The 72,089-nt window shown below is 40.5% G+C and overlaps 2 protein-coding genes, 1 long non-coding RNA gene and 1 pseudogene across 3 annotated transcripts; 2 read left to right on the top strand and 2 right to left on the bottom strand.

Annotated features, from left to right (window-relative positions):
• Nucleotides 1-9,455: 9,455 nt before the first annotated feature.
• LOC117424477 (malonate--CoA ligase ACSF3, mitochondrial-like) lies at nt 9,456-25,719 on the top strand (annotated as a pseudogene).
• Nucleotides 25,720-34,758: 9,039 nt separating this feature from the next.
• Nucleotides 34,759-40,942, bottom strand: LOC117424220 (uncharacterized). The gene is made up of 2 exons (XR_004547881.3): nt 40,695-40,942; nt 34,759-35,046 (listed from the first exon to the last, which is right to left on the bottom strand). It is a non-coding gene; the product is annotated as an uncharacterized LOC117424220 (long non-coding RNA).
• Nucleotides 40,943-43,146: 2,204 nt separating this feature from the next.
• Nucleotides 43,147-58,892, top strand: cdh15 (cadherin 15, type 1, M-cadherin (myotubule)). Its single transcript, XM_034040367.3, has 14 exons — nt 43,147-43,336; nt 50,614-50,790; nt 50,882-51,037; nt 51,133-51,277; nt 51,787-51,968; nt 52,523-52,651; nt 52,833-53,018; nt 53,334-53,578; nt 53,955-54,097; nt 54,474-54,710; nt 55,249-55,488; nt 56,006-56,142; nt 56,575-56,751; nt 56,980-58,892. The coding sequence occupies exons 1-14, from the start codon at nt 43,277-43,279 to the stop codon at nt 57,178-57,180; spliced, it is 2,415 nt and encodes an 804-aa protein (XP_033896258.3). The 5' UTR covers nt 43,147-43,276; the 3' UTR covers nt 57,181-58,892.
• Nucleotides 58,893-59,177: 285 nt separating this feature from the next.
• On the bottom strand, nt 59,178-68,252 carry LOC117424757 (putative solute carrier family 22 member 31). The gene is made up of 9 exons (XM_034041444.3): nt 67,631-68,252; nt 65,185-65,288; nt 64,808-64,962; nt 63,299-63,467; nt 62,881-63,026; nt 62,276-62,384; nt 61,671-61,885; nt 61,113-61,224; nt 59,178-60,773 (listed from the first exon to the last, which is right to left on the bottom strand). Exons 1-9 carry the CDS (start codon nt 68,018-68,020, stop codon nt 60,353-60,355), a joined length of 1,821 nt encoding a protein of 606 aa, XP_033897335.3. The 5' UTR covers nt 68,021-68,252; the 3' UTR covers nt 59,178-60,352.
• Nucleotides 68,253-72,089: the final 3,837 nt, after the last annotated feature.

Raw genomic sequence — 72,089 nt, 5'->3', positions numbered from 1 at the left:
ACAGTCCTGCCCTTTTGTAACATATATCTACGATATTTTTAATGTCTGCAGAGTAGATTTTAGTTCAGCATCTCACTCAAAAGTCATCACTTCCCACAGCAGAGTTACTCACAGATCCCAGATTTAATATCATTAATATAACATATGTACCTTGTATGGACGCTGCCTAACGTATGAACCTGGAAGCTCCAGGTATTGTCACTGGATGTGACTCACGGGCCACCTTCACCCAATAAGAGGGCAGACCGGAAGTCTCAAAATGGATGCCCAACTACAGCCAATCATATTAGTGGTTATGTCCCTGTATCTCTGCAATGAGGTTTCCTCTTTATTGATGGCACAGCAGGTAAAGAGTTATTGAGTTCAATGCAGACAGCACTTCATTGCTGGTATCAGGTGAGCGCTGCCAGTCTATAATCACACCTAGTAATGATGGAAACATAAAAGGCACATGTAGGATTTGCATTCTGTTCCATATACATTGTAGCTGCCAGCGCATGTTAATCCTTCCACAATGAATGCTGGTAAACCTAAAAAGATAACTGCAATTATCTTGTATCACAGTTATTTGGTACTTTCTAGGGTCTTTGTTAAAAAAATGCAGACACTTATGCGCTGATCATGCTCGTCCATCAGTCTGTCAGACATGGGGAACATGATAACTGTCTTCATTTTCAACCCTTTCCAAACCTTTATCACTTTTACTCCTAGCCTCAGATTGCATGTGTGTAACCTTTTGGGTGCTGTGTGATTGTTGTGTGATTAGGAAGAACCTCTCTATGTGCATGCACTGTTTTTCTAAAGCCACTATAAGTATATCAGCATGCCACTATATATGTTGAAAACACTGGTGTCTACTTTAGTGATCTAAACAGCATAAACAGCAACAATAATCCTGCCTGTGTCTACACCTCCCTCCTTATTAACATGACAAAACGCAATAAAAAGTGCTTAAGGGTAATGCTATTGGGATCCAACACTTTTAAGATCATCAATCTAGACTCCACTGTGTTATACTTTTTTTTCGTATCGATAATGCATTTATATTTCAGTGAAATGTGTGAGGGGCCCCCGGCTTCAGATACACTGATATATTCATCATTTTTAGAAATGATGGACTAACAGAAAAAAAACTGGTATTGTGTATACACTGTACATTGTGAGCACTGTTGAATGTAGTTATTCTGATTGTGTGTCTATGCTTGTTTGTTAAGAGTATGGTCAAACAGAACCCGGTTTCACTTGATTTTCTCTTTTGGCACAATTTGTTTAACTTTCAGATGGGAAAAAAAGATTTTTAGGAAAATAAAAATTCACTTATGCCTTAGGTGTTGATGTGTTAAATAAAAGAAAAAATATATATATTTTAATTAGTGAATTCACGTGTTCATGAAAACGCTTTTTTTACAAGGTGAAAGTTAATGGAATTGGGTCTTAAACTTGTTCTTTAAAGTGCTCATTTGCTTTTAATCTACCCCAAAGAGAGTACAAAATATCACCGAGTGCATGTGACACACGGTTAGCCTGGCAGACTCTGCATTCCACTGTACTGTATCTCATGGAATGAAGTCAGTGTTGCAGCTGCAGCATAGAGTAATTCATGCCCCCCCCTCCTCTTCGGGAGAGAGAGCCACAGGTAGTTGATGAAGTGGCGGTGCCAAGCATCCCAACTGGCAAAGATAAAGCGCAGCTGCTGAGAGTCAACGCGGCCAGATGCAGCCGACGTGCCATGTGTTCCAAGCAGGGCGCAGGGGGAGCCAGGCGCTTGCCAAGACACTCTCATCTGGTGCCAACCCGACACATGTTCTGGCACTCCAACAATCTCCGCTGTCGGCTTACTCCTCCACACGGAAGAGAGGGCTTCTCCGGCTTGTGGCTCTGAGAGGGCTGGTTGGAGGGGGCAGGGGGGAGCACAATCGAAGGAGTGCGCGCGCCAACTGCCGGTCAAGAAGCATGCCAGTTTTTGGGGTTTTTTTTGGCTGTGAAAAGGAGAATGGCAGCAGTATTTGTAATGAGTGTAGTAGAGTTCCAAAAAAGTGTGTGCTATTAACAATAAAGCCATAACACAACATAACACAGCTGATGTGTCTCTTAAGCGTCAGTGTCCTGTAATCACCTGCTATCCCTTGCTGCTGTACTGTTGTGGTTATAAATTGCATTGGTTATACATTTCATATTAAACTTTGAAACAAAAACTCAAATCACATTTCAACTGCCCTTTTCAAGCTTTTCTTCCTTTTAAAACATAATCTATAAAGCCATTACACGATTAAAAAATGGCCTGGTGTATAAACAGAATACATAATGGATCTCATCCTCTATATTTAATTTTTTGGGGGGGGACAGTACCTATTTATCATGGCTCCAACAGCATCTTTCACAGCTATGAGTCTGTTTTGATTAATTAAATAAAGTTTGGTATGTGCAAGGACTGTTTCTACACAACTGTTTAACAAACCAAGTCTAGAACAGTTTCATAAATACCAAACTGTATTTTATTAATTAAAACATACAAAACAAAAACAAAAATAAATAAGTAACCAATCAATTAAAGCTTTTTTCTTTCTTTTTTTCTAATTTTTAGTATGGAATTAACCTTACCCTGTCCCATTAGGACATTATTTCCTACTGATATTGATAAAGGATAAATTTAATGTCGATGCAGCACCTAGTTTTTCAGTTAAACCCTTTTCTGTAAACAGTGTGGGGCTGGGGGAATTGAAGACTTTTTAAAATAAACTCAGTGCCAATCTGAGCGTTTCTTATCTGAGGAACGCGGGTGCCAGCTGGCGGACACAAAATGTGCCAGTGCTGTGTGGGCAAGCCAGGAATAGCTGGCAGAAATTGAGAAGTGTGTGTGTGTGTGTGTGTGTGTGTGTGTGTGTGTGTTCACAAGGTTTGAGACTGAATGGTGCACAAGCATCAATTAAAAATAAGGCTACAAAATGTAAACAGAAATGAATTTAAAAAAAAAAAAGCACTAAATGTTCAACTAAAAAATTACTGTTTTATTAGGCTATTGTGTTAATTTACATATTTACAAGTTATAACTCATGATTTTGTTAACCATTTTTTTGTTTGTTTTTTTACTTATAAAACTTTTCTACACTTCTGTCCCTGCTGACAATTCCAGCACTGCTGTAGAGTTGATGGCCAGCTTTAAGATGGGAATTGGAACAAATATAGTTTTTACTGTAATAAGGTTTAAGAATGTAGCTTGCTTGAAGAATCCCCTTAATGGTGACTGAACACATATCCTCATTCCATTCAAATCATGTGACAATCCTATTACTGCTTGCCCACCTGCACTGTCAGGTCTAATTCTCCTCTCCATGATTTAATGCTCTATACACACAGTATGGACACTCTTATCTTTGAAATATAAAATGTGCCATAACGTTGTCAACACCACTTGGAGAATGTGGACATCTAGTAATATCTACTACTATGTAAATTATTCTCAATATAACATAGCTACTTTTTAATTCAAGTGGTTAATTATGCTCCTGGGGATTTTTTCACATTTACAGTTCCAGTGCAGTCAATTTTACACCTAAAAAGATAAAAGAAATCAATCTATGAAAAATCATACTTTTAGTTAAAAATGTTTATTTGCGTGTTTATAATTATATGATGTGAAGATTTCAAATAACACAAGTCCTCAAAATGAGCACAATATAGCCTACACACCAATAGCATACACCTAATCGAAGAAATATTATAGCTGCAAGTTAAAGCCTAAAAAGAAAGACAATGCAACTGCAGGTTGCAAATAAAAACTAAAGATTAAGAAATCGGACAATATTAGCCCAACACTTGTGCCATTTTTATTTATAGTATCCCAAAGCGCTTTTACAATAAAAACTATAAAGACCATACAAACATCACAGAAATAAGAAACAAGCAAACAAAATGTATAACATTAAAAAAAAAAAAAAAAAAAAAAAAGACAAAAAAAACCGGACAAACTTGCAGGTCACATAACACAATGACACAATGCATGCTTAAAATAAAGAAGGCTTTATGTTACAACCTAGTAAAAACAGGTGTAGTGTCTTTGGAAACACTGACATGATATTAAATAACTTGCGATTTGTATTATAAGCCTTTCACAATTATCTTCAGCAAATCGAGAGATCTTAACGCAGGATCGATGAGGGAGGCAGTGCCTGTTGTGGAGCAAATGTTGTTTTTCATCGAGTGTGCCGGATAGTGATTCGTTCATTTTGGAAGGGGGGGGAAACAACGTCAGCTATTATACTAGTTTTCACTTAGTTTATTTTAGAAATTCCAAAAAAGTGAGTAGACGGCGTCTACCCACGTCTAACACTGATTGATTATGCGCCACATACTGCATTTTATACATTTATAATTGTACGTCACTGGACTTGCAGCTGAAATCCCTAATTAATAACGGTGACGTAGGTAGCTGGTCTTTTAGATTATCCTTCTCATCTTCAGTCGCATCTCTTCTTTTTAGTACTAAAATTACAGTACTCTCTGTTGTAACGGTAGACGTAGTTGACGACAGACATGTTTCCACACGGTCATAATTCGTCGAGTACCAGCCGCTTCCTGTATAAAGTCTTGCTAGATATTAAGGTGAAAACATTATGGGTGCATTTAAAGGGCAGGAGGGACCATGTATTGAAACGTTATATTCAAAGAGGAGCTTGTCATTGTTCCCGTAGTAGCAAATAAAAATAATAATAATTAGCGTGGTGTTTTTCCAAGTAGCAGTAACCCGTGCAAAGAACAGTTTTTGCTTGTAAAGTTAAACATACTGTAGTTATTATCTAGCTTAATACGGGGTGTGCGTTAGTTTTTACACCTGACAACAGGATGTGTGTAAACGTGTGTTATCCAGACAGGTTGCCGTTTATCTGCAACAGTAAAATACTACATTGTAACAGGTGTCTGTAGTTTGTTTATTTTGTAAAATAATTTTTCATTTGTTGTAGCGTGGTACAATAGTTTGTTTCCTCTTGATTTTTCGGGTGTACACATATCAACAGTCTCAGTACTAGTTGATAATACCAGCTTTAATATCATTAAATTTCAGAAAAGTACCTTTGTATCATTTTAATTAAAGTACGGACTGATCTTTTAATTGGTGTCAGTTAAGTTATTCACGTGCCAGTTTTTATTTATTTCTTAGCAGACGCCCTTATCCAGGGCAACTTACAATTGTTACAAGATATCACATTATTTTTACATACAGTTGCCCATTTATACAGGTGGGGTTTTATTGGAGCAATCTAGGTAAAGTACCTTGCTCAAGGGTACAGCAGCTGGGATTGAACCCACCACTCTCCGGTCGAGAGTCCAGGACCCTAACCACTACTCCACACTGCTGCCCCTTTAGAGAACCACAGTTATAATTAAACTCACCTTCACCCATGAAGAATGAATGAAAAATGTCAAATATTCTTCCATACCATTACCTTTAGTAGCAATTTTTTCTCTCCCAAAACGTTGGAGCTTTAGATATGTTTGAGAAGAAATGGTTCTCTGTTCTGTGTCTTCATTCAAGGACTGTGTGCAGGGCTAGTGCAAGTTTCAAGCCCTGTTCATACAAAAGCCTGTTTTATTTTTAATACATGCACATTTGACTCAAAACTGAGTACATCAAACCTGGAAAGTAAGACATAAAAATGTTATACAAAAGCATTTTAAATGTTAGCTCCACAACAATCAAGGATGGATTTGAACTGTCCTTGTTTGTTATAAGTACAGTACAAATTTTGTCAGCCTAATAACCTTATTTAAAGAAGATACCAATTGTTTATTATGAACACTTTACAAAATGCTTGAAAATGAATGTTATCAGGACCACCTACTCTAATATACAGGACCCAATGCAATATAGCAACAAAAGCGATTATATGTATGCTGTGTTGTCATTTTATTATTATTATTATTATTATTTATTTCTTAGCAGACGCCCTTGCAGGGCGACTTACAATCGTAAGCAAATACATTTCAAGTGTTACAATACAAGTAATATAATAAGAGCAAGAAATACAATAACTTTTGTTCAAGCAAAGTACAAGTGTGACAAAACAAAATTCAATAATACAGCAGATAATAGTGATAGTTACATTAGGATATGATTAAATAGTGATAGTTACATCAGGATATGATTAAATACAAAATACTACAGGTTAAACACTTTGATTAAATGCAGTAAAATAGGGGGCAGATAAGAGCAAAATAAAGCACATTTAAATGAAGGGTGATAGTGTCCCAGGATACAAACAGAGGAGTTCTACAGGTGCTGTTTGAAGAGGTGAGTTTTAAGGAGGCGCCGGAATGTGGTCAGGGACTGGGCAGTCCTGACATCTGTAGGAAGGTCATTCCACCACTGCGGGGCGAGGGTGGAGAAGGAGCGGGCTCTGGAGGCAGGGGAGCGTAGCGGAGGTAGAGCTAGTCTTCTAGTGCAGGCGGAGCAGAGAGGTCAAGTGGAGGTGTAGGGAGAGATGAGGGTCTGGAGGTAGCTGGGTGCAGTCTGGTCAAGGCATCTGTAGGCTAGTACAAGAGTCTTGAACTGGATGCGAGCAGTGATCAGGAGCCAGTGGAGTGAGCAGAGTAGTGGAGTAGCGTGGGCGAAGCGAGGCAGAGAGAACACCAGGCGGGCAGCAGATATCTGGATGAGCTGGAGCGGACGGGTGGCGGACGCAGGGAGGCCAGCCAGGAGGGAGTTGCAGTAGTCTAGGCGGGAGAGTACCAGGGCCTGGACCAGGAGCTGGGTAGCGTAGTTGGTGAGGAAGGGTCGGATTCTTCGGATGTTGCTCAGGAAGAATCGGCAAGTGCGTGCCAGTGGAGATGTGCTGGGAATAAGAGAGGCAGGGGTCCAGGGTGACTCCGAGGTTCTTAGCGGAGGAAGAGGGAGAGAGTGTGGTAGATTCCAGAGGAACAGAGATAGAGAGATCAGAGGAGGGGGAGGAGGGAAAGAAAAGGAGGTCAGATTTAGAGAGGTTGAGTTTGAGGTGATGCGAGTGCATCCAGGAGGAAATAGCAGACAGACAGGTAGAGATACGGGAGGAGAGGGTGGAGTCAGAGGTGGGGAAGGAGAGGAAAATCTGAGCATCATCAGCATAGAAATGGTATGAGAAACCATAGGATGCGATGAGGGGGCCCAGGGATCGGGTGTAGAGAGAGAACAGGAGAGGACCCAAGACTGACCCTTGGGGGACTCCAGTTAAGAGAGGGTGAGGTGTGGAGGTTGCTCCACGCCTGGTTACCTGGTAAATGCGGTTGGAGAGGTAGGAGGAGAACCAGGTCAGCGAGAGATGATAGTAGAATAGAGTGATCAACAGTGTCAAAGGCAGCAGAGAGGTTGAGGAGAATTAGGACAGAGGAGAGAGAGGCAGCTCGGGCACACTTAAGTGAGTTGGTGACAGTCAGGAGGGCGGTTTCAGTGGAGTGAGCAGAGCGGAAGCCAGATTGGAGAGGGTCAAGCAGAGAGTGGTTGGACAGGAAAGCCGAGAGCTGGCGGTGTACAGTCCGCTCGAGGGTTTTGGAGAGGAAGGGTAGGAGGGAGACAGGACGGTAGCTCTGGAGGGAGGTGGGGTCGAGGGTAGGTTTTTTGAGGAGGGGAGTGATAGAGGCTTTTTTGAAGGCAGAGGGAAAGATACCAGAAAGTAGAGAGGTGTTGAGGAGGGAGGAGATGAAGGGGAGTAGAGCAGGAGCAGCAGCTTGAAAGAGGTGAGTGGGGAGGGGGTCCAAGGCACACGTGGTGGGTTTGTGACCTTGGAGCAGGGAGGAGAGGTCAGAGTCTGAGAGGGGCAAGAAGGTGGAGAAGGAGGGCGAGTTAGTAGGGGATGTAGTTGGTGTAGGGGTTGGAGCAGGAGGGGGTGCGGGGGAGGGAGAGGTGTTAAAGAGTTTGCGGATATCTGAGATTTTAGAATAAGCTGCTTGATTAAATGTTGCTTGGCAAAAGAACCAACTAAACTGTGGAAACCAATCAAATAGCAAAATCAACTGCTAATCAATTTAGCCACTCACCTGGTACTAATCACACACTAACTCAGCCAATTCAAACACCACCTTACAATGTCACCAAATGTAGTTAGTTAAAATTACTTGAAGCAGGAACTCATCTATCTGCCTCTGTCCCTGGTTACCTGTAGACTGAACTAATTACTAGATGCCCACCCTTAAATAACTCCCTTCACTTAGCAAGGGAACTAGCTGCTAACTGCTCTGGAGACCATTTTATAAATTCAGGAGGTTTGTCCTGCACGGTTTTGCAATTTGTACATTGAAACTTGCACAATTGTAAACTTTTGATGTACAAATTTAACAGAAAGAACTTACCATTAGACATGTTCTGCTAGTACATTGTGCAAAACTTAGAACTGCAATACATTTTTGTAGTACAGAGTGAGTGAAATTATGCAAATGATAATCTCCAGCATTTGCATGAGCAGAGTGTCTGTAATATGGGAATCTGCCCCAATCCTCCAGGGTTCTCTTAATTAGAACCTAATGGTTTTCTTTATTTATTTTTTTTAAGGTTTTCTGGCAAGTTTCAGGGTTTTCTGCTGGTGATGTGTGCAGTAAACAGCAGCGGGGCTTGTTTTATAGAGCAGGTGTGGTTGTCTCAGAGAGACTGACCCACGCCGGCACCCTGGTGATTTATCAGTGCTGTGGTGAGGGAGGATGTCACCTGTGAGTTGCAATAATGTTGTGATTAGCTCCCTGGAGTTTCTGGAACTCCCATACCTGAAGCCTCCTATAGATATACAAAATGCCTGCCATATACAGTATAGCACACTGTTATGTCTCTCTCATCACTGATTCATTTGTAATGTAAATTCATGTAGTATCCTGAGATGTATTCTGTATTTCCCTGCATCTCTCTGTTGCAAGTCAGTTTCAATGGCAAATACAGCAGTTCTGACAGAACTTGACAGGTGCTTCCATATCCAAGACTGCACAAATTATATAGATTTCAAGAGCAACCCTTTCTGTGATAACTGTTTGGGCCATTCTGGAGAACACTGAGGAAAACATTAAGGTACATTATGTGGCACAGAGTGGTTCAATTTTGTCATTGAGGCAAAAATGTACCGGTATGTACACCCATATCTCTTGTGTCAATCTCTCTCATCTACCAAGGTGACATTAGAACCATGGGAGTGATTGAGTTCTGACTGTAAAAGCTAGTGGCATAGTTTTAAATTAATCAATTCTTTGAAATATAAGAAAAGGGATTTTAAAGCTTTGGTTAATACTCCTTTAAATAAATCTAGAAATAAATTGGTTATTTTTGTCCTTTTGGGGTTCAAATAGCAAATGTTTCGAAGACAGAAACCAGCCAGTTGACTAACCCTGGCACTGTCTAAAATGCTTTCTTGCTTCGTAGTACAGACTTTATAATTTGCTGCTACCCTCTGTGCTCATCCTCTCAGATTGAGACACTGCAGGCGATGGCAGGGCGTTGTGATGAGTCAGCTGGGCAGCAGTGTCTGGAGATCATGCCTTCACACAGGGGTGCAGTCCTGGGGGGGCAGATAGCCCCTGTGTTCACCAGAGCAGCAGGATTCGGGGACAAGCTTGCGATCGTGGATGGTAGGGGCGGCATAGCTACTGGGACCTGTACAGGAGCAGCTTAGGTCTGGCTAGGCAGATTCTGAAGGTGCTGAGCTGTGGGAGCGGAGCTCTCCATGGAGAACGCATTTTGTTTTTGTGTCCGAACTATACCTCCTATGTGGTGGCACAGTGGGTGTCTTGGATGTGTGGGGGGATCGCCGTGCCCCTCTACAGGAAGCACCCTGCCTCACGTCATCCAGGATTCGCAGAGGGCCCTGGTTATCGAAAGCAGCGTCTGCTCCGGCACACTGGGGCCCCTGGCTTATAAACTAGGGGTCCCCTGCCTGCATGGGCAGTTTGACAGCAGAGCAGGGGGACAGGGAGCTGAGTCCAACCGTCAGTGGGACCACCAGGAGACCTAAAGGGGTGCTGACCACTCACAACAACATCCAGGCTATGGTAAGCAGGCTGGATTATACAGTATGTATGCTTCTTATCTATATGTATAACACATGCTGATTTTATTGATTCTAGGAATTATGTATACCACATTCACATTTACTACAACGTGTGAAGCATCATGTACAAGCAACAAGTCGTTTCGTTGATTGTAATGAAAACGAGAAACAAAAAAAAGGTGGATACAAATATTTGGGACAGTGTTTAAATGATGATTTACAAGCACTGATTTATTATTAGTAGTAGTAGTATTATTAGTATTATTATTAATAAGTTCTTGTTGTTGTTGTATTGCTGCCCCTGTAGATTCAGTGCCTGGTGTCGGAGTGGGCTTGGACCCGCAAGGATGTCATCCTCCACACACTGCCCATGCACCATGTCCACGGAATCGTCAACAAGCTGCTCTGCCCGCTCTGGGTGGGCGCCACCTGCCTCATGCTGCCCGACTTCCAGCCAGACAAGGTAGGTGGGCGGACAAGCAGGCTCCTTACTGTGCTCTCTCTAACTCAGCAGTGTATCTCAGGCACCCAGGAAGGTCACATGACAGACCGAAACATCTGTTTTGCACTATGTTTATCAATACATTTTCTTCACCAATAGCTTTGAAATAAATACAATTAAGAAACGTGTGTCTTTTATATAGGAAAATGATGAGAGCTCAGAAATGACGGCAATACATTAGGCAAGATTTACTGGAATTATTTAGTTGTCTTTAACATGGAGGACCCTGAATGTATTGTATACAGTAATATCATACAGCTCTGTAAGAAGGCAGGGGCACTTGGTCAGTCTAACAGCTTGATGCTTGAAACTATAAGGATCTCGATGGCAGTGTTTGTGTAGCGATAGATGTTTAACCTTATCAGTGATTTGTCAGTGGTCTGCGCTAATTGTGTCTGCGCTCCAAACCGGCAGGACCACAAACATCAATAAACCCATCCCCTGTTTGACAGCGTAGCTCTTTCTAAAGCACACGACAAAGCTATTCAGGTCAGACGTCAGGCAGCAGCGCAGGTTAGATCACTGAGACAGCCTTCGAGTTCTCTTTCCCTTTGTCACACTAAGTGTTTGAGTCCCTTTGATGGATGGCTCTGTGTTGCTGTGTATCTGCCCATGCTGAGGTGCTCAAATGGGGTAGAATTGAATCAATCGATCGGCTGACATTGAGGAATGAGGGTTTAGGATTTGAAGAGGAAGGGGATTGGGGGGGGGGTACTACAGAATGTGTACTCTGGGTGATTGACAGGTGATGGCTGTGAAGGACATTGGTCCATGGCTGTTTGCTCAGAAAGACTCAACAGGGAATAGTTTGCAGTAAGGTTATTGTATGTTCCAATGGTAAAACTTCACTTCTTCTTTAAGTATTGTATCACATGAGTTAAAGCTTTTCTATCGTAAAAATAGAAAAGGAGAGCAGAACAGTATATCTTTGTTTAAGTGAATTTTAAGAACATAAGAAAGTTTAAAAACAAGAGGAGGCCATTCTGCCCATCTTGCTTATTTGGTTGTTAGTAGCTTATTGATCCCAGAATCTTATCAAGCAGCTTCTTGAAGGATCCCAAGGTGTCAGTTTTAACAACATTACTGGGGAGTTGGTTCCAGACTCTCACAATTCTCTGTGTAAACAAGTGCCTCCTATTTTCTGTTCTGAATGCCCCTTTATCTAATCTCCATTTGTGTCCTTGTTTCTTTTTTCAGGTTGAAAAAGTCTCATGGATCGACATTGTCAATACCTTTTAGAATTTTGAATGCTTGAATCACATCACCGCGTAGTCTTTTTTGTTCAAGACTGAATAGATTCAATTCTTTTAGCTTGTAAGCATATGACACGGTTTATTTTTGGTCTAGGGAGACTGGAGCAGGGCTTATTTTGAGGTCTCCCAGGTAATAAATAATAAATACTCCATATTATTATGGCCAGTAAAAATAAAGTTAAAATGCAGTGTTGTACTGCCGCTGATAAATACTTTTTAAAAAATGGAAAGCTGTAGAAAATGTCATTTCGCTGGGCTAGGCTAAAATATGAAGCTCTCTTTGGAAGTGTCAGAGTTGAAGCACACAGCATGTGGCAGTGCTCGAGTTCATTAGTTTCATTTGTGCCTAGTTTGAATGTTGAGTTAACCCACCCTCTGGGAAGTGTTTCTAAGACCCAGACAGACTGAGCACCAGCCCCACAGTGAAATGAATAGTGCATTTTAGGACAGGTCTGTTTACATTGCGCACAGTTTGTCCACTACACTAAATCTAACAGCACTTCCAAACCTGGCTGCCGAGAGATAGCTGAGATAGAATTGTGGATTATAAGGATGGGGTTGGAGTAAAGCCCTAAAATGGGGGATAAACATACATTATAAAAAATATATATGAGAAAAGAACTGAGAGTGAGCAAATAGGATAAAAGGACTAGAGAGAGAGGGGGAAGGGGGAGAGGGGGACAGAAGGGAAATGCATGCTTCCCAGAGGGATGGAGGGAAGGAGAATCTGTCGTTCACCTTCAATTAATTCATGATTTTCTCCCTCTGTGCGCAGCCCTGTGCACTGAGCCATGCAGCGGGGGTGGGATGGGGGGAAGGTGGGCTGTCAGGAACGCTTAGAGAATACATTTGTCAAAAAATAAATAAATAAAAGTGGCTTAGGGCTGACCTGAGTACAGAATTTAATTTTTTTTTAAACTTCTTATACAGTGAGAATCAGAGTGGCTCTGACCAGTGTTTCACTTGCTTTAAAAAGATCACTGTTAATAACATTTTGTAGAATCACGTTTATGCAGCAAAGGGGGAAAAAAACTGTTGCTTACCAAAATAACCTGAGTCAGCAAACCTTCATATGTTTTAAAATCCATGTTATTATATCTTATTAACATTATCTCCCCAGTCAGCCCTTTCTGTTGTTAAAGATATTTAGCTTTGTGCTTGTATTTTACATTTTAGTTTAGAATACCACAATATCTTAAAGATGAAAAGTTGCTGCTGCTCCCTGTTACGTAATCACTGCATGTCTGCTGCACTGTTACCATGCTTTAGCAGTTTTACTGATGGAGATGCACTGCTGAATCTGACCTCCAGCCTCTCTGTGTTTCTCAGGTGTGGGAGCAGCTCCTGGCCTCTGGCTCCTCCGCAGCTCCTCGTGCCAACGTCTTCATGGCCATGCCCACAATCTACTCCAAGATGATCCAGCACTACGAGTGTCACTTCACTCAGTCCCATGTACAGGGCTTTGTGAGGGCCATCTGCCAAGAGAGAATCAGGTACAAACTATGAAAATTCACGAAAAAAGCACAGCTGAAAAAAATACTATTTCTGAACCAGCATCTTTAATTAATGGAATACTGGAATTGGGCCCGATATCTCAATGCTCACCACAGTTTTATCAGACTGACCCCAATATTATGAGTGTCTCCATGCCCTCGCCCTTAGGTGTCTGTCTGTTTGACTGTCTTTGTTCTGTGCGCCTCAGGCTCATGGTGTCGGGTTCCTCCGCCCTGCCCCAGCCTGTCCTGGAGAAGTGGGCACAGATCATGGGTCACACCCTGCTGGAGAGATATGGCATGATGGAAATCGGTAAGGCACTGTCCAACCCACTCGAGGGACCCCGAGTACCAGGTACAGTACCTGCCTTTCTGTGTGTCAGTTTGCATATCTGTATGTGTGTCTATCTTATGGGGTCTGGTATACCAAATACACTCTTCTATGCAGTGTCCAGATGTCCCTTTTATAAGTATACTCCTTTAGAAAAGTTTACTGCAGTGTACCGTGGTAAAAGCATATCAAGCAAAGTATAGTGAAGTTCAGTAGAAGAATAATGAGAACATACTGAAGCACAGGCCAGCATGGTAAATCAGTTGTAATGACAGGTAAATGCTTAGGACATGGTGAAATTATTGTGTAAATATATTGTGGGTAAACTTGATGAAACAGGACAGGGCTCCCCTCTCCAGATTCAAATTCAAATTCTTCTTTCCACCCCCTGGACAGGCTGTGAGACCGTTGGCAGGGCTCCAGAGCTGCAGTGGCTAGCCCTGTGGCAGCGCTCTGCCCTCCCCAGTTTGGCAGCTCTTGTTTGGGATCCCGGCAGAGCAGCGTAGTGTGAAGGTCCCTGAATAATTCATGAGCAGCAGCGCTATGCCTCACCAGGCTCGTTCACCGGCAGGACTGCTGCTGCTTTAATTGGGGGTTGAGATGGACGCGCTGATGAGCAGTCAGGGGACTCATTTGTGTTTCTGACAGGCCTGTCGCCAGAGGCCCCTGCATTCCACTACTCTCCGTCCTTTCTGTAAGAGACTCGGTCAAACCACAGGCCTGCTTCAAATGGTCGTAACCTAGGATTAAAAAAATATATAATAATGATCTTACTTGCTATAACAACATTTTCATGTTGTTACTGTAAGACAATACATCCCGTATTTGTCTCAAGTGAAATCCTTTTATTCAGGCCACTGCACTCTATTAAGTACATTCCTGGTGGTACAGGTAATAATTTGACCCCCACATACTGATTTATTAAGATTTTCACACCAAAATGCAATTTTTTGCAAAAGTAAAATAAAATTGTTAAGTTAATAAGTAAGTTTAATTTAAGGAAATATTTAAGGTGGCATTACTAGATACAGTGAGTACAGTAGCATTGTTATTTGATGTTTTAACCCACAGTATAGCTTTTGACCTTTCCATTCGCAGGAGTGGCCAACAGTAATTAACCCTTTATCAATATTGTTGATCATGTGGTAACAGCCTAGTTAGAGTAGTTCCAGTCAAACTTACCTAATATGCAAGGGTTCCAAAAATATTATCAGGGTGATTCACATATGCAGACTGTTAGAAATATTTTGATCTCCATTGAGATCAACATTTTTAATAACAAGATGGAATAACCCATATTAAACATAAAATGATGCGCATTTTATTGTAAATGTGCATTTCATTTTTTAGTAGCATTTTTATAAGTTTAGTGAAGAAATATTAATAGAACATTCCTTGTGCATATTTCAACCCTGACTTATGTGACCGTCCTTTCACATATGAGAACTAGGAAGTTGTAGTAATACCTATTAGGTAAGCTTTACTGGAATTATTTTGTTTAAATCACTGTTAGACACTGCAATTCGAACTCCATCACAAAGTTATTGGTCGGCTGCATGTGTGATGGAACATCTGTGTGTATTTATAACGTTCTGGGTCAGTGGGCGTCCCTTTGCCTGGAGTTGAAGTGTGCATCACCATGGAGAACCCCAAGAAAGATGGCACCTCCTATACTGTCATCGCTGAGGGAAACAGCAAGGAGACCATGGTAAGCTAGATGTAACATACCCAACCCTTGAGAACCCCTAAAATAAAAGGAAATCAAAATCTTTCAGCTAAAAGAACTTCCCTTTTAAATAAACACAGCACATAGTTTCCCAAAAAAGTGAACTACAATAAAATGTCATGGTAAAAACTTAAATGTGTTCCTCCCCTTTAATGTTAAGTAGTTACCGATGGTTTTCTGGAGGAGAAAGAGGGGGAGCTGCTGGTGAGGGTGCCCTCTGTCTTCCAGGAGTATTGGAACAGGCTGCAGGAAACCAGAGACGCCTTCACTGAAGATGGCTGGTTTAAAACAGGTATTGCTCACTGACACGCCTTTACACAGCACTTCAGTTCATCCACATCTCTTTCACAAAGTTACACTGTGTTTAGAATCAGGGTCTATGGAGAGGTGCAGGATCTAATTTGACTCTGCAGGGAGGGAGGGAGGGAGAGATGGGGAAAGGGGCAGTGTGTGTTTAATTAGCTTACAGGGGCGGGGGGCCTGTACTCCGCTTGTCGCTGTCACACGCCATTAGCTGCACAGGCTGTGTAATGAGTGCAATCAGCTCCAGGCTCACGAGTCCCACAGACACAGCCAGGATGAGACAACCCTTCCTGCTCTCCCATCACCACCGACAACCCACTTCCCTATTCCCTCTGTTTAGTTCAGACTTTTTTAGATCTGACTATCAAATCCCTTCAAATATTTAAATTTTGTTTTTCTTTAAATATTCCCCCCCCCCCCCCCCCCGCCCAAAGTAAACCTGTTAATAGTCACATCTTGCTTAAGAAGGGTGCCAGAGTGAGAATAGACGCAGGCAATTACATTAATCAACTGTACATTAAATTCGACTAGAAACAAAATGACTACCGACTGCTGTGTCTGGTACAGTTTTCACTTGCTAAAGAAAGCGTTCGAGGGAGAAGAAAAAGAAAGTAGAAATTCGTTTCTGTGAGCTGGATGTACACAGAACAAAAATGAAATGCGTACAGTCTACAGAGAAATGTAATGTGTGTAGGATCCACCACTTAATGACATCAAATACCTGTTTTATTATTTACGTCTTATTGACGTAGCATCTTGTATTGATTACTCAGTTTTAGGGCTTGCTACCGCTGCAGATAATTGAGTTGTTCTTTCAGTGTGAGTAGAATAGAATAGAGTAGAAATAGGATGCTTACTGTATCACTATATTTAGTTCACAATGCATATGATACTCCTAATGGAACTCTTGAGGTATGGTAGAATGCATATCATACAAACTGCCTGTGTGCAAGAGTGGACAGCTGTAGCATTTCAGATAAAACATGGTCTAAAAGTTTGGGACTAAAAGCAAGTCCTACAGGACTGCTCAAGCTTTTAGAGGCAGTTAAAATGAAATATGTGAAAGTACAGTGTGGAGGATGGAGAATAAACAAACCACCCACGTCCGGGATCTCTTGAGACAGGATTGAAAAACAAGAGGCTGGAGGAGAGAAGAGGGTTTTGGCACTTGTCCGCAGATCAATGGTGGTTTCATTTGCGACTGCCAGTGGTTTTAATTGCGTAAATGATCCTGCTTAGTGTAAGTGGCACTTTCATAGATGTCGCTGAGTCTCGCTGCTCAGTCCGTGCATCTCCACACTCATTTGTAAGAATTGATTTCTTTCCGTAGTCATGTTTCTGCCATCCACGCCGTCCGATTGCGTGGGAATCGACAGCTTCCAAGAAAAGTACAAAATTGTAGCTAACACAATAATTACATAAATATGACCCATTTTGCACTTCCATTAGCTACATGATTTTAAATGTGCAGGAATCACATGTTATAGCAATAGCATTTTCATTTTACAAAGAGACATCTGGTACTGCACTACGTTAAAGAAAGTTCCCAGTTTGTGTGCCTTGCTTTTCAGGAAGTCTGTTACTGCTTTACTACCATGGTCATTTCACATCAATAGTGTCTTCTGCATCAAAGCATGTTACTGGCTGAAAGCATGTCAGTCAGTAGAGAAGTAGGTGATTGAGAGGAAAGAAGAAGCCAGTTAAGGAGTGGCAACAGTTCCACCCTCCAGGTGAAATGACCCTGGACAGGAAGTGCAAGACAGTCAAAAAGCATGGCTTGCAACAGAGATTTAACCCAGAGCAGTACCATGTATCCTGTTTTAATACCACCCCACCTCACCCCAGTGTAGCATAGTGCTGTAATTTATACACAACCCACCAGCATTAAAAGTATTAAAAATGTACAATACTTGTTGGAGGGCAAGATCCATTGAAAGGGACAGGATTTGCATTGCATTGTTTTTGTATTTATTGGGCATCTCCCATATCAATTTGACACTATTAATTTGATTATATAAACAAATATTTTTGTTATATAAATGCCTCCTTGTCATTGAAAGTTTGGATAATAATGCATTATAGTTGTTGTATGTCCATTATTTATTTTTGTATATACAATGTTTTACCGATATGTGATCCATTGAGGTTTATCGTCTTAACCTCTTGCCAGCAGCGCTATAGCCCTTCTTTGATACAGTGGACACCTCTGTGTGAAATATTGTTTTGGTTATCCAATCAGGGCATCTTCCATCTCCTATTAGGTGTATTGAAATCTTTTCCCCAATTACATCATTTGGCCACATGGTGACACTGTGCGCTATGCATTAATCTGTTAGAAGTGAATGTAAATGAAAATACATTTAAGTTTTACATGCCAACATTTACATTCCTTTAGAAGAAAGCCTTTGTCATCAGGAGTAATCTTCAGACTGACTGAATGATTTCCGCTCGTCGACAATTCTGTGAAATGAATATCTCATTTAAACAGCATCTTCTTATTTCAATTGATCTCTTGTGCTCCATTATCTCATCAAAGCGTGAACTTTGGCTATGAAATGGAGTTGTTAGTTACCATTTGTCTGTTGTTAGACGTTGTTTCTTTCAGGACATTCAGCCAGCTAAATGATTTATCTGAAACCGCAGGGTGTCAATACTTACGGACACCATTATGTATAACCCGTGCCCCAGTAAAGTACTTAAGAGTAGAGTGTGCTCATATAAATGCTTGCTTGGGACTGTACATTTAAAGTGATTATTTGAAAAAGTAAAAACTGGGAGAATCTAGTCCTGATTTTTTTATGATTCAATGCTTCAGATTAGGAGCTGCCAAATAAGTCTACACTGGCTGGGGTGAATATTAGACTAGACTTATAGCAGTTGTTTGTGTCTCTGCAGAAAGTGTTGTTTTTTTTCTCTTTTCTCTGAAGTCTAGTGGGTATAGCAGTTTGTTATGGCTCCCAGCAAACTATCAAAACCTATTTAAGCACTATTTCACTGCCTTCAGCTTTAGAGTACTGTATGCTCCTCCAATGTCATATTTCACCTCAGGTGAAACAATGCTTGTGTGAGGCAAGGTCTCAGCTGAATAGGCTGAACTCAAAAACAAATCCAGCGACAAGAGACTTTAGAATGTGCAGTACGAATCAGGGCTTGACTTCATAATTGTAACCTTGCTATGGTGTGTCTTGCTGTATGAACTGCTGTACCTGCAGTAATTTGCATTGTTATACACCTCACAGATCGGATCACCACAGGGTCATGCGAGTGCAGTTCTTTTGTTTGGGCTGCATTGACCTTTATTTAAATGTAGGTTAGAGAGGAAAATGGGCTGGAGATAGTTTACCTTCTTGCCCTCCAGCACCCCCTACTGGTCAGGCAACTGAAATGTATTGTCTTAACACTACGACACCCCATGGGATCTATTCAATAGATAGAAACCGTATTTTACTTTCTTTGAAATACAAAATTACATCAAAGAGAGTCGCACACAAAGTCCCCTTCTTTCAATGATTTAACAATGGCAGTATTTAGGTGCACCACCATTTAAGTTGAACACCATTGAGTTAGCAATGTGTACTTTTATTTATTTATTATGTAAGGCATTGACAACGGCTGGAAATGTCAGAACTGATCAGAAGTAAGAGCGATTAAGGTCGAGCAGACCTGATGCCATTGAATATTAACAGCAACATAAATAAATAAACAGGTTCAAATTCAAATGAATGTAGTTTGGCTGTCTTGGATTATTCATTAGTGGACAACAGTTACAGTTAAGTTGCACCAGTTCTGTCGAGTGTGACTCTGTTGGCAATTTGGCAGGCAGTTATAGGAACTGCATACACAAACTAAATCTTGAAGAAACCATTTTAGCCTCTATAATTCAATTTCATCAGATGAATTAGATATCCCATCAAAGTGTGAAGGGTTATTATATTATTAATTACAATGACAAAACTTAAGGATGACAAATAATAATATTAGGATTGCAATTTACCTTGGAAATACTCTTTATCTGTCTCTATTGAGTGATTTTGTTCTGCATTTTAACCGGATGGATTTTTCATTTGGGTTTTAACACCCATATATCTTAATTATAAGTTCATTTAATTCCAGTAGGGTCTGTAATTTATATTCAACTTGTTTTGCTGGAAATGTCTTTTTTAGGCATAATAATGCATCTCTGTTGCAAGACTGACATGAAAAACTGCTGAAGTTGAAGGGCATTACATTGGAATAAATAATGAAGTGCAGTCAGACTGCAGTTTAACTAGACTGTTACAACAGTTTGTCTGCACAATAGAACTCTTTGAACTGCAAGTGATTTGACAGTATGCAGGTCATTTGGGAATTGAAGGCTGCAATATTTTTTGTCTTTTAGAAACAATTTTCCAATTTTCTTTTGCTTTCAATCAACTTCACTCTCCCAATCAGTGTGCACTGTAGTCATTTCAGTCTGCATAATTATGTTAAATTTAAACTAAATGATACACTCTTGATTCATGAGAAACCCGGCATTGTTGGTGTACCGCTTTGCTCGCATTACCTACAGTTGCCGGCACATAGGTTCCCTCCTTCCTTGAAACTGTCACTTTCTGAACTAAACAGCCATGCTACTGCTACTTTCTGCAGTAGGGGAATGGATGCCATATGTAAGCTCAGAGTTGTCCAGTAAACATAACCCTTTCACTGACACATTGTGTTAATTTTGGACGATATCAGTCATACAGGGCACATGTTTTGACATAGTGTCTTTATAGCTGTTACACAGCTGTATTCTGTGATTCACAATTGATTTCCATTACAGGTAGTGTCCAGTAGACATTAACTATTTCACTGCCACATGGTTTTAACATCTGGACTTCCCAGTGACACAGATACATTTTTTTTTGCATATGCATTTCACTTCATGTTTACAATCCATTCGATCTGATATGACATTCCCGTTAGATTATGCCCCTGGGGATGCTTTGTTTTTGTTCCCAGCAGTTCCCAGAGTATTAGCAGCATGGTCTTCTCTGCTGTGCCCCCATGGCAACGGACGGGTGTCAGTCAGCATGATGTTGTTTGCTGAGATGGGAGTGAACGGGAGTACTTGGCTTCTGTCTCACTGCCCTTTTCAGGCATGTCATCTCACTACACTACAGAGCGCTGTATTCTGCCAAGCCACTGCATAAAAACAACACGTCCCAGCTAAACAAACCCACGGAGAGAGGAGAGAAGGAAAGGGACTCGAAACAATTAGGGAATGGTCAACGTCACATCTTTGTCAAAAGGGAGATAATAAACTACTCTGCTTATCCATACAATTCACAAGCAACTCCCTCCCCAGCTGGCCTCTGAGGAAGCCGTCCATCCTGCTATAGCAGGACTCTGCTATTCATAGTCCTGTCAGTTCAGTAGCATTCCATGACATTAACGGGCTACACAGTCTGAGCAGGAAGGCTGTTTAAGAGGCAGGTTTGTCTTCTTTTCCTGAGTCCTCACCTGAGTGCAGTATAGAGACTGCAGTATAGAAATAAAAGCAGTATAGCAGTGAAGCATAGTAAAAAATGGTAAATCAGTGATATGTGTGGTATAAACCATAGTTAATGGATGTACAGTAAATGGATGTTCAAATGGAAAAAGTATGGTAAACTGCAAAATTACTGTGTAGATTTGCCATGGTAAATCTTGAAATGCAGTGCTGTTCTGTATGCTTGTTTCCAGTTCATAGCAGAGGCATGTCATCACTGCACCACCCTCCCAGGATTTCAGTGACCAGACGACAGCACTTTGGAATGCTAAAAACAGTTCCTCATAACAAAACATATATTTATATTGTATATACCGGTATTTGTATTTTAGTTAAATGTACAGGTAAACATATATGTTTCCAAGGAGTGTTTACAGAGTATACTGCCGCCCAAAGGTCCTGTTCAGGTTAAATGTAGTCAATTGAATTTACAAAGCTACACAATTTAAACATTGTTCTGTAAGAAAATTCCCTTTGAAAAAGCAACGATTAACATAAACTAAATATGTGTTATTTCTTTTTTTTTGGTACAATGCATACACTCAATTACCAAGTCAGGGCAGCTTGTCACAGCCTATCAGCAGAAGGCAGCGGACTGTGAAGAAATTCCCAATATCTACATTTACACACTGTATCAATCTTGTTTAATAGACTGGAAAGCTTATTGCTCTGTCGAGGAGCTGTGAAAGAGGGCAGCGGTGATGAATTGCGCTCTCCCCACGACAGCCGCCCGTGATGTATAATGAAATATTTATGATTTATCCCAGCTAATAAACTGAAATGAAGTGCGTGATGTATGAGAGCAGATGGGCCGAGTATTGATGCGGTACTCTCCACTGATGCAACCGGGGGGGGGGGGGGGGGGGGAGAGAGAGAGAGAGAGAGAGAGAGAGAGAGAGAGAGAGAGAGAGAGAGAGAGAGGTTCAAGCCTGATCACACAACAACAAACACAGTTTATATAGCATCTTATCACACTAACATTTATTATAAAACCTATCTGTAGGTTGGGAGAACGATTTACTGTATTAAATGAAAATGCATAAATGACATCTGTAACTTGAAGTACTTAATTATACAATATTAAGCAGTACTAATACTATGCACTGTATTTTTTGTAGTATTACTAAATTACTTCCAGGACTAGGCTAGGCCTTCCCCTTTTATTTTCCTTGCATAAATAACATTAGGCCTGCTGGTGTGGCTGTCTTGTCAATAGAATTGCAATTGTAAGCCAATACTCAGGACTGTTAAAGGGGAAAGTTATTTCAGCCTTCTTTTTTTCCCCCCTAATATCGAAGTTCTGTATGTTTGTGTGTAAATTCTGGAAGAGATTTGCAGGCAAGCAGACAGAGGCTTAAAAGATTGTTTTCTCGTGTATGCATTGCCCAAATATTTTGAAAACAAATTGTTATGAACAATTTTCTTTGATTTCTTGCATAATTTTATTTTAATTTTATAATTTAAGGTAGAGTTTTTTTTTTGTTTTTAGTATTTTAATTCATCATAATTTAAAAAACAAAGTATTGCGAACTTTGCACTGTATTAAAATCTAAGCCACTCTGATTCCTGCATATGTCTGTAGCTTATTAACATCCTAGTAAAACCTGGAGTGGCTAAAACTGCTGTGCAGTAGAAGTCCAGTGTACTGGATTTCCTCCTGTTCTTGAAGAATAGGAAGCACAGAAGTGAGTAGATATCTGGGCCGTGTCATCTGAAAGTAATTAAAGGGGCTCAAGCTGAACTGCTCTGAACAATTTGCCCAGGAGAGCCAGTATTGGTTCAGTAGAGGCTATTATTAGAAATGAGGGAAAATGCACCATTAGAAAGAAATCTGGTGTCTGACAACTGCACACTACTGTATGTTTTATTCAGTGATGGAGTGATTTAAATCTGGGATCTGTTAGAAAAGTTATTATAGGTCCAGCACCTTCCAGGTTAGAGACGCCTGAGTAATTGATTGTGTGGCCACCAGAGGGCTTTGAACTCCCAAATGCTGAGAATATTTATCGGTAAATATATCCCCAAATAAAAAAGGGCAGCAGTGTGGAGTAGTGGTTAGGGCTCTGGACTCTTGACCGGAGGGTTGTGGGTTCAATCCCAGGTGGGGGACACTGCTGCTGTACCCTTGAGCAAGGTACTTTACCTTGATTGCTCCAGTAAAAACCCAACTGTATAAATGGGTAATTGTATGTAAAAATAATGTGATATCTTGTAACAAAAGTCACCCTGGATAAGGGCATCTGCTAAGAAATAAATAATAATAATGTCTGTATTTTACACCAATTTCCAAAGTGAACCAACCCTCACGGCATCATTCTATAAGAACTGTTAATTGTTTCAAATGAATTGAATACACACATGCGAAAGAATTCTAAACAACTCTATCATTATGGTTGTCGAGGGTTGGTTCACTGTTTATACTATGACCCAGACCTGTCTCCCCCTGTCTTCTGCAGGGGACACTGCAGTCTACAAGGATGGTGTTTAGTGGATCATGGGGCGCACCTCTGTGGACATCATAAAGAGTGGGGGCTACAAGATCAGCGCACTGGAGGTGGAGCGATACCTACTGGCACACCCTCATATTTCAGGTAATTACCAACAAAAACTACTAATGTAACCTAAAGAATCCTGATGCTATAATTCTAAATGGAAGTGACTGAAATACCATGTTCCTATGTGGGTGCTTTCACCGTGGTGATTATGTGGCGTTCCCTCAGACGTGGCAGTGATTGGGGCCCCCGACGCGACCTGGGGTCAGCGAGTGACAGCCGTGGTGGAGCTGAGGCAGGGGCGGAGCCTGTCACTACAGGAGCTGAAGACCTAGGCCTGGTAGGAGCATTCCAGCATAACAACAATGATAATAATTAGAACAATGCATTGCTGGTGGCATTGGGTTTTGCTTTTCTTACTGAATAATTTGAGTGCCCATAAATGAGAAGGGTTCCCAGCAGTATTCCTGAAAGCCTGCAAATGAAAGTTTGGCATTTCCAGAAAGGAAATATTTAACAAATACATATTGTAATAATAATAATAATAATAATAATAATAATAATAATAATAATAATAATAATAACAGGTCACCCGTGCTTGTGTTTGTGTATTGAGTGAAACTTGTCTGGCCCCAGGGTGTGAAATTAGAAGGCTGTGAAGAATTCCACATTCATATTCCAGAGTTCTCCTCCTCCTCCTCTCTGTCTCCCAGGCATCGTGCTTCAGTGTCTGCCTGTGCTGCACTTGCTGCTGTTTTAAATGTCACTTGCGTTAGTTTTGCCCCTGACACAAGCACTGGCAGGAGACACATGTCCCCTTTTCAGTGGGATGTCTGTGGGGCCCATCGCCTCAGATCTGTGTCCTGGCCAACAGCAGGTGGCCTGCGCGCTGGCACTCCATATGGCAGGGTGGCGCAGGGCAGCGGAGGACGGCACTGGCCCTAGCTTGTCTAGCATGGTGGATTAGCGTCCGTGCCAGTGACCTGCTTGTCAGAGGCAGGCAGCGCCGCAGGATAGACAGAGATAGAGAGAAAAGAGAGATGAGCAAGTTCCTTGATGCTCACTCCTCAGTGCATTCTCTGTGGTTGTCATCTTGCATTTCTGTCAGCGTAGCCATCTTGCTTGATAAAAGAAGAAGGATGGATAAAAATGTTTACAAAGAAAACGAGCAAAAAGATGCATCCTGCTTCTCCAGGACTACATGTCCCATAATTTACTGCATTGTGCTTTAGCCCAATTTTGTGATGTCATTGTTGTAGGTCCCCAAATATGCTGCTTCATCGTTCTGTCCAATTTCAGGGGAATAAGGGTCATTATAAGGTGGCAAAACTTTTAGCGGTATTAAGATTTTGAGTTCATACTTTAAAATTTTTTGCTTATGTGTTTAAACTTTTGTCAAAAATATGCATGTCAAATAAATGTTATTATTATTATCTATTTCTAAGCTGACACCCTTATCCAGGGCGACTTACAATTGTTACAAGATATCACATTATTTTTACATACAATTACCTATTTATACAGTTGGGTTTTTACTGGAGCAATCTAGGTAAAGTACCTTGCTCAAGGGTACAACAGCAGTGTCCCCCACCTGGGATTGCACCCACAACCCTCCGGTCAAGAGTCCAGAGCCCTAACCACTACTCCACACTGCTGCCAGTAAACTGCTCCCATACACATATACAGTGTATGGCTAATTTATAATATAGGTAATATTAATTGTTTTTCCATACACACAAAAAAGATTATAAATATTGCTGAGCATGGCATGATGGCTTTTCTGATGAGTTACGATCCAAATAGACTAAAGGTTCAAAATAAATAAAGGTTAGGCATTTTAAAAAGGGTTATTCCAGAAGTTAGAACATCTAGGAAATTAAACAGAATTGAACACCCCTAGTCTGTTTGACTTATTAAAGATGCCATCGCTTCTTTTCAATGAAACAAAACTAAACTACCTCTTTTTTTCAAACGGAAGCCGCTTTCCTGGTTTCTAATTCCCGCGTTTGCTTGTTGTGTTTTTTCAGGGAGCACATGACATCCTACACCATCCCCACAGGGCTCACCCAAGTCAACAAGAAGGAACTGCTCAAACCCTTCTACCCAGTCTAGTACCAGCGCATCTGCTGCTGAGGTCACTTCCTGCAGGAATCCTGACATTCAGAATCAGCAGTCGCTAAGTGTGGTAAAGGAAACCAACAGCTCCATCTAGTGGTTACTGCTGTTCTAGAGAGTCAATAACTGCTTGTTAAACCAGTGTGACAAGGTCAGACCCAGTGATGTAATCATCCCTCCACATTAAACCGAAAAGAAAATTCAAACCCAAGTCAAATCCAAAACATTGGAGACTGACATTAGAATGAACTAGTGGACATTTCAGAAATTCAGCTGCAGTTACATACTTGATTTATATCAAATCAAATCAAATCAAAGCGTTTCTAGTGTACCTCAAGTCCTGTTGTGCCTCGGGGAAGGATGCACCCATAATAGTGACTTTTGCAGTTATACCCCATACCATTGGCAGGGTAAAAAGCTGACACTTAGCCATGCAACTGAAATGACCAGGTGCCTGATATTTGAGCATTCAGGCCAAATCTACTCTGAAGTGATTGCACTAAATACAGTATGATTAAGTCTCACCTGTAGGTTCATGCAGCTGTAGGGGTGGAACTGTTATTTGACAGCCTGATGGTACTAACAACTGAGTAATTCTGATTTGTGTGACTTTTTGGATCTGCTGTGTGAGTTTCATAAAAAGAACAAATAAACATCAAAGCTTGTGATGAAAGACCTGTTTTTAAATGATGTGGCATTTAATGAAACAATCTAATAAACTCCCTGAGGGTGGTAGCTATGTATTGTTTTACAAGGTTTTATTAAGTAACACAATGTTCATTGTGGATCAGACTGAATGAAATTTGCCTGTTGCCCCCCAAGATTACCCGTTAGACAGATCTAACGGAATCTAAGCATAATTAGGAGGGTTAAGTGGGATGTGGTAATGAAATGAGGATGCACATTATTATTTCAGATGTCTTAGACTATGTAGGCTCTTCTACAGAATGTTTTAAATGCTCTTCTGGGTTCCTGTGTGCTGGAATGTATGCGGTAGCTCGCCCCTTGTTTTGTGAAGTGTAATTACATGGCTGTGTGGGAGGGATCTTGTTGAAGAAAGCAGCTGATTTCGTGCACCAGGGCTGCAGGTGAATATTAATAAGCTGCGCAACTGTGTGAGAGAAGGACCCCCGGTGACTGCAGGAAGCCCTTTGCTTCAATTACCTCCCGTACACAGCCCAGCGAGGGCAAGGGGAGGGACAGACTGCTTCTGCACCGCTAATGCAGTGTTTACTTTCTCTTATAAGGCACCTATATTCAGGCTGGAATAAACAGACTGCGGGAGTTGGTGTGCCTGTCTGTTAACACCAGAAATGAAATGTGGTTATTTTTAACTGTTTGTCTCCCTGCAGATGTGAAAGTTGGTTGATATATAAGCAACATGTTTGTTTTTGTCCTTCTCAAGGCCTATTGATAGTGAGCCATTTGTCCTCATGTAGTCAGATTCTAGGATTATTGTAAGAGTGTACAGTATATGGGCAGATCTGAATGCCCCTCAGTTGTTATGAGTAACTAGAGTGTTCTAGGACTGGAGCTTAGAATCAACTGCGTAGTGGAAACAGTTAATCAAAACACAATTTGCTGCTGAAAACCTTCCAGTAAATGTTTTTTTTTAATTTTTTTATAAAGATCACAATGTATTTTGCTTTTTCACCTCATAAACTGTTCCATTGATTCTTACTTCTGATCGTAAACCTTCTCTCTGTGTTTAAAAATGTAACTTGATAGTGTGTTTATTGAGTACAGTACAGAGGCTTTGGGTGCTGGTGTGTGTCTGTTAACAATTTTCTACATTTTGGGCTTGTCAAGGCTTGTCTGTGAACTTGTGAACCATTTGCCACAATGCAGTCAGATTAAGGGATTATTGTAAGAGTCTACAACATTTTTAAAAAGTGCTGAGAATTTGGAGTTCAAAGGTTCATGACATGTGTTGCAAGTAGCTTGATAATTCCAGGGCAGGATAACAGCTTGACTGCTTCCTGGAAGTGTTTAATTAAAACCACAATTGATGTTGAAAACATGCCCAATTATTATTTTTTTATATGTACAGTACCTTATACTGTAGATACACTATGTTCTTTTAAAACCTGATATAGGGTCAAAAGTGGTAGCCAACATAATTTCAATTTGTTTCTTTGAATTTAAGACCAAAGGACATGTTCAGCATTGCTAAACATTTTGCAACACAATAATATATATATATAGTAGCATTTTGGCAGTTTCAAAAACCTAAGAGCACTGAATTGATTTAAGATAGTGCTGTCAAGACTCTGGCTGCAATGACTGATTGACTGCAATACAAATCACAGCAGAATTCTTCAGAAAAGCTTGGCTGTAAAGGGCAGCAACCGTTTTCTGAGAAACTTCAACCGGCAGCATTCTCGCGCTCTTCCAGGGGAAAACACAACTTGGAGAAAGCAAGTGGAGCAGCTCACTAGGGGGTTAGCTCCAAGCCCGCAGAAACAGAAACAGCCCTCATCACAACATCCAGCATGTACGAAACTGACCCGCAGAGGAGAGGAGAAGGTTTGCAAACGTGGTGTTGATGTACTGTTGCACAATGTGATGTGATCTGATTAAAATACTGGATGAAAAAATAAAAAAAAAACGATAGGGGTGGATGGAAAGTGGAAATCATCCTGCAGACATTATCATGCGGGATGAAATGTTTTCTTGTATGAATGTTGTAAAAAATAATTTAACAGAAGGCTAAAGAGTGTGTACATTATTTGTTACAGATTTTATAACATTAACAGTGTTGCCAGTGGCTAAATTAACTTTGATGTAAAGAACTTCAAATATCCAGTCTTCTTTTGAGCACATGGAGAAGCATGGGTATGGACTATGCAGAAGTTTTTTTTTTTTTCTAGGATATGATTTAGATTTAAATGAGTAATAGCTAAGGCATAATGTATTACTTGTTATTAGCTTGAACTACCACACTGGCCTGCCTTACATTGTCTTTAAAATGGTGCGTTTTTGTTTAATGAATCCTGCGATCAGCACCATCTTGTCTTCATTGGAATAATCGACTATGAACTGTATTCATGTCTTAACATACACCATTGTAAAGCCCTTGTTTATTTAATGCCATGTAGGGGTGTAACGATGCACTGATGTCACAATGTGTATTACGATATGCTTGTTGTGTTGCTATATGTATCGCAATACATGTGATGGTCCTGGAGGGCTACTTGTACGATGCACAATATTCCCACTATTTTGTTAAAAGACAACAATGAAATGAGTTGCGGAGAGTATGTATTCATACCAATCATAAAACACACCTATTCTTCATTCAAGAACCACTCGGTGAAATGCACAGAGCTGTATGTTTTGCTTTTGGTCTTGTATCATACCTCCATTGCGATCCGATATGCCATGTGAAGTCTCACGGTTCATCGATACACACGGAATCGTGGCACCCCTGATGCCACGTGGAGACACGCCTTCCTTGGGGGGCGGGGCTGACTGGTGGTGACCACGTCAAGGTTTCTATCATCTGGATGGTCAGTCTCATGTATAGTCAGGGATATTTTCCCTATTAAAAGTGAATGATAGTCGCGTTCTGCTGTTGTGGTATATACTCAATTCCCACTCATTATCTAGTCTTCTTTCCTGACAAATATATTACAAATCATCCTTAATATGCTTCCTCTTCAGTAGGCGGTTTGAGCTTAGCTGTACCTCTACGAATTGCTGCATGTTTAATCTGTGCCCGGGACACACCTGCTCCTGCCTGATAAGCACCTTGTAGGGATTTCTTTTTGGAATAGCACATAGTGCCAAAATGTTGTAATTGCAGTTTCTTTGGTTGGGATTTTAACTTGGCACACTGTGCTAGCAAGTGGCCATATGCAGACCAACCTGTTTTATTTATTTATTTTGCTTTTCGAGAAATCAGGCTAACCTTGCTCCCGAACCAAAAGGTTAGTAAACTTGACCCACGTTTAGTTTCTGTGGCGTGGAGGAAAACACAATGTAATCATATTCCCTGTCGATCTTTATAAAAACATATTTGTTGTTTTCAACCTCTGTAAAGGTCACGGCACTCTGCAGTCTTGTTATTTCTAAGATTTGTTTGCCCCTCATTGGCCTTAAAAAAAGCTTTGCTGCCTCTGACAAACTCGAGAGCAAGCGAGCGAGGAAAAAAAAAATGCAATTACAGCTAGCAAGATAGAGAGGAAAGCACTCTTCTATTTAGTGGAAAAGGAAAAGAAAAAACAAGTACTACCATGTGACTTGTGTAAACAGCAAAAGCAGCAGAGTCTGGGCAGGGAATTCTCTTTTCCCACCTGCAGCCACCAGAGACCTGATTAAGAGACCTAGACCATCGATCTTGTGGCTGGCAGAGGAGGATGGATGTGTTGAGGGAATTCAAGTGGCAGCGCTGGACAGGAGCGTTGTTGAGGCTGGAGAGGGGAGGGGGATAACCACCCCGCTGGGCTGGGAGGCTCGTAGAATGATGGAGTGCGCAGCCTGAGCCCAGGGCCTCTGAACACTTCCTCCCTCAGCCTGCCTACCCGCAGGAGCATGGAGAATACTGTCTGCAGAAGGCTGTTTATTGGGCCTCTGGGGGCACACAGTGCAGAGAGAGAAAGAGTAGAGATGAGAGCATTGCACTCAACTGCTGACTGCTGTACTTGTTCGACAACAAGTCAAGGGAATTAAATAGTATCCCATATGACTGCTTTTGTGTTTGGAGAGCTTAGATAGTGTTTTTATCGCTGATATGATGCATAACAAATAGGGTGACATGCATACATATATATATATATATATATATATATCAAGATGCTGCTTATACCATAATTATACAGGGTGTGGAGCAACTCCCGATGTACTTTTCTGGTCAGTGCATTCTGCCTTTAAGTCCTCTGTAGCCATCTTCTTCCCATATCACCGCTGCATCTAGACCCAGCATGGAAATTAAAAGCCCTGGATAAATAACAAAACAACTTATAGTTTTGTAATTTAACACATTTTATACATTCTGCTATAAAAGCTGCAGAGAGTATTTAGTTTCCTGGTTCCATAGTTGTTCGTCTGCACGTCTCACAAGAGGAGACAGGTGCAACCAACAGTGCATTACCTGTAAGAAGTCCTCTAGGATCGGGGGCCCATGTGTATCTGCAGCCCAGCTCCTTCTCCCTGAAGATCCCCCAAGACTTGTACTGAGTGAGCAGGGAATGCAGAGTGTGTCGGGAATGGGGCTGATTTCTTTTTTTATTTTTAAATGGACTGAAGATGTGGTTTAAAAGTTTTGAGAAAGGGATCAATATGAAATTATCATGTCCCTACACTCATAACTCTAAGCGCTCAACAATGGGGAGAGACAAGGTCATGGGAGAATAAATAGCAGGCAGACTGGCTAATGATCTATCATTTTTGACAAGTGCAGGCACTTCGGAGCTGAGGCGCTGACTAGATCATTAATAAAACACGGAGGGAACGTGATCGATCCCTTTGATGGATGATCGGAGCCACAAATACTATAAAACACCTGGCTGTCAGGGCACGGGATGGGCAGCACAACCAGTTTTTTAGAAACAACAATCTTGGACTTACATTTTGCTTTTTAACAGCAGGAGCCATCCCAAAACAATTAAAAAATAAATGACAATAAAACTACTAAAAATTATAAGGGGGGGTAACTTAAGAAATTGAAATTGAAATATATTATTATTTTTTAAACATCTACTGAACCAGAGTCCTTTATAGCGAGGGGAGCTCCCTATCCTGGGATAAAAGTTGAAAGGTCAGAGGAGTGAAGTGACCCAGAGGGGGTGTTTTGTGGTAATAAGATTGTTTAGATATGCAGGGGCCAGGTCACGTGCAAATCCATTGCTGTCTGTTCATACATCAGTCCTATATTCTGTTTTCTATTTATAAATCTGTTTGTTCGAATTCAGTGGGTCCATCTTTGGATTTGATAAATGCTTCACATTTGAGTCAGCATTATCTGGCAAATACTAATTTCTTTAGCTTGATTTTGTTAGATATTAATGGTTTGCATCATCTTGTCTTCATGTTGACCAAAGTGCATTTCATGTATTCAAATTAGTGTACAAGGCTATTCTGGTCTTACTCCTTGGCTTGGTTCTTTTGAACAGTATGTTCACAAAGAACATAGATGTTATAGACTCATTTATTGCAGATGCACAGTTTCTTGAGCCAGGGAGACTGTTACCGAGCTAAAGTATACATCACAAATGATAACTTCAGGGAGAGTATAATGGTATAAAAACCAATGGAAGGTAAGAAACACTTTTTAAAAGACTTGCAAATACACCAATGTGAGTATTAAAAATACATGTGTATTTTATAATTCACGCAGAAGATTTTATTTTACCCCAGAGCATCAGTTTAACTTCCACTCCTTGGAAAACTGCCTGTCTGAAGAATAAGAGACGCATTCAACAGCATGCTGGCACTTCACACTTCTGAGCTACCAGTAAGTGTTTTTAAGTGATTGTCCTGCATGTCTGTTAATAAATAAAATTGTGGTAAGAAGAGAAACACTACACTTGCACAGTATATATAATTACAAAGCTAACATTTAAACAAGAGGATCTGTATTTCAAACGACATTCATGGTATCAGATGTGCTATAAAGCAAAGCTACAGAATCAATGTGATGTAAAATGCATTATACTGGTTCCTTAATGGACTGTACTATTAATTATTCACTGCCGTCCTTTTTATGTTGAAATTAAACTGGCTACTTGGAGGGCAAATCATGTGCACCTTCTGTGGTGTTTCTTAAGAGTGTAATTAGATAAATTATACAGAGAATATGTAAACATAATGTATACGAGACACATAACTTGCATACTGACTTGACAGCACTGCTTTAAGGTACTGTTTTTAGTGGTAATGCTGTGCAATGTTGTGTTAGGTACTTTCTTTTATAAGTTTGTATGTACATTAGGTGTGTGCACAATGTTAAAACCCAAACCCCCAATTATACCGAATTTTGCAGTACTTGGGATATTTCCAATTAAGGCACTTTTTCTTGGGTTTGGCTAAGTTAAAAGTGCTTTATTAAACTAACTGCACATTAGATCAATACAGACACAAATGTCACTTTATTGTTCATGCAGTATCAGAAACAGGTGATTCCTGGAGCAAGGAATAGAATACACTCGAGGTACAGCAGACAATACCTGAAGTAAAGGGGTTAAATACTCAAATAGAACAGGCTGACCTTTACCATTTCATCGACTAGCAGCGCTTTCACGGTTTTATACAGGTCTCAGCAGGCAGAGGCCCAGACAAGAGCTTCCTTTAATCATAAATGGGACAACATCAAAGCGACCAGATGCTTTTAGTTTCTAAGTACTGCATTGTTCATTTGTGCACCCCTGTTACACAGACTCTTATCCTGCATTAATAATCCTATCATACAAGCACTCAATTACCCCCACAATGGAAACAGGCTATTAAGCCATCCACGCTCTGTATTAGAGCCTTCTAGACTTTTCTCCAGTAAATAAAAAAACTTTTAACAACAATATTAAAATATTCCATAAAGTGTTCCGATATATATGAAAGGGAGAAGGGTCGTTCTTCAGTGATAAAATAAAAACGTTTAATAATGTCCTGTTTTTTTTTCTCTTCTCTCTGGTGGTGAGGGAGTAATGTAATTTGCCACTGGTTGCTTGTTAATTCTATTCTTTTTCTGCAATAAAGGTTAGCTCTAATCTAAACTTGCCTTGTTTTTAAACATATGTTGTTTTATATCCAGTGCTTGGTTTTGTTTGCATGATGTATGGGCCTGCACTATGTCTTCCCCTATGAATCTTACCTGTTACCAATAAAAAATATAATAAATATCCAGAACTACGCCTCTGAACTTTAAATAAATATTATTTTTTAAGGGAGACCTTGAAGATTTGTCAATGTTTTTTTAGACATTTACAAAGCCTTAAAATCTTAAACTGATAACATTTTAGTAAGTGATATTATGAATTGTGTGCCCAGTACTTACTTGCTAAATAGATTTTAAATCTAGTATGAATGAGATGCTGTGATCTTAAAGACCATCAACTAAAGGCTTATTGATTGATCTAAACAAAGAACAAAGAGATTTCATATATATATATATATATATATATATATATATATATATATATATATATATATATATATATATATATATATATATGGTATTATGAAATTCAAAATTCTAGAATAAGAACGTTCCATTGTGGGTGCCAGAAGTCAACATAGTCATTGTTGCACTGTTTCAGCTATACATCTTTACTTTTCAGTCTGATAAGTTAAGGGTTCAGGAACAGGACACTCATGCCCAAGGTTACTGCAATAGTACTTTTTCCTTGTAATTGTGTAATTGGCAAAGAACCTTTGGATCTTTCCTAATGGTTGATGTTTGAGACTGCTCTTAGATCTGTGGACTCGCTTCATTTTTGATGTCTTCGATTTCATGAGGTTGAACAGGAAAGAAAGCTTTTAGTTGCTCAGCTATGAAAAATTGCAACCAAATTACCTGTACTTTGTCGTAGAAACTGTGTGTTCAAAAGAAAAAATATTGAATTATTTATTAGTGAATATGACCTGTATTTTTATTTGATGTTAATCTGCACAGAGGTCCTATTGTGCTGTATTGAAGGGGTTGCTGGGGCATGAGATTGACAGTGGGACTTAAACAGACAATGCCCGATGTAATTGTGTTATCTTAGTACCACTACACTTGCATACATACATACATAGTAGAATTGAAAAATGTACAAATGTTAATCCGAGGGAACATCTGAAAATTGCTTTTGAATCCTGTCCGTATCCGAACATGTTTGAGCTGTTTCAAGGCTTGCACTAAAAAATCTAATAAAATCCACATGCTTTAAATGATTCTTTGGAGCAGCAAGCTTGTAAACCTTCAAAATATAAAATGAATAGGTAAAATCACACACAAAACCGTTTCAAAATTTCCCTTGGCCACAAGGCTTAACGACATAGTTGTCGATCAAGGATGATGTGATTGGAACTGGCATGGCATGGCACTGAGTCCGTTGGTAAATTGATTTGACAAGATTTATTTGTCTTTCTTCTATCACCCCAATCCCAGCAAACACGCCCACACACTGAAATCGCCTCAATGCCACCATGCCACTGGCAGGGAACATCTGTCACCCCGTCCCCCTGCCAGAAAGCGTTACAGTCATGGGGGGGTGCTTACTTGAGTGGCCTGCCCTGAAGAGGCCGTTGGGCAGGCCTTCAGCCCCAGTCCTCTAGTGGCAGGACGTCCAAGCGGAAAGAGGTCTGTCAGGTCGCCCTCCACTGCAGTGCTGTTCTCATGTCTGCCTGGGGCACAAATCACGAAAGAGAGGAGAGTGGAGGAAAAAACAGTATTTACTAGATTTGTTTAGTTCTCTTGTGATATGGCAGGGATGGGAAATATACTTGTGCCCTCTATGGTTAGTTCTACATTAACTTCGGTGTGACTGGATTACATTTACAGTGAAACCTGGAACGGAAGGCTACGAAATTGGAGTCCCTGTAACAGTCTGTTCAGTAACCAGTCACAACATGAAAGACATTGACAAATATTTTGCTTTGAAATATCTGTCTAATTTCTAGTGTTAACGCCAAAAGCCATACCGTAGGAATGTTAATACATTTCACAGTGCACAACTGTAAATTGACGCCTGTAGAATATTACAGTTAATAAGCAACTGAATAAAAATACTTTAAAGTCTTGAATGACCAGCTTAAAAGCTACGGCACCACCGCTAAGCCTATTAATTGTGCCTGTGATTGATTAGTGGGGTTTCTGACAAGGCCAGTTCCTTGGCTGGACAGTCACAGCGGGGGCCCCACTAAAAACAAACCATTGCGTTTCAGCTGAGCTATCACACAGAGCAAAGAAATAATTTGCAAATAAATACCCCCCCCCCCCTCAAAAAAAAGAGGAGTTTGTCAGTGAGATCAGCTCTGTAAACTGCAGGATTACGCATATCAACTATTCAGTAACATCCAATAATAGAGAATCCCACTGTGCACGGATCCAACACTAATCTGTGTGAGGCAGCAGTGTGGAGTAGTGGTTCGGGCTCTGGACTCTTGACCGGAGGGTTATGGGTTCAATCCCCAGTGGGGGACACTGCTGTTGTACTCTTGAGCAAGGTACTTTACCTAGATTGCTCCAGTAAAAACCCAACTGTATAAATGGGTAATTGTATGTAAAATAATGTGATATCTGTATAATGTGAAATAATGTATAATGTGATATCTTGTAACAATTGTAAGTCGCCCTGGATAAGGGTGTCTGCTAAGAAATAAATAATAATAATAATGTGATACTACTGAGCTGTAAACAGCAAGGAGCACAGTCGCTGCAGGCAAATGGGGCCATTAGAACTGTTACTTTGTGTTTGTGTGCGTACGTGTTGACAGACAGTTATGATTTAGACTATAAAAGACACACAGAAAAAACAATTGAAGTGTCTGCATTGGATTTGGCTAACAGGATGCGTGTACTATTATTGCAATGCAGTTCAGAGTTCTATAGTCCAAGCATCTCAAGGCTCTTCTTATAATACTGAAAACCAAAGGCCAGATGAATTAATCTGAGTACTATAGGCTTGTGATGGATTTAAACAGTAGAACATTGTCCGACTCATTTTAGTGAAGCAATTTAATCATAGTCTTGTACATGGATTCTTGTTTCATTAGAACAATTAGATGAGTTTTTGGGATGTGTTTTGTTGTTAGTCCATAAGAGAACTGTCTCCAGCAGGGCAAATTCAACTATATGTTTTTGTTGTTTTTACAGAGAGTGAAATAGCTCAGTTGTATGGACATGCAATACATTAATTTAAGAGAGGAATATGAAAAAAATGATCTTTCTAAATTAAAAAAAGCTACACCTCCCAAAGCAGAGAAGCCCATCTTGAGGGAACAGAAAATAAGGCAGCGGAAAGGCAGTGATCCAGATAGGGATTCTACAAGCCCAGGACCTTGTTCTTACCTGCTAGTTTCAATTACAGTCAAACCTGATAATAAGACCACTCCAGGCACTGTCTGAAAGTACTCTTCATTGACTGGTGGTCTTTATAGACAAACATGAGAAATATTTTACATAGAAAGAGTGGCTACTGCAGTATACCCGTATAGACAGGTGGCTCTTCAACACATTTCTACTGTACGTCTTAATGGCGTGATACTCTTGTGTCCCCAATTACAGATAAAAACACAACCATAAGGGCTTGGAACATGCAGCTTGGTTATCACCCCTTTACAGGCAAATAGAAAGCTGCATTGGATTTTTATCATCAAGACGGTCCAAAGAAAGCCATAAAATCAATGATAGAATAGCTAAACCCACTGACCCCAGAAGGCAGCCTGTTTTTGCCCATTGTGGCACACTTGAGGTTTGAGCGCTGACACCTTCAAGTACTCCAGGAATGCAAAGGGTGTTCCTATAGGAGAGACTGAGTGCAACGTCTTGATCCGTGCACTAGCAACCCAGAACAAGATAATGACACGCAGTGTGTGTCTGTGTGTGTGTGTCTGTGCATGAGTGTGTGTCTGAGTGTGTGTATGTGTGCATGAGTGTGTGTCTGTGAGTGTGTGTCTGAGTGTGTGTGTGCGTGCATGAGTGTGTGTCTGAGTTTGTGTGTGTGTGTGTGTGTGTGAGTGTGTGTCTGTGTGTGCGTGTGTCTGTGTGTGTGAGTTTGCGTCTGTGTGTGTGTGTGTGTGTGTGTGTGTGCGTGTGCGTGTGTGTGTGAGTGTGAGTGTGGATTTGATAACTCACTTGGTATTCAAGTAGGGATGGAAGGCGTGCAAGATGCTTTGCATATCCATGAGGATACAGGCTTAATGTGCTCCGCTGAGGGCCACTGAGAATTTATGAACTGTGTAGAAACTCAATTTGAGAATTATCGGATTAAAAGATGTTGTCTGTTTGGTCACGTATTAATTTGTGAATGTGTGCATTTATTTGTATTCAAGTGAAACCTGTAATGCCAGTCACCGTATCACAGCAATTAACCTTGGTTATGTATGTCCCCTATATGATTTTGTTTCAAGGCTTATTGTTAATTAAATAATTCCATAAATCTTCTATTCACTGTTTTATATATTAAACAAAAAAAAAATTATATTTGGTACCAAACTATAGCTAGTGTTCTCTTTGCATGACTTTTTGGTAGTTTTGCTTCGTTATTTCACCTGGAGAGTGAACCTGTCCCTACCCCTTCAGTGCCTTCTTTCCTGTCATTTACAGCTTCATCTGATGGCTGACATGCTTCACAGCAGCCAATGACATGCACATTGACACCAAAGGAACAGTTGAGGTGAAATGACTACCTTTTTTAAATGAAAATGATGCTAGCTGTACCGTGTTCTTGTATCAAAACTACCCAGATAAGATCTGTATAGCAAACTGATTTATTTAATTAGCTGTTACTGCTTTCCAACAAATCTTTATATATTTTTTGTGGATTGACCCCTCCTGCACCTGCAAAGACCATCAACATATAGAACTGCACATTCCTTTAAAACAAGTCAGTGACTAAATAGAATATATGTATATATGTTTGAATTAGGTCCAATCAACAATACATTATGTTATTTGTTTTGTTCATAAAAATAACTGGTTATTTGCAGTTATACTAAAAGAAACATGCAATAGTCCATGACAAACACTTAGACTTTAAGACTTTATTGTTTTGTTTTGCATTTCATGTAAAAACTTTTCTACTGGACAGAAGATAAAAAAAGCCAGAGGAGATAAAACAAAAGGTTGAGAAAACAATGACGCAAGCAACAGGAAAAAGGGCTGAAGTTGCCTGTGTCCTCAGATCATCTTCAAAGCAGACAACCATATGTGGGCTGACAAGATGACATTGCCGGTGGACAGTGTGAGTGCACCGCCATGCAGACCAGCTCTGACATCTCGCATTGTGACAGGTGATGAGAGAGGTTAGACTCGGTGCGTCGCAAACTGTCACCTTTAAATGCTACTTACTGCCTCCCTACCTGCCCGCAGCGTGAAGGGGGGCAAACAGTGACCCACAGACTGCCACAAATACAAATACCAGACTGTTAGCTGTTACAAAAACAAGACACAGCTTTGGAAACACCTTGCTGTTAAAAAAAAAAAAAAGCAGTGACATTTCCCTTTAAAAATCATATGATGCTTATTTACAGTGAAGTTAAAACTGTCTGACAAAATAATTATACTAGAGCCTGTTGTGGTATTTCCCATTCAGAAACGAAGAGCCATTTCCTGGTCATCAGTTTTAAGAGCAGACATTTAGGAAATATGTGGTTTGAAAAAAGGGCTTTACAAAATTACATGAAAATGGTTTGGATACACTACCTGAAGACATTAAGACAAATGCACCTGGTGAATTGAGCTTGTTATTGTAGAGCAGGACGTATTTTAATTACAAATTGGTTTAGTAATAAGAAGATATATTTTAGAACAGTAGCTGGGGAAAAAAATGTGTTTTAATAGAGAGAACACATGATGTACAGAGGTTTATCTAATGTACAATATAGAAACAGACTCCACCGATATGTGGGCCACCATTCTAGTTGTAAAGGAAGCAACTGTTCATATTTCAGAAACATAGAAATCTTTAAAATGTCAGATTTGTTGGCTTTTCCTATTTAGTGTTATAGGAAAACAAAACCTGCATTACTGCTCCCCACAAACAGACTGTGTACCAATGCAACTGTTGTGACTATAGTAAGGCATTATGTCTGCGTTTTTAATCTCAGTGCATATGATCCTACAGTATCTGTATTCCTAAGTGTTCTTGACACACCACCACTGCAGCATTCAATTAAAATCCAAATGGAATTACTGGAGAGAAATGTAGTGACTCTAATGGTGTAGCTCCTGTCTGTCATGTTGACTTTATGAACTACCGGAGCTAAACAAAAAAAAAAAAAAAAAAAAAAGAAAGAAATACAGACCCAGACTGCCATTTCTTTCTTTCTTTCTTTCTTTTTTTCGTTCTTTCTTTCTTTCTTTCTTTCAGCTTTAAATATACCACTTGTCTTAAAACTGCATTATACTGCCACCTGCTGTTCATTTGAATAACTGCAACTTTTTGCAGCCTTCATTCAACTCTTCTCACCATTTAGTGCACGAATTAAATGAGCTACATTTGACCTAATACAAGCAGTACTGACAGAACCCAATTCCAATTAAACCCATGTACTGTAACAGCAAAGGTTTAAAGGACCAGACACAATCTTGTAAATTGATTTCTCACACCACTGGTGCCTCCCGCAGTTCACTCATTCCTCTAATTGTATTTGCAAACAGAATTGCAGTTGCTTTGCTATTTGTAGTCTAATGTTCCATAGCATTAGAGTGACTATAAAAACCTCCCACTACTCTTTGAGCCTAATGCATAGCAATCCTGTCCAACAATAATAACGCGCACATCTCTTTAATAAAAACCGCTGCAGAGAATTGGAAATTACGTGCCACACTAATATTTCAGAGAGTCTTGGTTTCAAATGTCATTTTAATTGCTTTTTTTTAAGTCAGTAATTCTGAGCAGTTCTGAGTTTTGTTGCTTCAATATTGAGTTATTATCATTTTTTAAAATCTAAATCTGCGCTTGTTTGGAGAATCCTGGCTGGAATAAACACCTTTCCTTATTCCATTTAAATCGATATGACATGACTTTTCAACTTTAATATACACGAAAGACTAAATTGGGCTTGTTAAACTAAAAGGTCGCATGATTCGACTAGATCTGGACAAGCTAAAGCCAGGTAAAGGCAAATTTAGAGATTAAAAATAAATAAATAAATTGGAGCAACATAACCAAGACAAATTTATAATTATTGCAAACACCATACAATAGTTAGGAAATGAAAAATAGATTACACGTATAATTTAAAAAGCGATTTAAATATTAATTGAAAAAAACAATTAATAATAACTCCACAGGGTTCATTTTTACTGGCTCCAATGACATGCTTACCTGTTTTGAACCCGCAGAATTCTTTACTATCCATTCCCGCCGACACCCACATGAACCCGTCTGCAGTGGAAGGGTTTCCACAACGGGATAGGCTGCAGTCGGTCTATTGTTGGTTACATATGTTGAAACCAGGCCGTGTGCATGCAGAACCCCTAAAGTAAACGAGCCCTGGTGATTCGGCGGAGACAGTAACTTCAGATTTAAATACAGCAGTCCCTCCAGCTCCTATCCAAACCCATGTGAGCAGCTCACAGTGCAAACAGCAGGGTAATCAGCTCAGTCCTGTCTAGTTACAATTACAGAATGGCATGTATCCGCTGTCCAGCTTGTCCCCCTGTTGTTTGCATTATTAAAAGCGGATTTTGGTAATGAGAAGCAGTCCGTGGACCTGCTGATTTTCATATTGACACTGCAGGAGGATGCATCTTGGGTTGCAAACAGAATCTGCAGTAGATGATTACCAGCCAAATGGTGCATGCAGAGCAGCAGTACTCAACAATAACAGGTCAGGTCTTTGTTTCAATCCCACCACGCAAGACATTTGTTTATTTCTAATTGCGACATTTTCTTTCAATCAATTCATCAGAGCATCTGAATGATTGAATAATGCATTGATCACTTGTCTTATGAGCCCTACTGTATGCAATGGGATTGTACATCACCCACAATTGTAAAACACTCAATGTTAGTATACACTGCCTGGCCACTTTATTAGACCTGTCTACCCAATTGGATGTGGCACCCCTCTGGTGTGGGGCATGTTCTCCTGGTACTGTATACCCTGCACCCTTGATTACTCTGGAAGGCAGAATAAATGCAGTAAATTACTTAAGCATTGTTGCAGATCAAGTCCACCCAACAGTGCTGTATAAATCGTAAATCATGGTGTTTTAGTTTTTCACCGTGGATAGTAATTGACAGCAATGCACTTCCTCGACCCTTACCACACGCCAAAGCACACAATGTAGGGGGGCGGGGCTAACCAGCTGCTGTTTCCAAGTAGCCAACTCATCAGCACTGCCAGGGGAGGAGCACTGACAGCAGGGACAGGTGAAAAGCATTTATTCAACCACCGCAACACCATACCATACCCCACCCACTGTGCCGAGAACAAGGATAGTTTCATTCCATGTGGAAAATCAGTTAAAGTCACGGCAGTCTACCCTTCTTCAAGAACAGCCCAGACTGGAAGGAGCCTAGTACTGTACAACAATGGGACTGTACAGAGAAATGCTGAGCAATAACACTCTTTCTTGTATATAGGATTACCTTTTTTCATCTACTACTTTAAAGGTATTGTAAAGAGAATTTTAGCAGGAAAACTAGTGATAGCACAAGTTGCAGTGACTGCAGTTGGCAGCCAGTAGTCTGTTATGCTTCGGATAGATCCTCACCACTTTTGCCCATAATATATTTCTACATGAATACACTTGTCATTCCCAAGATGGGTGTCTATCTCTCCCTGAGTTTAGACAGCATTTCAGCTGCTAACTCGACCCCAGTGTTGCAAGATTCTGGGGTAGTTTGACTCATTCTCATGATCCCTCACCTGCTGTCACACACAGGGGGGCTTCAATAAAAGGGTGCTGGCTGAACTGGACTGAGAAACAAAGATCCCCTCAGGCACACTTATCATAGTTACACCATGGGCGTGAATGCAACAGACCATGAAAGCAAAGTGAGGCTTTTAGAAATACTAAGATAAACGTAACATTGAAGACGTAAAAGAAGACTCTGTCAGCGAGTTTATTAGGTTTCTTTTAGTATTTCTAAATGTATCACCACTGAGTGTTTAATAGATTAATACTCCTTGGTGATGCTTTGCCTTTGTGTAGCTCAGTGTTACAGCTTTTGGAATTCACACACTGCGAGTATCCATCACAATGCATTACTATTATTTGGGGCTTGTGATTTTTAGTGGGGTACAGTGGCACAGTGGCGTTTTCCCACACAGTTCTGGTTCACCTTAATCCTGACCTGAACGCCCTGTCCTTGGCTTTCTTTTGAGCAGAAGCAAACCATTTGCGTCCAATTGTGTGGTTGTTTGGTAGTTAATAAATGGAAAACAAATACAATTTGCATCGGAGCAAAATCTTTCTGGACAAAAAAACGAGCCCATTTTCCCAGTCAATAAGGTCTGTGGTGCTCAAAGAGTGGTGGAACTAACAACCTGCACACTTCTTGCTTGGTCATACGTAGTTACTGTGAATTTCAGCACAGGGTGCATTAAAACTGGCTGACCCCCCTATTGCATCGTGGGCAATACTGAGATTTGACCTTCAGTGCGTTGGCTGGCTCTATATACTGGTACCAGCTGCTCTGCTTCTCGTTCAGACTGCAGCAAGGCCCCCCCCCCAACTCCCCCTCTTGTGTGTCAGGGGGCTAATATTTCAGCCTTCCCATGCATGCATCGCACATGTGCTGTCACTCACTCAGAGGATTTTTTTTTAGAGCCAATTCAGGGACTCAAAAGTGAAACATTTCATTCCGTCCGGCTTTCCTGCATGTTAGTACATTTGTGTACCCCTTGGACAGCCCTTCTATCCAGCTGGACAATTTAACAAACTCACAAGGATTGGCAGATGAAGATGTGCCACAAGGTGTTTGCCGTGTTCCTTTTGCTGGTGGTTGCTTTCTACCAGGTAAGCATGTTTTTCATTATTGGTAGTCATTTTTTTTTTCTTGCGATTTTAACACTAAAATGGCTAGCTTCACATGTATTAGAAATCTAATTTCCAAGTTTGTCCGAGTAGGTTTGTGTGAAAAAGGTTGTAGAAGTGGTGGGCAGGGAGGGGTGGGTGTTGAAGATATGAACTGGCCCTCGCATAATTATGAATTATCCAAAGTAAATTGGGTTTTGGTGTGACAACTCATAAAGGACAGGAAAAAAATACGCTAAAAATGTTTTATATAACAACTGTGAGCAATAGGTAACCTCTCTCACACAAGCCCTGGGAAATAGACTAACATGAGCGTTAGGCTGAGAAACAGATACGCACAGCCAGTTTTCAAACACTTCATGCTTTATGAGATGGTGGGAGAAGAGATCAAAGTTGGTGTTATTTTAACTAGGAGCAAGATTTAAGAGAGAAATACAACAGATATTTTTTCTGGTTGTTTTATTTTATTTTTTGCAATAGGATTGAATGGGTCAGTGGGTCAATCTTTGTGATTTTGAGATATTTCAAGCCGAAGTTTGGCAGACCTACTGTATTGTATTGAGCTTATGGAGAGTTGAAGACTGTGCCAGTGTTCTGAGCACCCCACAGTGCTGAATTATTATTATTATTATTAATATTTATTTATTTATTTATTTATTTCTTAGCAGACACCATTATCCAGGGCGACTTACAGTTATTACAAAGTATCACATTACAGATAATAGCAGTTATAGAATACAATATAATCTGTAGTAAGAACAAGTTCAAATCAGAGAAAATAAAAAACACAGTAAATAATTACGTTTGAGTAATTATTTAATTACGAGTGATTACAACTATTTAGTTATAAGAGTGAATTCCATTAAGAGCAAGTAGTAAGTACAATAAATGGATAAGAATGATTTAAAATAAGAGCAATTACAAAAAATGTGAATATGATTACCTTTAGGAGTAAAATCAAGTACAAGATACATTAAGTATAATTAAGATTGATTAAGAATGCAGCAAAGAGTGGAGCAGTTAAGTGCAAAAAAAAGATGATGCTAGTACTGATACAAGTGGGTGCCATCTAGTCTAGTATAGTCAAGAGTTGTGAGGTTTACAGATGCTGTCTGAACAGGTGTGTCTTGAGGAGGAGCGGAAAGGTGGTCAGGGACTGAGCAGTCCTGATATCCATGGGTAGGTCGTTCCACCACTGAGGGGCAAGGGTGGAGAAGGAGCGGGTTCTGGAGGTAGGGGAGTGGAGTTGGGATGCAGCTAATCTGCTGGTGGCAGAGGAGCAGAGGGGGTGAGAAGGGGTGTAGGGAGAAATAATAGTTTGGAGATAGGAGGGTGCAGAACGGTCGAGACAGGTCGAATCTGCAGTATTTACTGGCTAATCCATGGAGTAGCCAAGAGGGTGTTCAAATAGTTTCCTTCATGTAACACAACCGATATCAAGGCTTTTTCTTAGCTGCAAAAAAAAAAAAAAGCAAATTCATTCCAGTTAAAATGTCTCAAACATTTAATTTAAATATGTTATAGGAACTGTAAAGTACAGTGGTGAATCACCATTGTTTTTATTATCATTGTACCGTGTGAGAAGGTTTGCACATGAAAATATTTTACATACATTTCAAGAGTAGACAATTATCTAGATATTTCATCAGCAAAGCAGTATTAAAAAATGGACAGTATATCATTAGTAGCTTCTGTGTGATTGGGAGGAAGATCTTTGGAAAATACTGTGGCCCACTTCTTTCCGACTTGACGTGTGATTCTCTGTGCTCAATACAGTGCAGTCCTTGTTACTGATTTGTCACAGTGCTTGCTGCGTAGGTGTAGCACAGTGCTCAGTTAAGCATGGAGGTGTTTGTAAGAAGTGAAGAAACTCCTCAAACTTTTATTATGGTTGCCACAGTTTACAAGAGGTAGTATATCTCTCCTGGCAGCCAAGGCAAGCACTTGCATTGCTTTAGTCAAACGCAGTAATGCCAAACAGTCACAGTTTAACACAAACCACACCACCCTCTGAACACATGGGAATTGAGACAGGCATATTCACAAAGAATGTGCACCATTGAAAACAAACTGCAGATGTTACAAGAACAAGGTGCAGGCAGAGTTCTACCGTAACCTCCGCAGTTATTTATTTGAAGCATTTTCCGCCTGTTGTTTGTGATGGGATTGTGACCCGTAATTAATTGTATGTACTTTTAACACCGACTTTCACAAACACAACACTTTATTTAATATACCAATAAACATATTTTCTTGTATGCCCTAATGAGGGCATTTGTATTTTACAATCTGGCTGGGAGTATATCTTTAAAAAAGACGTTGGATTATAAATAACTTTTAGATTTCTTATGACAAAGTTCAGTGCAAAACAATGGTAAATTAATTGTATTTTAAATAAATCTAACTGTTCCATGTGACTATATATATATATATATATATATACCTACTTCAAGTGCTAGTAAACAGACTCAGTTGGTATTTAATTAAATAATACAAATGTGTTTATAATGTATCTTTATTCCTGCAACTATAAAGTTAAAACACTTCAATATTGCGCAGAACAAATGGACAAAGTCTTAAACACAATTGCTATGACAACTTTGGGGAAAGAAAACAGAAAGCCAGTAGTTCAGATGAACCATGGGCCTGCAAACCAGGGCATGAAATCAGAGTAATAAGAGCTATAATAGAGTTTGGCCATTGCCTGCCGAAAAAACAAGAACATTCCTCTTTCAGCTTTTAAATGTGTGGGTCCTGCATTTTTGTCCAGTTAGTTATTGGTTGTGTTTTTTTTTGTTATTGTGAATGTCTTTGGTTGCTAAGTGGGGAAAGCGCAGTAAGTTGAAACAAAACACCAGTGTGGATAGACTGTCCTATAACAGCACTGTAATAATTTATAGGCGGTACAACAGCTGTTAGAATGGTAGAATTAAGCAAAATTACCCAACTCAGAAAAACGGTATTTTCACCGTTTGTACTTCTAAAAATGCATGATTATTTGTCAAGTAAACATGGAATGAGCAATTATTTTATATTTTTCTTTTTGATTCAATTTGGTTTTCCTGTTGGTGTGATTATCACAGCATCTTAATTTCAAGCACCAGAACAGTATACAAAAGGTGTTTTCCAGTTCACCCCCCTCCTCTTTCCCTTCTAGAAATGACTGGTAATGTCAGCTGTATTGACTCTGGCATCTACACGTATAGTTTTGTTGTGAGTATCGTCTAGCACTCAAAGTGTCAACATACCAAACTCCGCACAAACAGACATTCACGTCTCCATAGTTGTATTTATTGTGTTGCATCTTGATAAGTGTATACAGTTTCAACAACAACAACAACAACAAAAATAACTATTACCCGTGTGTGAAGTCCTCGATTATTGAGCGTCTTAACTCACTGAGTACTGTCTCTGACGGTTTGGAATTGAGAGCATAAAAGAGCGAAAATGGTTAAACCCTAGGGGTTTACAAACTGCCCCTGTTGAGAGGCTAGTTTCATTTTAAGAAAAGTCACGCCACAGCCGTGTCTCAGGCCTCGTCAGCTGTGCGCAGGAGAAAAGTACTCTATCGAAACTGCTTAAAATAGGACAGCAGGCCCGGCAGCTTGAGGGGGAAACCCTTCCTTGCAGTGCTGTGCATTGCGGATGCTGAGAGACGAAAGGGACACCTGTGACGATGTGACACATTAATGTATGTTTTTTTGTTCATCATTTAGAGTTTTCAAGATAATTTTAAAGCAATTAATTTCAGTGTTTCTCTCCTCTGAGTGCCAGGATTAGAGAAGATTGCCAGTGTTCTCAAATTAGTTTCCACTGAGGTAATTGTAATTTGGTGACCTACCCTAAATTAAAATCACCCAATGATATAGCAGCTTTTATAAAAAAAAAAAATACCAAACAACAAAAACTATGATAACCAATTAAATTACAAAAACAAAGTTACCTTTAGTTTGTTTTATTATTACTTTTTACTTTTTAAATAAGGATAGCAGAGCCATAATTAAAATGTAATCTTAGTAGCATAGCCAATACTGTGGGATTCATGTTGATGTGCAAAATAAAAAAAAGAAATAAAACAAATCAACTTAAAGAGGAAAGTTTGCTATTTTTTTAAATAAAAAAGTGATTGTTAATGAAAACTTAATGTTAAGAATTTGCTTTCCTTCTGAATGCTGACAGACATCATATTAATACATCATCACGAATAGATGGTGATGATATTGGGACTTCTGTTCTGGGTGAAAGGAATGCCAAGATGTATCTTAAATGGAAAGTTATATTTAGGTGTGTTGCACATCATTGAAGTATGTGTGGTTATAGAGCACTGATGTCTGTTAACATGCGAGAGAAGGACAAATGGAGGGACCACAATTCAGTTTATGTAATGCTTAGGGCATTAAGACCCAGTCCACCCACCTGCAGCTAGGTCCAGCTGACCTAGCCATCTGTGCAGCTCATTTGAAATGTACTATCTTACAGAAAGCGGGGTGGGGGGGCTGCTGGCACGCAGTAAGGACGCTATGGAAGGCAAATCTTCCCAACACGCTTGTCCATCCTCCCTAGAACAGGAATTTTAAATTGATGACAGTATGAATTGTATCAGTTGTATTGTGATTGACTATGTACTGTATTGTAAGTGTAACCATTCATTTACTGATACAGTGTTTCATCACTGATTTGCCCATTTGTGCAAGGATATACTGCACCTGATTGAGAAACATATTTAACAGGATCGATCTGCTGAGCAGCAACATGTCATCCTCAGGAATGTCTTGGCCTTCTTTATAAGGGATGGATAATGAAAGACTTCGAGGGGTTGTGGAATTTGGCCAGGCCAGAATTTTGAGCTGTTCCGGAATTTGACCTGGACCTTCTCTTCTTCAGATGCGTTCCTGGGGTCCTTGGAGTAGGATGCTATTTTCAAAAGAGCAAAAAAACCTCTTTACCTGCAAGCAGAATTTTTTATCTGTTTCTTGTATAATTCACATGGTCTTGTTCCACCTGATTGGAACACAACATAATCTGAATTCTCTCACAGAGAGTCTCAGCTGATCGGTCCTCAACTTTTCACTTGAGCAACAGCTAGGTCTTATTTTAGTCTTATTTGACTCAATACAAAAAAATGATATAAGAGATTCTAAAAATTGATTAACGTACAAAACATTTTTTTGGGGTTCATAAAAGCATTAGCCCTTCGACTGAACTTAACCAAGGCAATTATCAATCAGAAATGACCATTGCATCAGATACTTATGCATACAAATGCAACTCTTTAAATGTCGCCGGTTTAACCTTTCAACAAGGGCTCTGAAACATGCAATGTCACAAAACTAGTAAGAAAGAACTGCGAATACAAGCTATAAATATCCTAATTATTTTACAACAGTTATTTTTTTCTCTCCTTGTTTTAGAAAGATAGACTTGAATACAGACTTTCATGCTGATAAGTTTGAAGTGGTAAATTATTTGGAATAAATTATCCACACAGAGGATCTAACACAAATCACTCCAGTCCATGTGCGGCACTCCAGTCCCCACCCTATCACAGAATGAGAATTCCAAAGTCACAGAGCCACCATTATATAAACAGGGGGAAACCCGATCCCATCAACACAGGAGCAACTGCAACTGCTGTGCCAGTCCAGGGGGGGCCTCAAATGTGTAACACAATCTCAAAGTTTCTCCAGCCTGGTCACGTCGAGTGACGGAGTAGACAGGTGTATTGCCTTTGACTAAAATAGAGGAAGTCTATAAATTAATTGAACAAAAAAAAAGGAATGGATTTCGATAGGAAGCGTGGCCCTGTCAAGGGACGAGAGTGACCTGGATAAATTAAATCAGGAAAAAGAAACCTTATGAATACAGGCAGGCTGTAATTCTGGTTACATCAAATAACAAAAGTTTGACTCCTTTTTAAACGCTTTTTTAAAATCTAAGGAAATCTAAAAATATATAAGGAAGTCTGTTGCCGGATTTCAGTGCAAGAAATATTAGGAGAAAATTGCAATGGCAAATTAATACATAATTTGAGGTTCTCACACTGATAGGAAAACCTTAAAAAATAAAAAAGTGTGTGATTGTGTTCCTCTGATTGGTGTATGAACATTCTCCATGTACAATTCTGTGAGTGTGATGCTGTCCTCCTCTTTCTGGTGGGGTTATGCTCCAGGGTGACAGCTGCTCTCAAGTGGTATTCACAGTGACCCGTATGTGTAACACAACCCCGCCCCATCCATCCGCGCAGAGCCCTCGGATTCCTGATTCGGGACGGGCTGCAGCCCTGCATTCCAGCCCTGCATACCTCTTGTGCAGAAGATACAATGAATGTTTATTTTTGCTTGTTTATTTAACTTTAATGCAGATACGCAGATTTTTAAATACAACACAATAGATTGCTTTGGGATACCTAATCACTTCCTGAGCTGTAGGTCACATTCACCCAGTGATCAAACTGTTTTCAATCAGACCAAGTGATTAGACAAAAAGAAAGGCACAATTTAAAGTTGCAAACCAAATATCCTGAATTAAGCAAGCACAGGACTAAAATATCTTCAGCACAACAGGGGGAGAATTAGTGATAATGTTGGCAATGGTTTTAAAAAAAAGCTTACCAGTAGTGATCAACTTTCAATGGGGTTGAAACCATAATCCATTATGCCACCTGGTGGCTGTTTTTTGTACTTTCATTAATTCTACTGAAGTGAATAGCAGACCGAGCATCCCAGTTGCCTTATAAGATTTACATCTTTATTTATATAATTTTTTTAAAAATAATTTAGTAGTCGCCAATTTATTTTAACCCAATTTGATCTCCCAATTTGAAATAGTATATTTTATGCTTAGCTCACCGTTACCACCCCTGCGCTGACTTGCGAGCGGCAAAGACAAACACACGCTGTCCTCCAAAATGCGTGCCGTCAGCCGACCGCTTCTTTTCACTCTGCAGGCCCACCATGCAGCCAACCCAGAGCTACAGGCCAATTGTGCGCCGCCCCCTGGGAACTCCCGTCCACGGTCAGCAGTGGAATTGCCTGAACTTGAACCGGCGACCTCCAGGCTATAGGGCGCATCCTGCACCTTTACTGGATGCGCCATTCGGGAGCCCAAGATTTACATCTTAACATTAGACACCTCCTGTTACCAATTCATTTAAACAACAGCACTGTTAAACCAAGCGATATTCATGTTTAAATCACAGAGCTTAATTAGTACTGCTACAATTTATTTGAATTGTTAATTGTTGTAATGCATTGTAACAGGTAGGCAGCACCCCTGCCACAGAACAACAGGCAGAGGAGGACAGCACAAAGGTTCTGTTTCCTTGGCGACAGAAGACAGTGGGGTCTGGTGGACTACAGAGAGCCAAGAGAGCCTGGGTTATTCCACCAATCAACACCCCTGAGAATACCAAGCAAATCCCAAAGAATCTAGTCCAGGTAACCTTTTAATGTATTTCTTTAGTTGTGTTATTAATTAGGTATTGGGCATTATGTGCTCATGAAACTCTCTATTATATTTGTGTTTCAGATCAAATCTGACACTCTGGAGCCCGGGAAGGTGCTGTATAAGATCCAGGGCCCGGGGGTTGATGAGGATCCAAAAGGATTTTTTGAAATCAATGAAACAACAGGGTGGGTCACCCTGATGAATGTGCTTGACAGGGAAACCCACAGCAAGTTTAAGGTGAGATTTCTTTTAAAGATATTTTACCCCAGGTAAAGTTGACGTACTTCACATAAACATAAGTGAACGGACTTGCCGTGTTTCCTGTGTCCCAGATCAAAGCCTACGCCCTGGATTTGAGCGGGAAACCCATGGAAGACCCCACTGAACTCGAGATCCATGTGGTGGATCAGAACGACAACCGGCCCACCTTCGTGCAAGAGGAATTTACCGGACGCGTTCATGAAAACTCTAAACCAGGTCAGTGGCAGAGAAAGCTCATCAAATTACGGTAACATTTTCAGTCATTGGTGGTAACTAGCTAACCAAGCATGCTGCACACCTCAAGAGGAGTTATCCAGTGATGTTTTCTTTGCCCTTTAAGTGGCACTTTGGTCCCATACCAAAAGTCAATAGTCTACAGCAGCAGGAAGCTATGATACACATCTCTGCATTAGTTTCACAACTGCATCAGTCTGCACAAGCTTCAAACACATACATTAAAACTACAGTAAATACGAGCATTTAAAGTTTTAACATCAAAACATAAACTAGTCAACAGATATGTCCTATTTTTTTGGAATCTGTTATGCTGTTGTTGTCCGCAGTATTGGTCTGGCAACATAGCCATCCTATTAGATGCGAAAAAATGTGATTCGAACAGCTCGATTGTCAATTGGGTCATCAGATAACTTCACAAGACGTTCTGCATGTAGTCTAATGAGTCCCAGTTCTTCCTAATTCGTGCTTTGCTTTGGACGGTTCTCCAGGTACGTCTGTCATGCAGGTTGAGGCAACGGACGCGGACGACATTGAGACAGATAACGCAGCCCTGGCGTACTCCATTATCGGCCAGGAGAGCATCCCGCCATTCCGAATCAATAAAACCATGTTCGGAATCGATGAACTCACCGGCATCATCTCCACCCGGGATGTAGGGCTGGATCGAGAGGTGAGGGAAAGTGATGGAGGGTAGTGTACCAGCGTGCTGTTTTAGGACCTTCGTTTTTCAGTAAATGTATTACTTCCCATTGTGATGCTTCCAGTCCACTTGTTGATACATATTCCAGTCAAGTAACCCTTTTTGATTGCCTAATGCTCCATGGTTATTTCACATTTCCATGTTTCCCCAAATAATGATGGTATTCTGCTTAATGTAGAAAGGACTTTCACTGCCCTAATGTCAATATTATTTGATGTGTCACCTAGCTAACCAGGGAGAACTGTAGTCCAAAAAATTTTATTCCAGAAAGTATACTGTGTCGAATATTCCCATTCTTTGTAGCAGTATTTTGGAAGGAATATGTGTTAAATGTGAAATTAAAAGACGTGTATTTTGTAAACCTTTTATTTAGAGCACTTCATAACTTATAAACCAGTCTGGTAACAAACTAAAAAACGATTGGATTCTGTGCTCTGATTGTTCTCTATGGTGATCGTTTTGGCCTTGTTGGCATGTCATCTTGCATTGGCATGACCTCTGGTTTGTTTCTGTCTATTCTGCAGGAGGTGGAGGGGTTTAATATCACGCTCCAGGTTGCTGACATGTCTGGTTCTGGGTTGAGCAGCTATTCTTCAGCACTGATCTACATCAACGACGTTAACGACAATGCTCCCAATTTCACCTCTGAGACGGTATGAATCCCAGTGCTCAGCCACTTACCCTTTTCTTTCTGCATGTATTACACTGTGAACTAAACTGTTGTAATGTAAAACAGGAAATCAACAAGATTCTTCTGTCTCACAACAATCCAAATGCTTTCCATTGCATTATTTGACTAGGATGCTCAACTTTGTTTTGTTTCTACTCTTGCAGTTCCAAATGTCAGCAACGGAGAACAAAGTGCAGGCTGACATTGGCAGAATCACTGTGACAGACGAAGACGAACCGCAGACAGAGAACTGGTGGGTGAAGTACACCATCACAGCTGGGGATCCGGAGGGGAACTTCGACATCCGCAGGGATGATGCAACCAACGAAGGCATAGTGTCTGTGGTGAAGGTAAGGGCGTGCCAAACTGGACGCTTCTTATTTCAGACCATGAGGCAAATAAAAGTCATCCTTCCACCTTTTGAATTAATTATATTTATTGTTCAGTTTTTGTGATTTTTTTTTAAAATTATTATTATTTTTTATTATAGTTAAGAAGCAGAGGCTTCCATCTAGATTATGTATTCATAAAACATTACCAGAACTAGAAATGCGCCAGGTGACTATATTGTTGTGGGATAAACGATAAAGCACTAATGCGATTAAGGCCATTTCTATTCCCATGTCTAACATGACCTCCTCTTCTTTCTCCCCCCACTTGCCCAGCCGCTGGATTATGAGTCTCTGAATTACTATGAGCTGGTAGTGATGGCGGAGAACGAGAGTCCGCTGAGGCTCATGGGTCCCAAGACCCCCCCGAGCAGTGCCACTGTGACCATTAACGTGCTGAACCAGAACGAGCCCCCCAGATTCCGGCAGAGCCCCCTGAGACTTAGCGTCCCCGAGGGAAGCCCAACCGGCACCCTGCTAGCCAGCAACATCGCCTTGGACCCAGACAGGCAGGCTCTCCGGTGAGGCTCACTGAACACCTCCTGGCATTTAAATTGTACAGGGTGCTGGCTGCAATAGCATGCTGTTATTGCTGGGTGTTGGAAAGAGGTATTGGATTGTAGGTTTTTGCAGGATCAGCTTCTGAAATCTATTTTAGTGGATCTTGCATGGGCTCTGCCAGAAATAAAGGGAACAAGACTACTGGCTTTAATACCTATTACAGGTTTCGAAAACAAGAATGCGGATGAAGTCAATGGCAATGTTGATGAGCATTATTTAAGTAGTGTGGATAGTGTAATAGAGACGCATTAACAATGGTATAATATTGTCAACTAGACAAAAAGGGAATGGCAGATTTGCTAAGCTGACAAGCGTGTTGTGGTTGGTTTAAAACAGATACGATGTGGAGTACGACCCGGACCAGTGGCTGTTCCTGGACAATGAGTCTGGAGAGATCACAGCCAACAAGGAAATTACCAAGAATTCCCGCTTCCTCACTAAGGACGTCTACATGGCCGTCATCACTGTGGAAGACACAGGTGAGGAAAACACCTGCGCACTTTCCTCCTATGAAGGGGAGAGGATTGTTCTAAATGGAAAAGGGGGAAGGGGGCAAGCTTTATTTTATTAAACAATGCACTACTTGTATTTAAATGAAACACTCTGCCTCTTAGAACCTTTGAGTGGAACATTCTACTCGGATTTGCGATTTTCTGGGGTTGTTTTGTTGAAGTTTTCACCCCCAAAATAATTTCAGGTTGTAGTGTTTAAATCAGGTAACAATAATGGGGCCTCTTTGCATAACTAGGTGCCCGTTACAGGTTTCTGTATTACATATACAATGAAAAGCTCATATATAAATAACGTATACCTGGTCAGAATATAACTGCCATTGTATTTCCCATCCCTCCACAGGAGACTACCCCAGCACAGCCACAGCCACCGTGTATATCACAGTTTTAGAGGTGAATGACTTTGCCCCTGAGCCCTTTTCTCTGAGCGAGTTCATGTGCAATGACCCAGAGAAGGGTTCTGGTTTGATTCTGAGTGCTACTGACAAGGACCAGCCCCCTCACAGCGCACCCTTTCTCTTCAGTTTGGATGACAGTGAGCCAGAGAATATTCGGAACTGGACCCTCCACAGAATCAACGGTATGAGCCTGGCACTGATACTGAGACTCTGCAATCATGCATTGATTCCTCATGTGTTTAGTAGCAAAACTATGGCAATGCTTACAAAACAAACACATTTAATAAAATATAGTAGTTCATAGGCTAAACACAACCAATAAGACCAATAAGTGCTGTCAAATTATGAATGTGTGTGAGCTGCATGCTAAGGGAGCATACTGTTTTTTTCTTTTGATGTTAGGTTTATAATATCTGATCAGGTGAACAACTGGATGGATTGATGTAAAAATCTGGGGGAACAAAACAGGCACAATTACACATTTTTTATAAGGAACTGTTCCTTAGGTTTAGGCATAATAATTTGCGAGGGCGCATTGGTGTGATTTACCATGCTAGCCAATATGTATTTATTTATTTATTAATTCCACTCACGTCTTGAAGCATGACCACCCATCATAAAAAAGCAGCATCGTGTAAATGATGTGCCAGTGCAGAGCTGGTCAACCCCTTTGTGATTTTGTCCCCCTGCTCACAGTGTGTGCTGTTGATGTGATTCCAGATACTCATGCAGCACTGCGTCTGCTCTCGGCAGTGGTGGAGGGGGAGTACGTGCTCCCGGTGGTGCTCAGTGACTCTGGCACGCCTGCCCTCGCTGAGATCCACATGGTCAACGTGACGGTGTGCCAGTGCAACGACGAGGGAGACTGTCAGCCTATCTTAGCTGCCATCTTCAGCGCTGGAGCAGGGCTGAGCCTGGGAGCGCTCCTCATCATCCTGGGCAGCGTCGTGCTCCTGCTCTGTACGTCAGCCTGTGCTTTAGCATCTCATTTATTCCACTGTAAACCCTGTCACTGTAGCGATTTGCAAGTCATCAGACGCCATAAGTTTTACTGATGAACAGCACGCAGTAAAACTGTTTTATTGCTTAGTAACAGTAAATTTCGCAACTAGAAATCAAACGGACATTGCAAAATGAACACAGACGTGAATTTTAAATATTATTATTTATTTCTTAGCTGACACCCTTATCCAGGGCGACTTACAATTGTTACAAGATATCACATTATTTTTACATACAAGTACCCATTTATACAGTTGGGTTTTTACTGGAGCAATCTAGGTAAAGTACCTTGCTCAAGGGTACAGCAGCGTTCCCCATTGGGGATTGAACCCACGACCCTCCGGTGAAGAGTCCGGAGCCCAAACCACTACTCCGCACCGCTGCCCAAATATATAATGCAGTGGTTTCTTACAACAAAATAAAATCACCAATGAATCCTATATGAATCCTAAACCCCTCAATATTCTCTCTGCAGTGCTGTTGTTGATCATGGCTGCAGTGGAACAGTGTCGCCAAAGGCCCATCAGGAAAGGGATGCTGGGTGTTTCGGACGATGACATTCGAGACAACATCCTGAACTACGATGAGCAAGGGGGCGGAGAGGAGGACGAGGTGAGTTTAAACACACACGTGCAGGCACATCCAGAACCTCACAATGTGTAAGTCATATGCCTAAGAGGCTGAAAGAGACCCTTTGAATGAGTTGAGTGATATAAAGGCGAGTGTGTCTGCAAATGGTGCCTGGCGTTTTAGCACAATTGACAGCATGTTGGTTTCTGAATGATCCCTTATATTCAGTTAGGGCACTGATAAGGATGCCAGCAATGTGTCCCATTGCACTTCAAAAACAAACACACATGACTGATGATGCAAAGAAACAGAAAACATTTAAGGCCTATGTGTTGATGCAGCAAGGTGCAGGTTAGAAGCTGCAACTTGTGGTAATTGACTCAGAATGGCACCATAGACACCTGTCCAGGTGAAAATAGTTGCAGTGAATCCCAGTATGAGGAACGTTACCCCTGTGTTTCCTTTTGGCTCCAGAATGCCTACAACATGGACCAGCTGAGGAACCCCAATGAGATCATCCCACCCCCCACCACGGCCATGCCTAGAGGGAAGCAGCCAGTCAGGAAAGACACACCCTACAACTACCCCTCCCCCTCGTATCCACGGAAAACCCCGGCCGACCCCACCGACATCGAGGACTTCATTAATGATGTGAGGACCTGAGACCAGTTCTATGAGAGTGTGCATTTAAGATTGCTTTCATTTTGGCAGTCAAACTGGATTCACAAATGTATCTTTTGACATTTAAAAATGCATGCCAAGTGAAATTTGCTTGAAATAATGTTTAAGGAATTCACTTGTAATGCAAAAGAATTCATCACCTTGATGAAGATTCCCCCGGGTGCTCCCCTCCTACCTCACCCTCTCTCCTGTTGGCAGGGTCTGGATGCAGCAGACAAGGACCCCAACGTGCCCCCCTACGACACAGCGCTGATCTATGACTTCGAGGGGGACGGCTCGCTGGCTGGCAGCCTAAGCTCCATCGCCTCGGGCAGCTCTGACGGAGACCAGGACTATGACTATCTCAACAGCTGGGGCCCCCGCTTTAACAAACTAGCCAACTTGTATGACAAGCACTGACGCACTACAGTGCAGGTTTTTTTTTTGGCTTAATCATAGGGGTTGGGCAGGGCAAATTGCGATTTGACTTTCCTTGTAAGATCTGTCATGCCACCTGGATAAATACGAATTAAAAGTTAAAGAGCAATAAATATCAGGTAAATATTTTTTTTTTTCAAACTGCTGCAGTATGCAATTGTATTTGTTATTTGTTTCTTTGGCTAGGATGGCTGTGACGGGTGAGGCTGGGTAGTGGGCAGTGCTGAGCAGGTCAGGTTGAGATTGAGTGCCGGTAGACTGGGCAGACTGATGGCAGGGATTGCAGTAGGTGAACTTTGAGCAAGTAAGGAATTTAGTAGGTGACAAAAGAACATGAGAAAACTTTGAGCAGCGTATAACCAAATACATATATTGTACTAATCAGCAGCAGTGTGGAGTAGTGGTTAGGACTCTTGACCAGAGGATCGTGGGTTTAATCCCAGTTGGGGGACACTGCTGCTGTACCCTTGAGCAAGGTACTTTACCTAGATTGCTCTAGTAAAAACCCAGCTGTATAAATGGGTAATTGTATGTAAAAATAATGTGATATCTTGTAACAATTGTAAGTCGCCCTGGATAAGGGCGTCTGCTAAGAAATAAATAATAATAATCAGAGTACCAGTTTAAGGACTAAGAGTTAAAATCAAAAGGCCCACATTAAATATTATTATAAATTATTCATATTTTTGTCAAGTTGCTCTGGGACCTAAGAATGTATACAGAATTTTAAAGGTTACAAACAAGAAGATTTTATTTGTGTGCTTTTTCTTCCCAGGAAGTCAACAAAAAAAACCAAATAACGAAACTTGATAATGTGGGTTTTAAGCCTTCTTAAAATCAATCTTGTCTGTATTCAAGGAAGATGGTAAGGAGAGGCGGTAAATTAGGGGTGCCTTGTGTGTTTCTATCCTCTTGCTTACTATTACAATGTATGCTGGGCTGAGTGATAAAGATCAAGTATAAGATATACTAATTTATATATATATATATATATATATATATATATATATATATATATTATATTATACACACACATTACAGATTATATGTAATGCCTTGCCATAGGTTTCTCTTTCGCATTATAACAACCCACCACACACAGTAGGTGATTTCTACATAATACTAAAGCTTTATCTGGTGTGTTCATCACAGCACAGTCATATTTCTAGAATAAACATTATAATATTATATGACAGACCCGCTGCTATACCCCATTTTAGGAGAAATATTAATGCAGTTATCAAGGCTATTTTATTGTTCTGTATAAATTGTAATGTTTTTATATTGAAGCGGTGTTACACAATGTAGTTTGTGTTCTTTAGTTGAAATGGGATATACTTCAAACTGCAGGCACATTAACTACATATAGTTACACTACAGGTACTAGCCTCACTTCCATGTACACGATGGTGTGATTGTGAGGATGGAGCTCCATACGTTAACATGTATTTAACCAAATTACTTTCTCAAACATATAACTGTTGTAAGTACAATAAAATACAAAGTTTAAGGACTGTGAAGATACAGTATAGTTCAATGGACCTGTATTTTGAACTATATTGTTAATATGCGATTGGAATGCTAACACACTGTCTTTACTTTTGTTTCTTGTTTTTTTAATGCCACATGTTATATGCATGGAACACCTTGTTTAATATTGTGTTTGTTTTTGACCAATAAAAATACAGGATTAAGTTTTGTTTACTGTGAACCATAAAAAAAAATTATATATATCTATATCTATCTATACACATACATACACTGTATATATATATACATACATACACTGTATATATATATATATATATTATATATATAAATAACATGTATTATATACACACACAATTACTATATTTGACTTCAACATGGCCAGACAAAATATATGCAACAGAGAGACCTAAAGTTTCATAAATATCAATATCCTTACACAGTCTCACAATATGTTCTGCAAAAGGAAAAAAACAACACAGGTGAATTAATTAATGGAACAAAAATAAATATAAAATCAAGTTTATTTGTATTGTATGAATTTACATTTTATAAATACTGCAATGCACGTCTACAGAACAGAAATGAAAAACTTTCTGTACTCAGTTCTATTAAAACAGTACCTTGAATATTGTACATATTCACGAGGTCAGTTCATCAACACCACTGTAGGGAGACCGACACGATGCCAGCGAGTATCGATCACCACCAATAAAACAAGACGGATCGCTGCTGCTCGAACAGAATTTCTTAGCACAGTTGAGCTGAATATGTAAACTTTTACTAACCAACAACAGTCACTGACAGAGATAATACTCCCCTTATCAGACATAAGACAGCATAATTTGTCAGTTCAATTCACACGAGCCTGTACTGAACAGACCTTTAGTGTCTTGCCAGATAAAGAGCTTTGTATTCTGCTAGTTATATAGAGATATCCATTTATATTTTAAAATGATAACAGTATATGATGAGAAAAGCAGGCACCACCGAAACACCCAGCGACCGAGCAGCAACTTGTAGTCTTGAATGATGATTGCATGCAAGTTATCTTCTTTTGGTACTCATACATGATCTACAATATCTTAAAAAGCGACACCTCACGACAAAATAGTTTGTCATTAAGAACAACGTTATCTTTTTTATATATTATCAAAAAGTAGTCCATCACTTCTACCGAATTGCATTGTGATCTGTAAATGCTGCATTTAAAATATATTCACCTCCCAGGCCAAACCCAGATGCTTATTGCCATGGCTCAGAAGACAGGAGTCCAGGTTATTGCTAAGGTGCTGACATTCTTACAAGATTAGTCCCTTGACATAGTTGTATGTCAGAACCAAACAACAAATACAATAAAATACTATTCCGCAGCAGCTTTTGAACAGGGTTAAAGATGGTATGCATTAGTTCAACCATAGCCTTACTGTCTTGATCAGCAGATCTTCAGAATGACTAAAAGTCCAGGTAGATGCATTAAAGTGTCTTGATCATAGTCTGCAGTGGTTGCCAGTGTCTTGAAAACTTATCTTTTCTGGTGCGGGAGTGGGGGTTATAAACTATTGTATTGTAAACAGGCGATTCCAGAGGCGAAGTTCCGCGCCTCCCTATATAACTGTGGGGAGGGATGCCAGGGTCTCTCCTGAGCACGTTTCACACAGAAATCCTAGGAGGAATCCTCATTGGCCAGCGTGCTGCTCCCATTTAAGAGTGGCTCCGGGGTCAGTGGTGATGACAGTTTAAAGTCTCTGGCCAGCATCTTGGTGGCGCTGACCAGGCTCGAGTAGCCATCGGGGTTGTACTCCGATGCAGCCCTGGGCCGGTGCTGGAGCAGGGGCAGGTGGTCATGGTTCCTGTGGGACAGGAAGAGGGGCGGTCGGCGCAGGTTCTCCCCCTCCTTGAGGGAGTCTGGCAGGGGCTTGCGCTTGCTCTCGGGCAGCAGCATGACGCAGAGCACGGACAGCACCGCAAAGGAAGCGAACACCACATGGTGCAGGAAGTATCCCTGGTTGTTATGCAGCTCCATGAGGGAGGAGGCAGCTTTACCCACGCAGCTCACTGCCAGGATCAGACCCAGACCCCCACCCCTGCAGGACAGAGCGAGAGAGAGAGAGCGAGAGAGAGAGAGTGACACACACAGAGGAGGAACCACAGATAAGAGCGTGAACTTCAATCCAAAGAAACCCAACGCACCCAGCCTAACGTTATTGTCAATTGAGATTAAGTATGGAAAAAGGCTACATGACCATTTGCTGATAAACATGGAATGTGAACAAACTTGCTTTGTGGTGATGCAAAGTGCCCAGAAGGTTAACATCTGAAGGAATGTTAACAGACAGTAATGGAAACATATTGCAGAAACAAACGAAACCTGAACTTGCAACACGGCTACTTTAAAGCATGTAATAATGAGTGGTGATACGTACCTGATGACCGTGGGCAGCACCTCACTGGCGAAGAAAACACTGAGCATGGCGACGACCTGGGAGGCCAGAAGCCCCACGATGGAAAGCACAAGGACAAACCCGTCCTTCAGATCTGAACAGAGAAAGGGACGGTCAGTGCCATGAGCCAATTTACACTGCTGAGCAAAACAGGTAGCCCCGCTATGTCAAATTTTAGCAGTGTGAAAAAAATGTGAACAAACCCCTTGGCCAGCCGGTCGCAGCATTAAACACCTGCATTGGGTGAACACTCACACTGTGAATCAAACCCCTGCACTGTGCAGGACTAAAATCATGCTGCCCCATGCCGCATTAGCACTGTGCATTGTTAGCACACTACTGTCAAATATAGCACACTAGGGTTGAACAGAAAAGGTGCATTTGACTTGAACGGAGATTAGTTACATAAATTCAAAAAACAAAACACTGCAAAGTGAAAGTACTGTCACAGAGCATTGGAGTATTTTTACATCCCTACAGGTCAGTTAACAAGGCCTGAGCAATGCAGACACACTGTAGCTGGTCAACAATGCCACTCACACTGCGTGAGGGCGAGCAGCAGCAGGGACGCCATGCCAGTCAGGATGGACGCGAGCAGCAGGATCCCCCGGCGGCCGAAGCGGTTCACCGAGACACACAGCAGCACACAGGCCAGGCCCCTGGACAGCGCGCGCATGTAGTAGCTGAAGTAGAAGTGAGGGTGGAAGCCGAGCAGGTTCCGGGTGAAGCAGTACTGGATCCCCCTGCCGATGAACCTGGAGAGGGAGACGACGGGGCAGCAGGGTGACCATGGGGAGAAAAGGGGAATCTAATCGAATTGGAGGGCATGAATAACAAATAAATAAAAGAAAAAGCCACCCTGAACCACACTTTGTAAATATCATTGTTACCCATTTTCTGTGTTTCTCAACATCCCGAGTTTCAAGATGTTATCAGCAATGTACAATGCAGGAATGGAGAAATCCTGTACAGAAGATCCAGAATCCTCCAGGTTTATAAATATCATCAAATAATGAGGCTAAAAAATCCATTCAATAAATTTATAGGTGCACAGACCGGGAGGCTTGGCTGCTGTAGGAATGTCAGGGTGAAATCAGGGCAGTGAATGGAGAGGCAGGGTCAGGCTGGTCCTAGTCAGTACTCACGCTGTGAATGCCAGGATGAGGCTGTTCTTCCAGATAACACGCGTGCCCACCATCTCGCAGACGTTGTGGAAGCGCGGCTCACAGTCGTCAGCGTACACCGAGTCTATCTCTGCAACACAACAGAGTGGGCTTAGCCTGGGCCACCTGGAGCCCGAAGAGACACCTCCCTCAGCAACCCCTCAGTGAAACATGCTCCATTCTGGAACCTCGTGCATTTAGACTACTGCTGTCCTGGAACCTTGTGTACTCTTAGGAATCACAGCCTTACAAAACAAGATCAAACTGTCAACTGGGGTTCCAGCACCAATGAAGGGGGACAAGATGACAGGAAATGAGCAAGAAAGAACAACTTTAAATAATACCTTGCAGGTGTACTGTTAAAAGGATTTGCACATGTCAAAACAAATCACTGTTACAAAAATCTCTGTGATAATTCTATTATAACCTGGTTTGTTTTTGTTTGGCTAGATGTCCGAGACAATGCATTTGAATATTTGTGGCAAAAAAAAAAACAACCCAACAGGAATAAAACAAAGTCAAATGGTTCTCATAGAACCAGGATGTGAGGGTATCCAGTTCCTATACACTGGAGGCTGGTTCAGTACCTGACAGCAGGTTCTCGGAGTTGTAGATCTCATCGATCAGGCACACTCCGTTACGCAAGGAGAGGCTCTGCAGGGCGCTCTTGGCTCGATGGATCTGCTTTGTGGCAAGGAGCCAGCGGGGCGACTCGGGGAACACAGAGGTACACCTGGGGAGGAGGGCAAGGCACTGCTATTAAAGCTTTGTAAGGGTTATTACATTTCCATGACCCAAGTGGAGATGTAAGGAAGATTTTACCTGCTGCAAAATCAGTCCAGAAATTAAGGACAGATTTTGTAGCAAGTAAGAATGTGGAAATTCGATTTTGAACAAATGAAAATGCAGAAAGATCATAAAATGAGATATCGAAATAGAAAATGTAGGATATAATAAAACAGTTTTGAGGGGAAATTTTTTCCCCCCTTAGAAAATCAGACTTACCACCAGTAATTTAAAAGCAGCAGCAGAGACACAGTAACCACTAACTGCATGATCTGCCAATCACGGCACAGCACTGCCAGCCCGGGCAACAGCAGCTCCCCGCCTACTGCAAAGAACCCACCAATCATAGTGATCATGAGGCGGCGGGGCGGGTCACACAGCTCCAGTCCTAAGTAGAGACAGAGCCAATGAACACGACAATGTTGGAGTACCTAGAACAGCTGCCACAGGGATCAGGGGCAGAAACACAATTTGTATGCTATTCTCCTGCTTATTAATTTAGCCATCCCTACTATATCATCAAATAGCACACATTTTCTATGCTTCTCATGGGAAAGACACAGACCTCTTGATCTGGAGCTTCTGTTTCTATGTTAATAGCCTTTGCTTTAATCAAAATCATGGGAGGCGAGTTTCTCTTTCAGCACGATGGAGCACATGAGTCTCCATGATCTCGATTCTGTGTGCAGCTCACATTCACTCAATGGGAATGGTGAGTGCAATTGTGATAGTTGGTACAGTTGAAAGTGGGAGTTTGTTTTTTGTACTACTGCAAAAGTACACATTTCCTGAACGCAAATCAGACAAAGGAAAATATCCATTGGCTATCTGCTGCCCCTTCCCCTCTCACAGAACTATTTTCCTTCAGAATGTGCTGCACTGTTATTGTTTCAGCAATGCTGCGGTTCCTTCGACGTTTCTGTAACAAGGAGAACATTCCTGAACTGAAGACCCTCTCCCCCAACAGCATATACACTTGCCAGACACTCAAGAGGTTCAGTACAGAAAAAAGCAACAATGTTGAGCCTCCCACAGAAGCTACTTGAGCAAATAGTTTCTTGCACTGAGCCATTCAATTTGTATGCTTCAGGATGAAATGACTAATCACTCCTTTTAAAGTGTGGAAGAAGCTGCTTCTCATACAGCATTTTGGCTTGAAATGATGGTTTAATTAGTGGCTTTAAAAAGCTTTTGTGGAAACATAGATAAAGGTGTTAAAGAAATAGAACTACCTACAGTAAACATTTGACCAAAAGAAAACAATTTAAATGATCTGCGTGTACTGCATTTAAAAACCATGCTGCTGAATGCGTACATCTCTAGCTGGCACAGTAACGGAAAGCAAATATTGTTTAAAGCACTGGCGGTGTGTAATGCTGCAGCATGCACATGATTGACACCTAGCCCAGAAACACAGGATTCCTCCAGCATGCACAAAAAGGTTCCTGCAACCCTCTCTCACGTGTGTGCACTCAAACAGCCCCTGGGTGAGTCACTCTCAGCACATTGCAGAGCAAATGTACAAAAAGAAGAAAATTAGGGGAAAAAAACACAAGGCATAACTAAACAAGATATGTTGCACATACTGTATGGTACACTAATGTTTGGGCATGCTTAACATGACAGTACGGCATGTTGAAATGCTACTAATGTGGTAATACATGTCCAGGTATTCAAAACAGATAAGCATGCTGTAAAAGCAGCATGAGCAGGAGCTGCCTCACTTACTAGCTACATATGTGGCGAGGAACACCCCAGCCAGGGCGGCCCCCTGCGAGAGCCGCAGGAACAGGAACATGATGGGGTTCAGCGAGAGAGACACCCCTACTCCGAGCAGCCCAGAGAGTAGCACCGACCCCAGGAAGATCACCCGGCGACCCAGCCTGTAGATACAGCACAGGAGCAGCGTTAATTATATCACGATTGGGCTGTTCCTGAACGGATTAACCGAAACCTGTTTGCCTGACCAAAACTCCAGCCCTAGCAGCTTTCACTGAGGAAACCCAGACAGCATCGTGACCACTTGTTAATGAAAGGGGTACCACAAACACACAAAATGAAACCATACCCCATTAGATTTAGAAGGTTGGATGTAACTGGCTCACCTGTCGCAAGCGGAACCCAGAACGATGTACCCAGAGATCCAGCCAATCATGTAGCAGATTTGTTCCAGTGGAATCTTCCAGTAGTTCTGACACACCAGATCCCACTGCATGGAGGAAGACAGAGAGATTCTGAGTTGTTATTATTATTATTATTATTATTATTATTATTATTATTATTATTATTATTATTAATTTCTTAGCAGACACCCTTATCCAGGGCGACTTACAATTGTTACAAGATATCACATTATTTTTACATACAATTACATTATTTTTACACAAATTACCCATTTATACAGTTGGGTTTTTACTGGAGCAATCTAGGTAAAGTACCTTGCTCAAGGGTACAGCAGCAGTGCCCCCCACTGGGATTGAACCCACAACCCTCCGGTCAAGAGTCCAGAGCCCTAACCACTACTCCACACTGTGCATTTATCATTCACAACTCTATGCAGGTAGAATTATATTTTTGAGAGGTGCCATAGACTTAAGAACGGGTAATAGAACACAGCAGATTTAAAAGAGCACCAAGTGCCGAGAACAATTTCAGGATACGTGAAAATGCATTTCAATTATGCAAGGCAAAAGGAGGGTTGTGTACGGACATATCCATGAGGAAATAACTGCCTGGAAAAAATCACTCATGGAATCACTGGAAAACTGAGCGTTCAGAACAGGAAAAGACCAGGGACAGGCTGCTTCCTAGATGTATGACTGGCAGCACAGGGGCTAGGCAGTACCATTGTTTATTTTCTATTCTCTTAACAAGATTACTTGATCATGTTTCCACTATTCCAATCTTTCCCCACAAGGGAACACTACTCTGCTGCTATACAGTATTCTGTTATTTAGTTATCAGTGGGTAATCTCAACAGGGCATATGCTGGTCAAAAGATTAAAAGTGGTTTTAAAACAGGCAACAGATTTTGGTTGCATTAAAGTGACTGTTCAAGTTTAATGGTGTTATATACTCTCTTCGCTTTAATGGTTTGGGTTTGCAGATGCAATTTTAGCATTAAATATTTAAAAGCAACTCTCTCTCAAGAAAATAGAAACAAAGTCTCTGATATAACAGCAATGCAGAGCCACAGTGATACTGTAATGTGTGGATTTATGTCTCCTAGCAATTGTTGCTAGCTTCCATACCTATTAGACATTTAATAAATCTATTACAAAAAGAACTCCAAAAAATTAAAAAATCTCAAGCTTGATTTCGATCCTAGCTTGTTAAAAGTGAATCATGTGTGCCACATTTACAGGCAGTGGCCAAGCCCACACCCTGTTGGAATGTAGCAGGGCAGCGATGCCAGCCAGTAAACACTGATCTGCAGTAACATACTGAATAGCGTCTGGGATAGCCCAGCTGTGCCACAGCTAAGAGAAACACTCAAGGAATTCAGTTAGCACAGTCACAGCAACAGCATTCCGAGTGGATTCCTGGAATCTTTTATCATGTATTTATTTTAATTAGGAATACAACCGACTCCAGGCAGAGGGTCCCTTGAATTCGCAATATCCACGGATCACACTCCTTACTATTTAAAAAAAAAAAAATGCTAAAACCATAAAGAAAACAGAAGTAGACACAAGTTTTAATAATTATGATTGAGATTAAGGAACTGATATTACTAGAAAAATGCACATGCACATGCACATCTCAATAATATGCCATGTAAACATGGTCACATTTCATTTTCAGGAAGGTGACACAATGTTAGAGCCTGCGCAAACACGCCTTTGCATTACCAGCAACTCCACATTAGCTCTACTGTTGAGATGAGATTGTCCTGGTCTAGTTTACCACAGAAAACAAATACAGACAGGAATGAACAAACAATGGGTAGTAGTCAATAGAGTGACACAATCACGTGTCCTTTGAAACAGAAATGTAATTTTCTGTATGTGTATGGCAGTATTTGACAAATACGCCGTGGTACATATTGCGAAACATTTAAGAATCTAATAAACACACGTTTCTAAACAAAGTAATCCACTAGCATTTTTAAGATCATGTCACTTAAAAAAAAAAAAAAAAAAACTTAAGGGGACAACTAATGTTAAATGCTTCCGAGCTAAAAAAAAAAAAAAAAAAAACCAACAACTTTCTCGTGCTTTTAGAGGGCGAGTGAACATTAATTAATTTTAAAATAGTTGTCAGATGACAAATTGAAACTTTAGGTATCGGTAGATAATGTAACTCATAAAACTGCAGTGAGTATTAAAACAGTAACATTACAAAACAATTAATTTGTTTAAAACTATACTGACAATTAAACTAATACCATTACTTTAAATGTACACAGAAAAGAAGCTGTTTACGTGAAGCTATTCATGCAAATACATTTTAATATTCTAACTCACTTTTTTTTTTTCTTTTATATATATATATATAACCATTTAAGTGAAATGTGTCTATAGCGCCACAAACGATTCGTGTTTAAATTACCTGAGTGACGATATTGGCTTCAAGACCGGCTCCAGTCGTGTATTCCCAACCTTGTGTGCAACTTACAGTCTCTTTTGGGAAATTCGTCGTAAAATTTGAAAAATTTGCAGGGTATTTATAAAGTTCGCAGTGATTCAACCCCGACCCTTTCACCCAAGGTATGCTGACATTCAGTAGCTCTTGGGCAGACAGATTATGGGTCTCAGAGGGGAGTAAAGACGGGTCCAGGCGGCAGTGGTAGGATCCTGGTTTCAAAGTAAAAAACACCTCCGAGAAAAGGCTAAGCACGACCGCAAAGTTCGACAGCCAGCTGAAGGCTGCCACTGACCGGTTGTAGGGTCCGAACCCCCCGGTCCTGGGGAAGATCTTTATTTCAAAGTCCATTCCCATACACAGAGCGTGCAACAGCAGCCCGCACGGTAGAAAGTTTTCGACAGAGACATCTGTGTGTACGAAAAAGTCAATTTGAGAGACTGAAGAGAGGGCGTGTTGTTATGCAATCCTTTGCGCTTGGTCATAAGTGGATCTTAAAAGGGCACCAATAATTTCTTTCACCTGTGTACGACAGCCAAGTTAAAAAAAATCTCATTGCCCACTTTATATGTTGACTTCAAAAATTAAAACCAGGTTATATAGGGGGCTCAAGCCCACCCTCACGTGATTCGTGATTTAAAAGTTGGCCAATGCGAATCAATTGTGAGAGGATGGATAAAAGCGTTTTGTCTCAACATCTGTGTGAACAAGAAAAACAAGCAGAAAAAAAGTAACTGAAAGTACCCCGTTGAACACTGCCTGACTGGCTAACAAGTAAGACACAGGTTTTATTTATTTGTATTTATTATAATAGGCAGTGTTTAATTTGTAAAGAAAGAGGTGCCGGGGCGCAATGACAATAATACAGTCCTTAAAAACCGCATATTCAAAATCATAACACGTTTATTTGAAGGAGTACTATACGTACTAGTGTTAGATGTTTACCTTCACTTATTCTACATCATATACTAAGTAGTAGTACGTGCAAAAGAATGAATTAAAGGCAACAGCAGGACAAATAAATAAATAAATAAAATACATGTTTTGTTATGGTTTTGCATTTAAATGCTTTAAAAAACAAACAAAAGGCATTCAGAGGACTCCAGAAAGACGACATTGATTTAAAAAATAAAAAAATAAAATACGGACCCAACACGAACATTGGTTTGACCCACGGCACTATTATCAGCGATGTGTATGCAACAGAAGCCACTGGTAGATTACAAAAACGATTAATTAAACTTAGGCTAGGTAGTTGTTATCTTAGTGTGTTTTTATTTTCTATTATTTAAATTATATGAAAAAAGCAAGAGAGAACCAGATTATTATTTTGTTATTGTTTTGATTTAATATAATATAGGAGGCTAATGTTCCTATTGAAGTAGGCTACAATATATTATTTTCATTAAAAAGTTGTCGTTGTTCTTTGTTGAAATTAATGTTCAGCTTTTATATTTTGTTGTTATTTTGTAGTGTAAGAAGTAGCTTGTATCGTTCATGACGTTTTTCAAATCAAGTAAGCTTATTTGTGGAGAGTTGCAGCCAGTGTCATCTCACTTAAAGGCACTCAAGCTGAAATCGTAGTCGTTTAAAGTAGGCTACAAACGTGGCAGCGGACTGTGTCTAGCGCGCACGCAAGAACTTGCAGACTTGATACAACTGTGTTGAGAATTTTTTTTTTTTTTTAAAAAGCATTTTATCAGACTTTGACTGCAGAATATGACTCCACGCCCTGGCACAAATTAAGCACTGATAATAGGTACTAACGTTACTGTATGAAATGTTTAATCTGTTACTTTTACCCTACTGTACCGCCCCAGGGTCAGTATCATATACTGCAGCCATTACACATCTAAAGTAGTTCATGTTTGGCAGTGAATAAGCGTTTTTGTTATTTTTTTTTTAAAAGTGACTGGAGGTGCTGACTTCCTCATTTGTCCACATAGGAACATTTCGTGTTACCTTTGTAAGCACTGCGTCATCATTTTCATGACTCATGTTCGTTCTGTGAAGCATCTCTCTTGGTAGAACAGCACATGACAACAAACACCTCATGGTCAGAAGATGTTATTAAATATTTTAGGACTTATTTAGACACATCAATAGAAGATCATACTGAAAATTAGCTTATACTGTAATTATAGTATAGTATTATCCATTTAACGTTTTTGTTCTGAGAAACTGATTTCAAGTAAGGGGGAAAAAAAAACTGTTCCTTATTCCAGGCAATTATTTTGCACAGCGCCTTACGTAAGCTAAAGCGTAATGCAAATTACTCAACACGCACAAATAATGATCAGCAATTATGATAATGAGGGTCTCAATGAGCGCATATCGGTCTAGCGGCCGCACTTGCATAGTTAGGTGTACAGAGAGCAGTAGGCGATGTATGACATTTGTGGAGCACAAAAATACAAACCAAAAAAAAAAAAAAAAAAAAAAAATCAGAGTAAGGGCAGCAAAGTCCTCTTGACGCACGGCAAAAAAAGAAAGGTTTTCTGAGAAGGAGCTGAGGTCACTCAGCATGAAACAGAGTTGTTTGGAAAAGCCTCCGGCAACATCAGTTATGCTAGTATCCTTAAATTATATGGATTGGCCTGCCCTTTTCAGCATGACAGCCAGAAATGTGCCTAGCACTCTGGAAAAGGTGGATTGGGCTATCCAGGTCTGAAAGGAACCAGAGGCTAAGTAGTGCAGAGAACACAGCACGTTCACATGTGCAGGGAGAGCGGTCCATATTGACACTGGGGTCTAGCTCATCAGCTATTACCAGGTCTAGAATGACTTGCGGAGTGAGACGATAACGCTTTAGCCCAAACAAAGTGACCCGGGGATTGAATATGCGGAGTCTTCTTTGTCTTGCCCTTCTCCTCCGAACGTGTTCCTGCCTCTCCTCCACAAGAGCCAAGTGTCACCACATCAGGAAGTGTACCACAACAGCCGTCCTGAAGCCAGCGACAGGTCTCTGCAGGTGTGTGCTTGTATATGCAGTTCTTAGTTACTCGCTTCTACAATAGTTTGCACCTGGCAAGAGGAGTTTTTGGAGGTCAGCAGTTGCCAAGTGCAAGGCAAAATTATTATTATTATTATTATTATTATTATTATTTACTCAGCAGACGCTCTTTTCCAGTGCGACTTACACTTGTTAATGTATCACATTACACAATATCAACTTACAGATGAAAGCAGTTATAAAGTACAGTAAAATCAGTAGAAAATAAGATAAAATTCAAATAAGAGCAAAATAAAGAACAGTAAATAATTACATTTAAGAGCGAATTCGACTAAGAGCAGTAGTAAAGATATTTGCTTATAAGAGTACATTCCATTAAGAGCACATAAGTACGATAAATGGATAAACAACGATTTCAAGTAAGATCAATTACAAAAACCGTGAATACGGATACCTTTAAGAGTAAAATCAAGTCCAAGATACAGAAAATAATTCTAATTAAGAGCAGTAGTAGCTCCTTACATCATCACATTATAATGTATGCGCCCGCTTAGTACCCAGACCCCGCCAATTCCATGCTCTTTTCTTCATTTTAACGTATTTCAATATAATTGTAATGGATTAATGATGGCAAAATGCAAATCTGATAGCGGGTGCAGAACACCAGGTGAACACCATTCTTTACATTTGCCGCATTTGTAGCGACTGGTAAAAATCAGACTTTACGGCTGCTAAACACGATTTACGGCAGCATTGTGGGGGTTTAGTTCAACTGCAAAATTATGTCTAGTGCACACTTTCTCACAATTTAACAAATAAAGCAAGTTTATACGTGGTGGAATCCAATTAAAATACTTGACTAGAACATGAGTAAAAACATATATTCGGTCATCTTTACAAGTGCTTACTTTTCTTGCTGGTTAAACCAGTGGTAATCTGTGAACAGCCAACACATTAATAGTGGCAGTATCAGTAACGCTTATATGTAGATTTAAATACATGAAAATAAGCGGTAAGAAAATTGATTGTAAAACCTTGGTTAGCATTTTTAACTGGGTAGACAGTAGATTGTCATAGGTGCTTATAAGACCTATCTTCTCATGTACTGCTGCTATAGTATAATGTAGGATTTGACTTGGCTTTATATCTGTCAGCCACTAGGGGGAGATCATGAAAACTGGGCTACAAGATCCTTTAATTCGTCACATCTCCACAAGTCCCATATGGTAGCTCTGAACCATGCTTACTTCCCATATCTGTTTTAGTTTATCAAAAGTTGGCTTGATAACCCCTTAGTGGCCATGGTGGTAATTAAATATTTAATTTAAAACCTGGAAATAAAATATTAAATGAATGCAAGTGCTACAGAAATCCATTCCCTAGTTCATATCAATCTCTATTAGGAATGCAAAAAGAACAGTCACTAACTATTATAGAACAGTTATAGTTGCAAAGGAATTGCACACCAAATAA

This window comes from Acipenser ruthenus, chromosome 19, assembly GCF_902713425.1.
Source record: "Acipenser ruthenus chromosome 19, fAciRut3.2 maternal haplotype, whole genome shotgun sequence".
NCBI classification, from domain to species: Eukaryota; Metazoa; Chordata; class Actinopteri; order Acipenseriformes; family Acipenseridae; genus Acipenser; species Acipenser ruthenus.
Note: the sequence above shows the minus strand (reverse complement) of the source record. Positions and strands in the feature narration are given on the sequence as shown.

Bases quoted from the DNA above. Each gene is read 5' to 3' on its own strand.
- cdh15 (XM_034040367.3), top strand. From the start codon at position 43,277: ATGAAGATGTGCCACAAGGTGTTTGCCGTGTTCCTTTTGCTGGTGGTT. The intron at 51,278-51,786 runs GTCAGTGGCAGA...ACGGTTCTCCAG, and splicing joins TCATGAAAACTCTAAACCAG to GTACGTCTGTCATGCAGGTT. The intron at 53,019-53,333 runs GTAAGGGCGTGC...CCACTTGCCCAG, and splicing joins GCATAGTGTCTGTGGTGAAG to CCGCTGGATTATGAGTCTCT.
- LOC117424757 (XM_034041444.3), bottom strand. From the start codon at position 68,020: ATGGGAATGGACTTTGAAATAAAGATCTTCCCCAGGACCGGGGGGTTC. The intron at 65,289-67,630 runs GTAATTTAAACA...TCCTCCATGCAG, and splicing joins AAGCCAATATCGTCACTCAG to TGGGATCTGGTGTGTCAGAA. The intron at 60,774-61,112 runs GTACGTATCACC...TCTGTCCTGCAG, and splicing joins GTGCTGCCCACGGTCATCAG to GGGTGGGGGTCTGGGTCTGA.